A 72,089-nucleotide genomic window follows, 5' to 3' on the forward strand; every position below is an offset into this window, starting at 1 on the left:
GTTCCTTTTTCGGACATGTTTGTTAAATTGTCGATCAGCAGTTGTGATCATTTGTAGGGGCAGACAAAATTTTCTTTTTGTTTGTTTGTTGTTTTAATTTTTTTGTCTAATGACAGCAATAAAAGATCAGTGAAAGAAAATGGAATCAAATTGAAGAGACATAAAGAAACTTTGTACTCACGAGTTTAAGTATGTCAGTTTCAGCAAAAACAGACTTAAAGGTCCTGTTAATCTTTGGGAGCAGTAACTTTAAAAAAAATGTTCAAGATATCACTTTTGATGCATAATTACGTGTAGGTCACTAGTATCACAAAACATCCTACCATATGAAATTTTGCAATAAAGCTTAAAATATAAGAAGATATCGCTATTTTTCTCATTAAACCATAACTGTATAGACGGTTAAATCTGCAGATGGAAACATTTTATAGTTGACAGTACTTAACATCGATTATACTGGTTCAATTTTTTTACATTGGTTGTTTCTATAGCTAACTCACATTTCAGAAGTATTTTGAAGCACTAATGCTGGGTTTTTGTTTCATCTGCAAATACAGTCAAACCTGTCTATAGCGGCCACCCAAGGGATACGGAAAAAGTGGCCGTTATAGACAGGTGGCCGCTATAGACAGGTAATCCAACTTTGTGTGCATTGCCTACATGTACATGTATCATCGTTGTATATACATGTACATTTATGTGTGTACGTATGCACACGTGTGTATCATGCATAGAACAATGCCGGTGTTTATGAAATTGTTGCACAGTACACTAGATGTAGCATGTGCACAGTCATGAATTAGTGCATTGTTGTGACTGAATAAGTGATGAATGCAACGGTGGCGATCACTGAATGTTGCCCAGAAATGACTGGCACGGCTAAAAAGCAGAAAAACACCCTGAATTATCAGCTCGGCTACGGCTCCATCGGGTTTTTGGCCGCTATAGACAGGTTAAAATCTACCGCGGGAAACAAAATTTGTGGCCGCTGGCCGCGTTAGACAGGTGGCCGCTATACACAGGGTCTTTAACATGGCTTTTCTCTCGGGGGGATTTTTCAGTGGCCGCTATAGACAGGTGGCCGCTATAGAGAGGTGGCCGCTAAGGCAGGTTTGACTGTAGTAAATTATGCCTTTAACGGAACGTCTTTCAGTATGAGTGGTTATAATAAATCAGATATCGTATAATAGAATATAATATCATGAATATGGTGGACCAATGATATTTAGAACGTATTGGAGACAGGGAAAGTAATATTGATATGAATGACATTGAAGTGCGAATCAAATTAGATGTACATTGTATAGACGTCAAAGCTACATGAAAAAAAAAACCGACAATATGAATAGCTGTCACAAGGACGAAGAATTGAATAATTTCTGGGTTTTGACATTTAAAACGAAACACTCCACTCTTGTTAAAGTTGAATAGGAAAAGATGCACAAGTTGAGTAGCATTGGTTTCATTTTACAATTTCAATTTTGACTTATTATTGTAACTTTTTAAATAATACAATATAAAAAACGAAAATACAACAATGATAACATAATGATTATACATAATTGCCAAAATTACAAAAAAGAATGATTTTTAAGGTACAAAGGGACGAGATAAAGTAGATTAGTGCGTTTTTTGTTCTTTCGTCATTAAAAAAAATATCATAGCTTGAAATTATTGATGCAGGTCATAATAAACAATGATGATTTATGAGGCGACAGACTTTTCCTCATAACACAGCTTACATAAGAAAGACTGCATCTTCTCTATACGATTTGCAAGCAAAAGTGCAAAAAAGGGGGAAAGTGCAAATACAAAAACAATTTAAGAATGAATAGGCGGTGAAATATAGACAAAGAGATGATGTCATAATTCACAAGTCTCTAACTGGGTTATGCTTGCTATGATTATCGTTACGTTAATATATAATTATTCAGCAACTATAAACCCATTCTTCACACCCAATAATCATTGCTGTATGAATCGTCATAATTCTAGGACGATTTTATGTGCAAGAACATTCTTTTTAACTTCATCCACAACATTATGAGGGAACGTAGAAAAGATTCGGGTTGGAACCAATGGGAGACAGACGTATGAAGCTATTACACTTTTATCTCATCTACATTGCATTAATTTTGTGCCCGTGGCCGACGTTACTTTTGGGGGAAAACATGTGAAACTTTAAATCAAATATCCAGTATGTCTCAGTCCACTTTCATTCAAATTCATGAGATTTTCAGCCTAGTTTTTTTTTTCTAACTGATTAACAAGATGCCCTGCATTGACGTCGATGCAGGGCAATTTGTTATTCAGTTGCAATAAGAAACTTTCATTGTTGATTTTACTTGATTAACTTCAGTGAAAGTGTGATGTGAACATGGCAAAAGACGTTTTACTTGAAAAGTTAAACCTTTCGACCTCTACGCCTGTTTTCTTTCTGTATCTTTCGCTGATATATTCCATCATGCTTTAACTCCTTGTCTTCACATTTGATTAAACATTTACCCCTTTGGGGTTGCGAGATCGACATTAAATGTAAGTATACTCAGTGCCGGTCCCGTGGACCTTTTTTTTTTTTTTGTCCCAGAGCTGAGCTCATGGGCTTTATTTACCTAGTTTTGAGCTCGAAGGTGTGCCCCCACCTCGTGGGATGATCCCTGCTTTGATCCCAATTTTGAATACGAGGATATGACATATTTTCCCTCCCCCCCCCAAAAAAAAAAGAAAGAAAAGAAAAGAAAAGAAAAGAAAAGAAAAAAAAGAAAAGAACTAATCTCTTGAAAGCGCAGTAATCTTGAAGAGGATATTACTATCCGAAAGAAGATAATCAATATGGTACTATAACCCAAGACCCCCCTTGGAAAGTTTAACTCCCTACAATCAATATGGCTCTATCTCTGTGTGCATGGTGCGCGTGGAATTCTTGTTTATTGGAGTAACGGATAAATACTTTTATATGAATACTCTTGATATTTATAAGGTGTGGTTTGTTTCTTAAACTTCATTAATATTGGTATAGTCTACACCCAACATTGGTATATCATAGCGAAGAACTCTTTTCAGCAAAAGCCAAGATCCAAGACCGATTTAAGAGGATGAAGTGTAAGTTAGAAGTCTGTGATGCTCTCCGTCTATGGTATCTGATGATTACTCTTCACCTAGTGTTCGCTCTTGTTCCAGGCGTGGATGCAGCTGTCGAGCAATACAGACGACAGGTCACATTGGAGGTGAGGGTACTTTGGTTTGATTTGATTTGATTGATTTGGTTTGATTTTCGATTTCTTCTCCAAAGTATTATAAAACTGAAATACGCATATAGATAAATCATTAAAGATAATACGAGAGGAATCAATCTAATTGTGTTTATTCACATAGTTAATAACATGTAAGCAAACTTCACAATAATTGACTTGTGTCGGCGTATATACTTGGTTCTCGTCCTAACTCTACAGGTAACCATGCATGTGTAATATCTAAATTCAGTATCGTATTTTTAAAGACCATAATATCTCGTTGGGCTATTGTATACAGCGTTCTGAATTCTAAATGGAATAAATTCACTATCATTCTGATATGTGTAATATACTCCAAACGCATTAAAATCTATAAGTTTCTGATCCTGTTTGTTGTAATAATTCCTCCACAATATGCCCTTGGTCAATGTGTGCCTCTCGAACGTCTAATTGTCTTTAACATCAATAGCGCTCACTGAAGGGGCAAGCAATTTCAATTCATTTACACTTTCTTTTCTTCCAACATAAGGTCGCACATAATACAAAGTATACCCTATTTTTGAAAAATTATACTGTTTAACCATTTTTTAAGAAGTACATGTCATAGAGTATGTTACAAAATGATGTATGAATGATTGTGATGATTATAATGATGAGAGGAACAATGCCTACTGTGCAATAGTGAAAAAAAAAGATAATAATGGAGAAGAGTAAATCTATACCTCTGTAAGACGTGGATCACTCGAAAAGCAATAGATGTCATGCCAACGATTATCCAAAATGTATCTATGAACATTTAGTATAGGTTATACGCCAGTAATAACTGATAAAGGGTAATATAAAAGCATAATACTATTTAGAGCTGTTGGACAATACTTTTTCTTTCTTTTTTTTTAAGAACAGAGGAAATACATTATACCTAAAATGAGATAACAACGTTACTCCACAGACGCTATTCATTGAGCAGTGTGCACCATAAAATACATCGACAAAAATAATACTTGCACAGATTATAAGAACACACAGTTAAACACACATACCCCCCCCCAAAAAAAAAAACAGCAACAAACAAACAAACAAACAAAAAGCACTTATAAACACAAGACGCAATATTGTAACAAGAAGAAAGAACATTTTTATATCACAACACAACGAAGAACAACGTGAAAAAAAGTCAGGAGCAGAGAAGAAAGAAATTGTGGCTTGTGAACATCCCATTCCGTTGTCACGGAGATGCAACATAGTGTCGTCAGACACTGACCACTGAACAATTTGACCAGTTGGTTGCACACACTCAGGCCAGAACTTCCAAAAAAGCTCGTGCCCCAATTTGACCTGCCTCCGCTCAGGTCAACGAAGCAATCCCGATCTTTCCAAGCTCAGAAAGGTGATCATAAACAGTGCTCCCGTGAACGGCGTTTTGAATCAACGTTTCAAAACACTGATTCTGAACATAAACACACCCTTACATAGACTGTAGTCAGATCTCGGTTGTGATAGATCTTTGTCCACCAAGTGGTCGTTCAAGTCCGTGAGTACACCTGTCAGACAGTGATCAAGATAAAAAGACCTCATTCCGGAATAGTTCCAGGACAATTACCCCCTGGACAAGAAATTACCCCATATCCTTCCTCTGACCCTAACCCTCTTAATCCCGATCCTGAACCTAATCCTGACCCTAACCCAAACCCTAATCATATATGATCCTGAACCTAATCCTGTTTTCATTGAGCCTGTGGTGGAAAATGTTCGCTTGCGACGGGTAAAAAAAGAAAAAAAAATGAACCGTTTGATTGCTCTATAATAGAGCCATGATGATATATATACTTATGGGAGGCCAAAGGAATTTATTAGAATATATCTTTCTCCTTTTTTTTTTGGGGGGGGGGGGGCTTATTTATTGAAACTTACATTTCAGATCGAATAACTTCAAGAACCTTATAGTAGATCATACCTGTACCAGAAAAAAGAAGCAAATTTTAAGAGATCATGTGTGCAAATATTAACGCTGTAAAGGCCTACATAGCCAAGTCATCAACAGGCTGACGATGGCTGGTTATCTTTTGCGAAAATCATTTTGCCATTAGTATAGTCTTGGTTTGAAATATGGAGATTTCATTATCGAGATCATTGTGACTCAAAATCTTAATGAATTGAAAGTATACACTCGATACATTGCGCTATTACTATGCATGCAGTAGGTCGATTGAGGATCGATCTCGCGCGAGCAGTTGAGGAACTGCTTCATGTTGTCGAATCCAATTTGAAGGAGTACGCCCTCTTGAGTGCTGATTATTACAGTGATCGCAACGAAGATCGTTTTCATGGATACTGAGTATAAACTTTCACTTTCATACACAGATAAAATGATCATGAACGATAATATGTTGTTTACAGAACCAGCGCATACGGTAAAGACTCCAGCTTTTCCGCTTGGTCGTTTTCTCAAAATCTCCCGCTTTAACGTTTAGCTTCCTCACAAAATATGAAAAGCGAATAGAAAAGTTTGCACGTATTATACGCAAACGCTCACTTTCATGTCAGATAAAGATAGTATACAAATGATGCACAGGATAGAGTGCGTTAGTGTAGGCGTAAAGTGCACTCGAGGGTATTTACAATTGTGAAACATGCACGAGGCGAAGCCGAGTGCATGTTGCACTATACATTGTAAATGCCCGAGAGTGAGCTACGCCTCCACTAACGCCACGAAATAATCCTGTGCATCATTTGTTTTATAAAATGGGTCGAAAATTCGAAAACTAACAGCATTTGTCAACGTTTTTCACGTACCTTTGTGGGTCAAGACGTCCGAGGATGTTCGTCCCAAACATTTACGCACGTCGCACTCGGAAATCCCGCACATGTAAGTACTGTACGTGTAAGCGTACACGTACGCCACATGATTGTTGTGCACAAGAAAGGCCGGCTGCAGCCCGAACGAGAAGTTGTTTTATACAGGATTGACAGCGCGTATGGTAGCGCGTGACGCACTTGTAACAACTGATTAAGTGCGCACTGCTAGTGTAAACATTGTGACGTCAGTGACTTTACGCCGTGCATGATAGTAAAAATTAATGCACGCACACGTGACTCATTTCAGCGCTTCCAATTGGCTACATTCTTGAACCCATTTTATAATAATGAATCACGAACACTCTAACATGGCCTGCATTTTTTTTTTTTTTTTTTGCGACACTCCGGGATAGTACACGCTATAAGACAAGCTGATTGAATGACTAAAAGAGGTTTGACATCCCGATTACTATCGTGCTTCCATGCTACTGCAACAAATCATAATGTAAATGTCAGAAATAGAAGCAGCAATAGTAATGTTGATTACGAATGAAGGGATTTCCCCCCTGCGAAAAGACTAAGGTCACTTGTTTTCTTTTCTTTTCTTTTTTGTTTTTTGTTTTTGCTGTTACCTATACTGTCGGCAGAGCAATAACTTGTGAGCACAGCATATTGTCGATGAAGCAAATGTCGGCGAAAAAAAAATGGCGCGGAGCATTGTCGCGGGGCATATTTATTGCATTTTTCAAAGCAATTGTCGCCGGAGCATGATTATGTCATTGAATCGCTACAGCACCTTCGCTGTCTTTCTTTATATTATCGGTCTTTTTTTCTGTTTCCGTCTCCTCTCTATCTTCAGGAATGCTCGGCTGGCTCCCCTGGTCCTCCTGGCCCACCGGGACCTCCCGGGGAGCAAGGCGAGCCAGGTGCCCCGAGCAGCGTGACCAAGAACTGGAGGCAGTGTTCGTGGTGGCAGATTAATGATGGTCAAGACTCCGGCCAAGTCAAGGTGAGGTGACCACAGCGTATGAAACTAATGGCGGGGGGCGGGGGTGCACAAAAAAAAGAAAAATTAATAAAACGAAGTATTCGTTGTTGGATATAATGATTCAGACTTACACGTTCATCCATGGTAGTAAATGATACTAAGTAGTTTTGTTTTTTTGTTTCTTTTTGTCTATATTACTGAAAAGAGGGGGGAGGGGGGGCAGAGGGAGGGCAGAGAGGGCAGAGGAGGGCAAAGCGCGCATATAGGCACAGCCTACGCACGCAATGCACCCAGCGGCTCATCCGCAGTAAGAAATCTAGAGGTAATGGCCAATCCCAAGATGGTGAACGAGTAACACTTTGGTGACTTTAACACGCACATATTATTATCGTTAGAAGCAGTAAGTTATGATCATAGTCCTTCGCAGTGATTTTTTTAACTATGTTTAATTCCTTATAGCTTTGTTTCTAAATGCTCTATAAACATGACTTTTATACTTTTTTTCTTTCAAAAAGTTCCCACCGTGATGGGAGGGGGTTTATTCCCCCTCGCACACCCTCCCCCGCTCCCTCGCCGAGGATCTCACACTGTCACATAAATATGCCCCCGTTAGCAAAGTTATAATCATAGTCATAGTGATTTCTTACTATATGTTTAATTCCCTAGAAATTTGTTTATCAAATGCTCTACAAACGCGACTTTTATTCTCTGCTTTTACAAAAACAATCAGCGCAGGAACAAAATGCAGGAGACCGCCATCTTAATTGGAAGCTTGATTTTGATGACGGCCTCTGAGAATACAAATTTTTCGATGTCTATAGTTCGTGGGCTGCAAGACTCGTGAGTGTCGAGCTCGTGGGATGACCTTCAGGGGAAGGGATATATCCCTCCCCCTGGAGGTCATTTTGTGTCAGTTTGTGGTCGTCTTCTTCGTAAATTTCTGTCATTTTATTCATTTGAATTTCACAATTCAGCAATCTACTTGTCTTCGATAGTATTGGTTATGATTTTACGATAGTCTTTGAAAGCAGTCATACATTCCAGAAAATTTGCTGGCCCTTTCAAAAAAAAAAATATCTAGGATGTAAATTTTGCTAGGCTTTTCAAACACTACAGATAAAAAGAGTGCCCCCCCAAAAAAAAAAAAATTAATTAATTAATTAATAAATAGATAAATAAATAAATACATCGTAGACCTGCACATTCACTCTTCTTGATAATCACACATGTTAACGATACTATAATCTCCCCTGTTTTCTGAAAGAGGGAGGTCAAGTACTTTTTTTTTCATTATGCTAGAAAACTAAAATTTGCTGAATTCTCTTTAAACTTTCTTATATCGTTTTCCATACGTGACAACACGTTTAATGCTGTAGTCTTGTCGTCCAGCGATATTATGGCGGCACCAAAACTGTTGAAACTTTTGAACGGATCGTCCAATTTTCGTCAAACTTTACTGATGTGTATCAATATTGCTGCATTCACTCAATCCATAGTTATATACTTGGGTTTTATTCTCCTTTATCACAGACATGTAGTTTCACGAAGGAGTATTCCGACACGTACCTTTACGTGGCTTGGTCCGGCAACCTCCGGGTCGCCACAAACAACCCGGCCTGCTGTCGGTGGTACTTCACTTTCAACAACGCGGAATGCTCCAACCCCAATCGGATTGAAGCTGTCACGTACGCCGGTGGATACTCGAGCTACAACCTCCACCGTCCCCGAGTTTTGATGGGTGAGTTGCATTGTCAAAACACGTCAAAGCTGTACAGTAAAACTCCACCCCATGCTTAAAACAACGGAAGTTTCATAAAAATCTGGGAAAACACTCAGAAAATGACATAATTAATCGGTTTAAGTATGCTCTCCCAGAGCATTAAAACAGGTCGTAAGCCAGCTCGTAGAGTGTCTATACTTTGCGCATGAGTAGGGGAAAAAGTCATTTGTTCTAGTAGGCACGTTGGGTATTTAAAGTCACTGGGATAAGCATCTGTGATTATTCAAGTGATCCTTGTAAATGATGCTTACCAGCACATCCAAGTGACAGCAACAGAGTATTCAGTAAAGCCTGGTATTAATAGAAAAAAAATTATAATGTATTCAGTGCAAAACAAGTGTTAATTGACTTGCCGTTCTGGTAACCTGGGTCCCGTTTCATAAAACTTGTTATTAGTTACAACCGCCACATTTCTCTGACAAATTTGCTCTCAGCCAATCAGATGCAAGGATTTCAGTAGCTTGCAACAACTATCGTAACTTGCTCATTCTTTCTTTGAACTTGAATTCCATAAATTGATACGTCGGGCAAGCTTAATTATATCATTTGTGTCGCTTTGAAATCGAATAAAGTGCCCAACAAACGGAGAATCGTTCGTTCTTTACTGATATAAAGAACGATTACACAACATATTCCTACGCAAGCCAATGGGAGAAAAACTGATATGAGGTGATGTCACTTTTTTCTCCGAAGAAGAAAATAATATTTCGTTGCTTTTTGTAATAGTTTTACCTTTCTCATCTTAAAGATATAGTAGACTTGAGTAGACTTTTCCTTTGACATTACCGAACGGTCAGAAATAAACATTAGTTGACATGGGACAAAATAAGAAAGTTAATGCATTGCAAAGTTGTCATGATGATTATTTTAAGAAATAATGTAATCGGTGCACGGCAGTGGTACCAATACTTGTAATTTAGATGATAAACATAAGATGATAAAACTACAAACAATATTATTTTTTGTTAGTTTCGCGGAGGTAAATATTTGTTTGTTTGTTTGTTTGTTTGTTTGTTTGTTTGTTTGTTTGTTTGTCAGGCTACTGTAAAGGAATCAGCTCCGGAAGCATCACCGTTGGGTTCTGGGTTGGAGCTTGCAGTGGTTATGGGAACTATGACTGCTACACCGGTTGGAACAGCGCGAGTCACATCATGATTGAAGAAGTCACGCCATCACCCTACGATTAGACAAACAAATAAACAAAAGAAAAACAACAACAAACAAACAGGAAAGATCAATTCAATTCAATTCATGCTTTATTTCATTTTTCGAAAAGAACATAAACATTTCACTTTCTTTGGTAACAGAGAATAAGGTTGCATAGTCAAAACAAATAAATTGAGAAAAATATAATCGAGGAACCTTGGAATAAGAAATACGTTGTAATGAAAATTGACTGAAGTGATAAAGACGACATAATACGTAAGACATCGAAAAATGGAGGGACCCACTAAAAAGACAATGCTTGTAGAATGTGGGCCCCTCAAGTACAGAATGTCAATAGAAATTGACATGGGACAACAGAATGTCAATAGAAGATCGAGAAAATATGAGATATTGTTCTGGTTGTTCATGCACAAGATAGGAACATGTTTATAATAGATATAGCTGTTATGCAATGAATGTGTTATGTTATGAATTTAGTAAGATGTATACCCGTGAAAAGCAACAACAGTATTTTTTTTTTATTAAAGTACGTTCAGACTAAAAAAGGCAACGAGACTTTTCAATGGTACTGATGCCATTGCTTCCCAACTCTCTAATCGGCGGATTATGCTTAAAGAATTATGCATTTTTCTTATTTATCCAAGCTGGTATTATCCCCTCCATTTTCCAAAATTTTCATTGCTGCATGAATCGTTACAACCCCGGGACTATTTGGGATACGCAGATAACATAGTATTCTTCCTCCGTTCACATCAAGAAGCCATTGATGTCAGCATCTCAATATTGCATTCGTGCCTGTGGCCAAGAATGCTAATTGGGGAAACATGTAAAACTGTGAATCTTAACAGCTGTATATGAATGAAAATTTATCCGTTGTATTTGTTGATTATATTCAGATTGAATGGTTTTTTGGAAAGTCAGACATTTCGCACTGTATATGTAAGACTGATCATTTTCTGCTTTTGGCTGATCCACTGCCGATATTTTACTGACTTGATTATCTAGCCCTCGTAGTCGCTCGCCTTTCAAATCAAACCACGCATATTGTATGGTAATATAACAAGATAAAAGAAATCAGAGAACTTTGATGCAAACCAAACCAACAGGGAATGAGACTAGCACTGGTAATGAAGGGGAGGGGAGGGGGAGAGGTGTACACATTTCATGCACGGCTTTATTTTTGTCTGTCTATATGCAAGGAATTGTTGTCATTATCTCCGTCTATACACATACAACATCGTGCACCATGTACAAATCTCTCTATTCATTTATGAGTTCCTGAGAACTCAAATAAACAATCTATATATAATTGCCGGTCATATCCAATCGTTATATAGGACACAATGTTACGTACATTCCCTCAAATGAGCCTGCTTTCGGCCCGGATATAAATGAGTTTTCTTTCTTAAACGAATACAAATCCACTGAAAGCACGCAGTCGTTTTGAAGAAGACACGACATTGCGTCGTGACAGAAAGATAACACAAATCGATAAGGCAGTGTTACCCAGATGTAAAGTCTGACTCCTTTCAATCGATAACTCTATGTGGCTATACAATGTCATAAGCTGTATAAATATTTTGCGATAGCCGTGTTTTTTAAGTGACGGATGTATGCTTGTATATAACTGATCTTTCTCGAGTCTAGTATCCTTCTATGTAGAACTTTATTTTTCCCTTTGGTATTCATGATATTATACGACCAACATTGGTATAGCTTATGAGCGAAGAACTTTTATCAGCCAACAGTCAGGACCAAGATATAAAGGATGAAGTATAACTAAGAAGTCTGCGATGTGCTCCGTTTATGGTCTCTGGTCATCATTCTCCAAGTACTCTGCTCTCTTGTACCCGGCGTGAATGCAGCAGTCGAGCAATACAAACGACAAGTGGTATTGGAGGTAAGTGTTTAAGGATTTCATTTCATTTCTGACTACTTTTCTGCAGAATACGAACTAACTTTTATAATGCATTTACATAATAATATTATAATCTAAGGTAAAAAAGATTAAACAAATTGAGCTTATTTCACTGGCATGTGTTCACTCACAAAATAATAATATACAGAACAAAAGCAAACAATCTAATTCGTCTCCATATATCGGAGAAAAATACATCGTTGCAAAAGCTTAGTTTATATCTCACATCTCGTGTATACTAATCGTCAAAAATAATACTTAAACAGATTATAAAAATGAACAGTAAACAAAAATGCACATGATAATTATTGACACAAGACGCAATATTGTAGCAAGAAGAAAGAACACAGTGATATTAAAACGCAACGAAGAACAAGAAGAAGAGATAAGGATTCTTTATTTTTTTATGTTCGTTTGTTTTTCAGTTGCTAATTAAACCACTAAAGGTTTAATTCAAAATCACATACCTTGTATTTTTCAAAGGAGCCTTACAATACAAGCTCTGCTTCAACCAAGACTACCTCATCTTTCTTTCCTCTCAAACTCTACTCTGCCACATTCTTGTATATTTTTGTTTAATTTCTGTACTATGTATATTGCTTTCTTTTGCAAGGATTTGTGTATTCTTTGTTGATACATCTTTAAGCAGACAAATAAATGAACTTGAACTTGAACTAGAAAATGAGAAGAGAAGAAAGAAATACTGTTTATACACACCCACTCTATCGCCATGGGGATAAAACGTAGCTGTCAAGCAAAGACGACTGAATAATCTGACTAGCTGGTTGCCACATACTATGGCCATCTCAGTTGTGATATATATATATCTTGATTGTGGATGACAGGGATATCTACAAAGTGGTATTTCAAGTCCGTGAGTACACTTAGTGACTATGTCCGACAGTGGTCAAGATAAGAAGGCCTCACTGTGGAATGGTTCTATAGGACAATTCAATTACCCTATTCAATTCAATCAATCATAGTTTATTTCCAATCAACGAAAATCAAAAACATAGTACAAAGTATACATGTCATGAAATAATATTGTTCAAACGTTTGCAAAAGATTCATGTAGTATACGAGATAAATTATAGAACAACATATAATTCATATACACAACAATTAGGAGGAACAATGTATAGATACTTCGTGGGCGAGCGGAAAATAAATTCGATTATGGAATATAGGGCTTTTTACACTTGTAAAATTTTGCTTAGCCCCGGACCAACGGTGGGGCTAAGGGGGGGGGGGGGGCCCTTAGCCCCACCGTTGGTATGGGACTATCCTTAGCCCACTTTCTGTTTACACTCGTTTTTGCCAAAGTGGGCTAGCCCCACCGATAGTACGGTACTATCTGGCCCTGCAAAATAGCAGGGGTTAGCACCGCAATTGCGGTGCTAGCACCGCAATTGCGGTGCCAAGCAAGTGAGTGTAAACAGAACGAAAAAATAATCCTGGGCTAAGCGACGGAGACGAAGTCCGACCCTCACTGACCAATCAGAAACGAGGTAATCAAGTGCTGCCGGTGCGTGCGTGTATTACGTGTACAGTACACAGCGTAATTATGAATATTCATGTGGTTTGGAAAGTCCGGGGCTAAGAAATACGAGTGTAAAAAGGTCAGTTTTCTCCTTAGTCCCGGACAAGAGATAGTACGGGACTAATTGGCGAGTGTAAAAAGCTGAAAAAATTGGTACGGGACTAACGATAGTCCTGGGTCAGAGAAAGTCCGGGGTTAAGAAACACAAGTGTAAAAAGCCCTTTTGCATCCACTAAAAAGCAAAGCTTGTCGGACGTGGATCGCTAGATAAATAATGAGTAAATGATATACTATTCAAGTATTTGATATAAGTTATTCAAGTCATTTATAACAATATACATGTAGTTATTTGAAGATACATAGGTCGGGAGAAAAAAAAAAGAATACCAATGCTAATGCCCGGACACTGTTCACTGAACCACGTGTACCGGGAAAATATGACAAGGACAACACATTCGTACACACACCCTATAGATGTCCCCAACCCTAATCCCAATCCTGAACCTAATCCTGACCCTAACCCAAACCCTTAACATGACCCTACTCCTATATAATAATAATAATAATAATAATAATAATAATAATCATCATCATTATTATTATTATTATTATTATTATTATTATTATTATCATTATTATTATTATCATAATGATAATGATAATAACATAACACTTAAGACAAACATGTTTCAAAGCACTTTACAATTATCAGAAGAAAACAGACATATAAATCAGCGACGAATACAAATAATCAACAATACGTTGTCATTAGAACTGTTCTTGAAATAAATGGGTTTTGAGTTTCTTTTTTAAAGTGTCAATGAAGGTGATGGAGGACTGAATAATTAGGAGGGAGATTGTTCCAGAGAGAAGGGGTGCACAAACGGAGAAAGCAAGGCCACCATAACGGTTGTGGGTGCAAGGGCCAAGTTTGAGCTGAGCTGTAGACGATGATCTGAGGTACATGCGTGTAGCCGGTCTGGGTTTCGATGAGATTAGATGCGTCAAGTATGAGGGCGAGCGGTTATGGATGATAATGTAGGGGATGATGAGAAAGATATTAAACTTAATTCGTTGTGGGATTAACAACCAGTGTAGATTGCGGATGACAGGGATATATTCCTCAACCTAATCCTATCACTCACCGGTATTTATGCTGGGGATGTCCTGGGGATGTAATTGTCCTGATACGCTCTGGAATTGTTTAATTACTGCTTTGGAATTTTTCATTGAGTCTGTAGTCGAAAGTCTTCTTTTGCGAAGGGTATGATCCGTTTCATTGCCCCATAGAGCCAATGATGATATAATTTTAGGAGGACAAAGGAATTAATCAGAATTTATCATATTTTTTTTAACTTATTGAAGCTTGCATTTCATGTAACTTTAAAGAACATTTAAGGACCCCGCACCTCTACCAGAAAAAAAAAAAAATGATGGTCAGGAGCAAATTTTTAGAGATTTGATGTGTGCCAATATTAAGGCTGAACCAAACCATGTCATCAACAGGTTCAAGATCGCTGTAGTTAATCTGGTGGGGAGATTATTTTTGCTGTTATAGTATAGCCTTGTTTAGAAATGTGGTAATTTCATTATAGAGATCATTATCAACCAAAGTCTTTTCAATTTGAAAGTATATACTCGATGTATAGCAGTGCGTCGAGGATAGATCGCGCGAGAGCAGTTTTTGCGCGGCATTATCGTCAAATCAATTTGAAGGGGTGCACCCTCTATAATTTTCTTGAGTGCTGATATTACAGGGCTCACACGGGTAAATAATTCCCCATAGAGACGTGTGTTAAAATTCAAATTTCAAAAAATTCTGTAAAATAGCTGGGAGAAATGAGTTGTTTCATCTTCACTAACCTGAATAAGTGAGATATACCCTTTTATCCATCAGATTTCCAGGGTGGATTGTTCTGCTTTAATTCTGTCCAAGGGTCGGCAAAGCCAGACTACGAGTTCTTGTCACTCAAAAAATCACCTATTTTCTGTACACGTACCCAATGAAATATAGTCCCCTCAAATTCCATCAGAGAAGCTTTCATCTTCCAACCAAAATGCAGTTTGTAGAGGAATCCATATGTCTACAGCTATTCAGTTTTTTGCCGAACTACATCATTGATTTTTAATTAATTTTTTTCTTCATTTATTTTGGTGTCTTTGGTACGAATTTGTGAAGGGGTCTGGGACAGTCCATTTCATTTACAGGTGTGAGCCCTATAGTGGAGGTCATATTTCTTATTTGACTTTTTAACATCACAAATGTGTTTTTGGTGATATTTGCCATTACATCATATGAGAAATTACACATTCAAGGCTTATAAAGCTTTTCAAAGGGGACACTTTTGAAAATCATGGCCTTTGGGTTTTTTTTAATACATTCTTGCAGTGTTGATCAGTTCTTCATAAGATAAATACATAGATGCAGGCAGTTATCCTTGATTATGGGGGTGTCATCATCACCTTATTGCCTACAAAGTACTTGAAGAGACTTTGTTTTGTCAAACAGACTAACTTTATGTATTTTGAGCTGTTTCAGTGGTAGCCAAAACAAAGAAATACATTAGAATAACACAGTCATTCCAAGTTGTGTGATACTGCTGACTGCTACGTACTAAGATCTAGTACCTGGTACCACAAGAACATAATAAGAAAACAAATTGTCGCAAGGCAGAGTGGGGGGGGGGTAGAGGAGAGGGGTAGGGGGTATGGAGGAGAAGGGGGAGGGAGGGAGGAAGAGATCTGACACAATACAAGACCAACATACACCAGCAGAGCTTGTATGGGATGTATACTTCCCATAGACTTGCATGTATTGCGTGCATTCTCTATAGGGCTCACACGGGTAAATAATTCCCCATAGAGACGTGTGTTAAAATTCAAATTTCAAAAAAAAATTATGTAAAATAGATGGGAGAAATGAGGTGTTTCATCTTCACTAACCTGAATAAGTGAGATAATACCCTTTCATCCATCAGATTTCCAGGGTGGGTTGTTCTGCTTTAATTCTGTCCAAGGGTCCGCAAAGCCAGACTACGAGTTCTTGTCACTCAAAAAATCACCTATTTTCCGCACACGTACGCAATGAAATATAGTCCCCTCAAATTCCATCAGAGAAGCTTTCATCTTCTAACCAAAATGCAGTTTGTAGAGGAATCCATACTCAATGTCTACAGCTATTCAGTTTTTTGCCAAACTACATCATTGATCTTTAATTAATATTTTCTTCATTTATTTTGGTATCTTTGGTACGAATTTGTGAAGGGGTCTGGGACAGTCCATTTTATTTACAGGTGTGAGCCCTACAGTGATCGCAAGGAGGATCTTTTTCATGGATATAAGCTTTCACTTTATTATAAATACAGATAAAATAACTGCAAGAACAATATGTTTACAGAACCAGCGCATACTGCAGAGACTTCAGGTCTTCCGCGTTAAGGACATTCTCTCAAAATCTCCAGCTTAACGTTAGCTTTCTCACAAAATATGAATATCATACAGAATAGTTTGCACGTATAGTACACTAACGCTCACTTTCATGGCAGAGGATCACAAATATTATAACATGACCTGCATTTATTTGTGAGCGCTATGGAAAATAAGCTGATTGAACGATAAATGAGGTTGATATCCCGTTTTGATCGCACTTTTATGTTACTGCAACTAATCAAAATAATGTAAAGGTCAGAAATAGGATAAGCAGCAATATTAATGTTGATAAAAGAATGGTGGGATTTTTTTTTTTCCTGCGGAAAGACTGAAGTCACTTGTTTTCTTATCTTATCTTTTTTTCTTTTCTGTTTTGTTTGCCTATTTGTTTGTTTGTTTGTTTGTTTGTTTTTCCTTTTGCTATTACCTGTACTGTCGGCAGAGCAATTATCCGCGAAGTGTCGGCGGAGCAAATGTCGCGGAGTATTGTCGTGGGGTATTTTTGTCGCAATTTTCGGAGTTATGTTGTCGGCGGTGCTACAGCACCTTCGCTGTCTTTCTTTATACAACGATTATCGGGTTAGTTTTTTTTTTCTCTCTCTCTTCCCGTCTCCTCTCTATATGCAGGAATGCACAGCGGGCTCCCCTGGTCCTCCTGGACCACCGGGGCCGCCCGGGGAGCAAGGCGAGCCAGGTGCCCCGAGCAGCGTGTCCAAGAACTGGAGGCAGTGTTCGTGGTGGCAGATTAATGACGGTCAAGATTCCGGCCAAGTCAAGGTGAGGCGACCACAACGTAACTAGAAAACAAACAAAAACTGCTGAATTCTTTGTACTTCCTTTATGCGTGACGTCACGAAATGTTGTAGTCTTCTCTCCCAGCGTTGCCGGCACCGAAAATTTGAAAATTCATAACTTTTGAACGGATCGTTCCATTTTCCTCAAACTGTACTGATGTGTAGGCCTCTTAATATTGTTACATTCACTCATTGATAAAACCTGGGTTTTTATTCTCGTTGAACACAGACATGTAGTTTCACCAAGGAGTATTCCGACACGTACCTATACGTGGCTTGGTCTGGCAACCTCCGGGTCGCAACAAACAACCCGGCCTGTTGTCGGTGGTACTTCACTTTCAACAACGCGGAATGCTCCAACCCCAATCGGATTGAAGCAGTCACGTACGCCGCTGGATACTCGAGCTACAACCTTCACCGTCCCCGAGTTTTGATGGGTGAGCTATATTGTCAAACAAGTCAAAAATGTACCGTAAAACTCCATCCCATAATGCATGCTTCAAGCGACGTTATAACATAAAACAGAACAACGAAAGTTTCTTTAAAATCCGGGAAAATACTCAGAAAACGACCGTATCATGGATTCTATTTTTTTTTTTTCGTGCGATTCAAAGGCAGGGTAAGAAATTTAATTATCCTGAATTTGACTACCTTTTTTATTTACGTTTAAGTTTTTATCATTTATTAACTATATTTTTTTGCACAATTCTTGGTTTGTTTGTTTGCCAGGCTATTGTAAAGGGATCAGTGCCGGGAGTATCACCGTTGGGTTCTGGGTCGGAGCTTGCAGTGGTTATGGGAACTATGACTGCGCCACTGGTTGGAATAGCGCAAGCCACATTATGATTGAAGAAGTCACTCCATCACCCTATGATTAGAAACACGGACAAACGAACAAACACAAAAGGAAGGATCGAGAAAATAATTATGAGATATCGTAATAGTGGTTTATCTATAAACGTAGAGGGCGTCAATGGAGTGAGCACACAATTTTTTGCTTGTCTCAAAAAGGCATCTAATTTTTCCCAAATCGAGTCAAAAGGACACATTCTGTGGAACTCACGTAAAGCCTGCTTTGAAACATCGACGTAAACTTTCAAAATGGACCAGCAGCTTCAGAAAAGACCAAAGAGGCTGGCCGCCACGAAACCGAAAAACTACGGCACAACTCACACCATCCGCAAGTCGCCTGTTACTAACTCGAAAAGCCCGCCAAATTCAAATACGTTGCCCGGGTCTGCTGCCGTCGCAAGCACCTGTAGCCCTGGAGCTGAACCAACGCCCACACCTACGGCGCAGCAGGAAGACGGCGCTTCGTACATCGCTGAACCTGATATTCAAGACAACATGGCCGCCATGGACGACTCTGAAGTCCCGCTCGCACCACCTGATATCTCCGACTCCATCCTGTCTCCTATGTCCCTGAAGCTTGATGCATTCTTCACATCTACAACAGAAAAATTTGAACGCATGATCAGAAACGCGGTGGATAGCTTCATTTCAAAGCTCAGTGACTTGGAAGGAAAAATTGGTGCCTCCTTGGAGTTTGAGCGGGAAAGAATCGACAACCTGCAAACAAATCAGTCCAAGCTGGAGGAGAGAATGGAGAAAATGGAAAGAGAAATGGAAGAAATGAGAGCCAACGTGAGCAGAAACGCAGCAGCTGCAAACAAGAGTGAGCGGTTCCTGAGGAGGAATAACTTCCGTCTTGTTGGAATACAGGAGGTTCCATTGGGTCAACGGGAAAATTGTGTCGACATCGTAGAGGAAGTCCTGCGAGAGAAATTTGATATGAGCTGCAAGGTGGAAAGAGCCCACAGAGATGGACGACGATCCGAAGGCAAGCCGAGACATATCCTGGTCAAGTTGCTCTCCTACAGGCAGAAAGTAGATGTGATGAAACGTGCGCGTGAAGTCCTGAAAAACGAGCCATATTTTATGGTTGATGATCTCACCCCAAGCGACCTACAGGAAAAACAGAAACATGTCAAGAAAGTCCAAGACCTGTACAAACAAGGTACTAAACTTCGATTTTTTGCAGGAAAGTGGCGCCAAACCGGTGGTGTCCCATTTAATTTTGAGTGAGGATTCTCTTTACACCACTTAAACTTACCTTACTAAATGTAGGTTTAAATTTTCAAGACAGGCAGGAATCCGTTTAACAACCATGTATTGAGTGTATAATTCTGATAGGGAATCAGAATTGTATATAAAAGTTGACGCTGAAAACTTATGTTAAAATTTCTTATAAGACAAACCGACAGTTTTAAAAATAACTGGTACTGATGCAGTGCTTATATACTCACCTTTTTTGTCCTCAATCACTTTTGGGTGATTGAAAAGTGATTTTGAAATAGAAGGATTTTTTTTTTCTATAACATGGAGTGATAAAGTAGAAAAATTACAAATTTACCGTATTTGTTAAAAAAAAAAACTTTTGATCTTCATGCCATGGCATGATTGCTTATTTTTTTTATCTCTCCCATTCTTGTTGCATTGATAGGAACTGAATAGTTGTTGTTTTTTTTTTTGGATAAATTAGCCTGTCTGTAATCTTAAGATATAATAAAACAGTCACGTTTAATATGAACGTATTCATATTCTGTAAGTATTATTACTAACGGTAAAAACGGTGACCTATAAACGATTATCTATAATTTGAATAAGCCAAATGTTTATTAATTTCCGATTCTCTTTCGTTAAAAGAAACAATAACCAGAGTTAAATACGGATGCTCGGACATTTGATATAAATTGTGTAATTTGTTTTATGGAGTTTTGATATTGCATCCAATCCGTTGTACAAGCTCAAGCTGGTTATACACTAGCTGCTTGGCATTCAGATAATTTCCTGACACCATCCTATCATGGCAACATTTACTGAATAGAATGGAGTTACTGCATGGATATCTGACACAATATGACAGGTGTACGTAAAATTTTCAGTCATATTAAAGGAACATTCACTATGATTGTTGTTATAGTTGTTCTATGATGTAAATTCATAAAACATTCTAGATAATGTACATGATTTTTTTTTCGGAGGGCTTCTGCAAGCGCTATGTTTGATAACATACGCTTGTAATTAGCTGATTTGTGTTTTTTTTCTTTGAGTCATTACAGTCGAAATGCAAACAACCATAATCGCCTCCTACAATGTATTTGGCCATCCAGGACCGACTATACAGTCTCTCAATCTGTTCGCCCCCATCAGTATTTATTTATTTTTTTTTTTTGCATAATTTTGCTAGGTTGTTCTCATGTATCCATTGAGATCATCGCAAAAAGAAAAAGAAGCTATTTCCCACTTGTTACAACATGCTGTGTTTTTCACTATCCTTTTTTATTTACAGCTGCATGACGGCAGGTGCTCGTTATTGAGTCACTATAGCCCTGTTGTTTTGATCCTTGGTATTCCATCATAGCTAAAACGAAACGGTTGTTTAAAAGAAATGGATCAAACAGGACACAAATTTTATAACTGTTGTTGACCATCACTCAAATAACAAGCGATACACCTTTGCAAAGTTTTCACGGTGACTTCATTTTTTTTTCTTTCTCTCAATGGAAAAAAAAATATATCAAGTTTTATGAGCTATAAATGAATTTCTTTAGAAGAGCTGTTTTTATATAAACTGTTCCTCTTTCTCATTTATAGATGCAATAACGGCTGTAAATTTGAATTTCCATTTTGTTGCACCCATACAACGTCTATCTGTTTGATGTAAGTTGTATGTATAGCAGTGTCCTAGTTGACTTGAAGTTATAAATAGGAATACTCATCTTCTACTACACCATTATACGGAATAGTTCTTTAGTTGACTCGTAAAACTGATGTGCATGTGCAATCTATAAAGCAAGTCACATAACGCACGTTTATGACTAGGTCGTCTACGTGTACATTACGAATGTCATTTACGAATATTTCTCGCTTTTTTTTCTCAATGACATGTCTACTTTCATTTATGCAGAAACGTTAGCCATCAATCATTTTCTTTTTCCCCGCAACTCGAATATATAATGTTTCTTTTCCATACACGAGCGCAACTATATTTATAGTTATGGTAGACATGATCCACGTTTTAGTGAACTATTGTACAAAGCGACTTACTGCCGATTTTCTCCGTAACTTTGTTTTCTCAAAGTTTTCCATGGTGTTCAGTAAAGCTGGATAAATAGGCCACAGAAATGTCCGTCCTCAATTATGATATTTGTATCACACGATATTTACAGAACGCCCTCGGAAATTTGCACTTTGTTCATTCTTAATTTCCTTTTCATTTAAGTAGTATTTTTACTTATACGATCATTACTGGTCCCTGTCATTGATGATTATCTACTTACCTTGGCAACGCAATCGGCTCTTTAATCAGTGATTATGAACCCTACCCCATAGTTTTTGTCTGCCGTGGTTGCCCCTCGTGACACTGCAACGACGGGGTCCCTCTGAAATGTATTGTCATACGGTTCCTTTGTTTGTTAGAATTTTGTTCGAGAATGCGGGCATGTGAGTTCGATTTGCAAATTCTTGTTTCGTGTAAGCCTCTGCTTATAAACAACCCAGTATTTGCATGGGTCGTTGTATCATGGACTCATATATAATCAAACGATCTGATTTTTTTCTCATTACTATTATCCTTATAAGTTTGCATCACAATGTCAACCTGCCACACACACACACGCATCTCATAGTTATGCAGTTCTGTTATAATGTTAATTTGAACAGATTGCAGTTGTGTTAAAATGTTATATAATAGAGATCTGTGTACGGTTGTCTGACACCGGGAAATTTTTTCCAGTTATGTTCTGAGTCTGTAAACACTCTCCTAAAACTTCTGGCTTTGTAGCTCTTTTCTTTCTCAATAGTGATTCGTTCATCGACCCCAAGAATGTTCACGGCTACTCTTCATTTGTTTGAGCTTACGTGTGGGTAGGTTCTATTTGTATGCTGTTCACATTAATGGAGTCGTGGTCACTTACCCTGTGTCCCGGTATGCAGCCTACTACATTGGGATAAAGAACCCTTTGTTTATAATGTGAACAGTCATGTATTATATGTATGCATGACTGTCCCATTAAGTTATCCAGTTAAGTTTTATTCCCACTACATATGATTCTGATTACCTCACAATAATCAAGGAATATAGTTTGATATATTTGATTTCTTCCCTTTTTTGCGTATACATGACTACCTTTTCCGTGTTTGCTACTGTTTACTAAAAAAAAAAAACCCGTTAACGGTGTTTAGTTGTCCTTTTTGTCCCCTACTTTGAAAATTTATCTGATTTGAGACTAGCAATGTTCAATTCTCATGTTACGACACGATTTGCGTATGTATGTATGTTGTCTTTCTGTCCTTCTTTCTCTGTCATCTTCCTTATGTTTGTCCTCTCTCACCTATCTTCTTTTTCAGAATTCTATGTTTATGTGTATTTGCCTACTCGCTGTTCGATTCGCGAAACCGGAATTGTTTGTGCTTCACCTACATGTATGTCAAAATATCTTATACCTCAACCCCGGCAGTTGATATGCTTTCATTTTGGATTTTATGCTCCTCCTTATGGCTAGTCAACTCAATTCAGCGTTTGATTCCCTTAATGATGATGAACTCTATGATTTGTTTAGATGCTCCCCTACAGAATTAAGTTGGATAAATTCACGTTCTTCCGCTACTTTTGATAACCTCATTGCCAATAATGTTAATTTATCTTCGAAAGATTTATATGATGATTACGATTGTGAATATGATTCCTCCCATATTTCTTCAAAGTATGTTACAGTTGATCAATTCACAGATCTTGTCAAAAGTTTTTCAGAAAGTACATTTTCAATGTTACATCTGAATATCAGTAGTATAAATAAGCATTTTGATGATTTACAGATATTATTAGGTAATCAAATGAAAAAACAAATTTCTGTAATAGGTTTAACGGAAACATGGTTATCTTCTGATATTAATTTACCATACGCATTAAATGGTTATGAGTTAATTGTCAATAATAGAGTGAATAGGACGGGTGGGGGTGTTGCGTTTTATTTATCACAGAAATTTGAGTTTACTGTTTGTGAGGAATTACAAATTATGAATGATACTATAGAGTCCTTGTTTGTGGAAATTTCCATTCCGCAAAATAAAAACATTATTGTTGGTATTGTTTATAGACCCCCAAGTTCTAATCCTAAAGATTTTTTGAGTTGTATTGTAAATTTATTGAAAAATCCCCTGTTGGTAAATAAAAATATTTTTATAATGGGTGATTTTAATATTGATTTGATTAAAAATGACGATAATACGTCACAAGAATTTTTTGAAATATTTTTGTCAGCCTCATATTTGCCATTAATTTCGAAACCCACACGTGTTACAAATCATTCCGCCACCCTTCTTGATAATGTTTTCACTAATGTATTGCAAATTTTAAACTCTTCTATTATTTTATCTGATATGACTGATCATTTCCCTATTATAGCGTGTTTTGATCTCGGGTATTCGGTAGATAAATTTGGTTTTTCTCCAACCAGACGTAGAGCTACACCAGAAAATTTGGCTCGCCTTGGTGCTAGCCTAGAAAGGGCTGATTGGTCTAGTGTTTACGATAGTGATGACGTTAATATATCATTTAACAATTTTTCAGGGATAATTAGTAATTATTTAGATGAGTATATACCTAACTCAAAAGATAAGTTAGTTATTATAAAACATCCCCCAGATTTCCGTGGATATCAAAATCTCTTCTTCGTTCAATCAATAGGAAAAATAGGCTATATTATAAATTCAAAATGGAAAAAACTGAGAAGTCAAAAGAAAAATATACTTCCTATAGAAATACTTTAACTAAGATTATACGGTTAGAAAAGAGGAAATATTATATGTTTCAGTTAGAAAAATATAAACATGACTATGAAGAATACATGGAAGGTTTTGAACCAGGCCATGAATATATCAAAAAAGAAATCAAATATTACAACAATAAGATATGGCAACAAAATATATGAAGATCCAAGTGACATAGCTAATATTTTTAACTCTTATTTTTCAATGATTGGGGAGAATTTGGCTAGAAGGGTACCACAGTCAAATACGCATTTTTCAACATTTTTAGGTCAACCAAACCCAAGTTCCATCTTTTTTGTTCCAACTACGAAATATGAAGTTATTGATATTGTTACTGCAATGAATGACAAGCGAAGTGCTGGTTACGATGACATAAGTAATTTTAATTTAAAGGGAATTATATTTTCAATCGCTGACCCACTTTCACATATTTTTAACAGATCTATATCATGTGGTGTTTTTCCTGATTTTATGAAAATAGCTAAGGTTTTCTCTTTATTAAAAAAAGGCGATAGTTCTGATATGAGTAATTACAGGCCCATTTCTTTGCTTTCATCTTTATCTAAAGTTTTGGAAAAATTGATATTTAAAAGAACAATTAATTTTTTAACTTTTCATAACGTTTTTACAAATTCTCAATTTGGGTTTCGACAAAAACACAGTACCATTCATGCCCTTTTGAAGTTTATCGACCACGCAGCGCATACTATTGATAATCATTCCCATCTTATTGGTATATTCCTGGACTTCTCCAAGGCCTTTGACACAATAAATCATGAAATCTTATTTTACAAGTTGTCTCATTATGGGATAAGGGGGAAGGCCTTGGAGTGGTTCAGGAGCTACCTGCAAAACCGCAAACAATACGTATCTCTGAACGAGAACGTTTCAAGTCTCGAATTCATTAAGTGTGGCGTCCCACAAGGTAGCTTATTAGGTCCTTTACTTTTTATCATTTATATCAATGATTTTTGCAGATCATCCGACGTGTTGTCATTTATACTTTTTGCTGATGATTCAAATGTTTTCTTTTCACATCAAAATCCAGATGAACTCGTGCACATTGTTAATTCCGAATTAAAAAAAGTGACCCAATGGATAAGAGCTAACAAATCATCTCTTAATCTTTTGAAAACTAAGTATATGTTATTTAGTAACTCTACAGAAGTTTTACGTAAAGAGATTATTTTTGATGACATTCAAATAGAACGCGTATCTCATATAAAATTCCTGGGGATTACAGTAGACGATAAATTTTCATAGAGGCCGCATATTATTAACATAAGTACAATAATATCACGTAATATTGGAATCATTAATAGACTTAAGTTTCATATTCCATTGTCTTCTTTGCTGACGTTATATTTCTCTTTAATTTTACCTTATCTTAACTACGGTCTTTTAGCATGGGGTAACGCTCATCAAACTTTACTAGATAGATTACTGGTATTACAAAAAAAGGCATTTCGTGTTATTTGTGGCGTCCCGCCACGTTCCCATACAGATCCATTATTCACTAAATATAAGATTTTAAAAATTAAAGATTTGTATTTTTTTCAGCTTGGACAGTTTATGTTTAATTTCAACACAAATGCACTTCCCTGTATATTCAATTCAATGTTTGCAAGGAATCAATTTTTCCATAATTATCCCACCAGACAATCTTCTGAGTTTCATCTACCTCTTCTGAGAACATTATTGGCTCAGAATACATTTATATACACAGGCCCTAGATTCTGGAATTCATTAAGTAGCGAAATAAAAAATTCTCCTTCTTTGTATTCCTTTAAGCGTAAGTTGAAATCCTTTCTGTTAAACCCTCTCTGATGTTCGTTTTTGTTAATCAAGTTCCAACAACCACAGAGTTTATCATCCAACCATCAATCAATTGATTTCTGAATTCATTAATTTATGAAATAGCCATTATAATTTCTACACAGCTGTATGCAACCACCGGCTGTTTAAAGAATTTCTTCAATTCCCTCTTCAATTCTCTCTTTCGTTTCTTTGATCAGCGTGTAGGCATTCTCCTTCTTTCTTCCTTCCTTCATTTCATTTTCCACCTTTCTGTCTAGTCGTGTCATGTTATTGTGTGTCTCCCGTTTGTTTCCGTCTTGTGTAAATCATACTTGTGTCCAGCATATACAAATAAGTATTTAGTTAGAGTTTTTTGAGTGGTTCACAATCTACAAGCTTGCTTTTTAGTGGACCTCTCAGTTCTCCTTTTTTTCAACTGAAACAAAGACTTATATTATTTTGCGTATACATAAAATGTTACTTTATTATTGTATCATTTGATATCATTTGTAAGTTGTGTGTATACGATTGTGATAATAACCTAATTCATACTGTGTTGTGTTTTGTTGGAAAAAGGAGAATGAAATAAAATGAAATGAAAAATGAAATAAGATAGGAACACGTTTATGATAGATATAGCAGTTATGCAAGGATGCCGAAATCAATAATTTCTTGGGAATGATATTTTATTTTAAAAAACACAGCTAGGAACTTCATTTTAAGTTCAACTTGAATATAGCAAGATGTAAGGGTGAAAAGAAACAACAAAGATTTAGTCTTTTTTTTATTAAAGTAAGTTCAGATTAAAAAGGCAACAATAATTTTTAATGGTACTGACGCCATCACTTTCCAACTCTCTAATCGGCGGATTATGCTTTAAAGAATGATTTATTTTTTGTAGTTATCCAAGCTAGTATCATCCCCTCCTTTTTATCTGTTTTTACAAAGTTTTCATTGCTGCATGAAACGATACAGCCCTGGGACTATTCATGTGGGAGTAACATACCGTCCTCCATTCACATCAAGAAGCCATGTCGTCACCATATCTCATACTGCATTTTTGTGCCTGTTTCCATGCAAAAGCGTTGATTTATGAAACATGTAAAACTGTGAATCTTGAATAAATGTATTTGAATGAAACTTAATTAATTGTATTTGTTTGACTATACTGAGATTGAATGGCTTTTTGGAAAGTCAGACTGATCCTTTTCTACTTTTGGCTGATCTACTGCCAATATTTTACTCCTTGATTTTACTTTTGATCGTCTAGCCCTGTGTAGTCGCTTGCCTTTTATTCTCATGTTCATTTTACATTCGAAACACGCAAATTGTATGGTATTAAACTGACCTATAACAATTAAGGTAATAGAAATGAGTAATCAGCAAACTTTCATACAAACCAAACCCACAGGGAATTAGACTATAGTAATGGCAATGAAGGGGAGGGGAAGGGGAGAGACCGTACACATTTCGTATACAGTAGTGTGTCTATCTACACTGCAAAGATTAATTGCTATCATCTCCGCCTACACATACAACATTATGCAGCAAAATAGACAGATCTCGTTTATCTTATGAGTTCCCGAAAGCAAAATACAATGTAAACAGTCTATATTTCATTGCCCGTCATATCCAATCGTTATAGGGCACAATGTTACGTACATTCCCTAAAATGAGCCTGCTTTCGGCCCGGATGTAAATGAGTTTTCTTTACTTTAACGAGGACTAACCCACTGAAAGCACACATTCGTTTTGAAGAAGACACGGCATTACGTCTTGAAAGAACGAAAGAAGAAAAAAAAAATCAATAAGACAGTGTTCCCCAGATCTCTCTCTGAATAGTCTAACTCCTTTCAATCAATAGTTCTATGTGGCTATACATGTATAGATATTCTGCGGTAGCCATGTTTTTTAAGTGACGGATGTATGCTTGTATATGTATAACTGATCTTTCTCGAGTCTAGTATCCTTCTACGTAGAACTTTATTTTTCCCTTTGGTATTCATGATATTATACGACCAACATTGGTATAGCTTATGAGCGAAGAACTTTTATCAGCCAACAGTCAGGACCAAGATATAAAGGATGAAGTGTAATTTAGAAGTCTGCGATGTGCTCCGTTTATGGTGTCTGGCCGTCAGTCTCCAAGTACTCTGCTCTCTTGTACCCGGCGTGAATGCAGCAGTCGAGCAATACAAACGACAAGTGGTATTGGAGGTAAGTGTTTAAGGATTTCATTTCATTTCTGCTATGACTACTCCGTCTCAGTATATCAACCAACTACATGTATTATAATGCATTAACATAATTATAGCCGGATAGAAGAAAGATTGAACAAATAGAGTATGGTATGGTATGTGTTCAATCACAAAAATGACAATATACAGTGTAAAAGCAAACAATCAAATTGGGCTCCATAAATACATATATTTATCGGAAAATAACACATCGTTACAGAAGCTTAGTTTATATATTATATGGAGCGCATCAAGAAGAAAAAAAAGAAACTATGTGCAAGCTTTCATCGCTCTTGTGTCATGCATGTATAGATGAGAAGAAAAGATGATTTTATAAACATGCTATATTTATTTTTTTTTTTAATCGCTATTCACGGACTCGTGAAAATTGCAGTGAAATAACAGCTCGAGTATCACGAATATTTTGACATTGTATATTATCTAAACGGAGTTAAGTCTAATTATTTTGTATCAGTATTGTGGCCTTTGATGAAATTAAAACATATTCAAGAAAAGTGTCTGTCATTGTTGAAATTACACCCTGTAGCAATGTTAATCATGAAGATAAGAATGTCAATAATGGTGATCTAACGACAATAATGATGACCGTAATGATGTGCAAGATATGATGCTGGAAAGAATAGCAACGTGGCACAGTTTGGTAAGACTATACTGACTTTCAATACTTAATGGACAAGATGACTTTACCCACCATATCTCTCTCTCAACCCATGTGTATAAATGGGTATACCTGGCAACGCCAAAGGTACTGATAATGACAGGGCCCTCTGGTAGAACAATGGAAAAAAAACTGGTATGAAATACCCTCGACGAAGAAGATTTCGTCTTTTGTAATGTATGGTTAGTGTAAAAGCCTTGTTTTTGATAGTGGAATGTATCTATGGGTACTAGTCTTAGAGAAGGCGCTGTCATTTTTGCCATTCGTATGGCCATGGACTTAATTTTTCTTTGCACTTATTGGTCAAGAGTATACATTGCGGACAAAACATCTAGTTTGCTACAAAATGTTCTCACCGAAATCTCATCATAACAAAGCCAACGTCTCAATTCATTTGAAGTCCATTCAAGTCACCAATGGTGATATACAGTCAGTGCAGTCAGTGCACCGTGTCTCAGCTTGGCACTGTGCTGTGGAACCAGAACTTCACGTTGGAGACGAGCAGTCTACCCCATCATGCCCCAGCCTGTTCCGTCACAGTCCCCTCCCTCAACGAGGAAATCAACTGCGCTTGTTTGTCAAGTAATCAAGGAGCTGTTGAACAATGAAGACTACATCAATATGCTCAACAGTGTAGTCAGCAATGCAGTCGACAAGGCCTTCACTAAACTCAACAGCCGTGTTGAAGTGCTTGAAGGTCAAGTCCATGATCTCCAAAATGAATGCGACAACAAGTCACACCAGATCACAGTTCTCAAGAAGGAGATAAGTCAGCAGTCAGACCGAATCCAAAATCTTGTCCAGGGTCAACTCGACCTCGAGCAGTACTCCAGACGTAACTGCATCCGGATCTTCGGTGTCAGAGAAGCAGCAGGGGAATGCACCGACAACATACTGTGCGACATTGCTCAGAGCAAGCTAGGAATCACCATAAACCCAGCAACAGACATAGACCGGAGCCACCGCACAGGAAGGAAGAAACCTGAATCGGCCTCTCATTCTCCCAGACCAATCATCGTCAAAATGACCTCGTACAAAAAGAAGCATCAAATCCTCACAGCAAGAAGAAAACTGAAAGGAAGCGGTATCTCCATTCATGAAGATCTCACGAAGCACAACGTCGATCTCCTACGCAAAGCAACACACCACCAGAAAGTGAAGAATGCCTGGTCATCAGACGGTCGTATCATAGTCGAAATACCTGCCTCACATGGGAAAACGATCAACAAAGTAATCAGAAGTGAAAGTGATCTGGCCAGATTATGACTTCAACTTCTCAAAGTCCCCCACCTCCATGTATGTATCCTGTAAGTTTTTGTAGTTTTTGTAAGAGACAACGGGCTCAAGATAATATCTGTTATTTTTGTGCAACCTCTAGTTCCAGTCGCCTGAGGGCATTAGAAGAAGATGAAGATGGTGTATCTGTACTTAGTACTGAAACAGAATATTTCATTCCAAGTGAATTTGCCTCTATGATGAATGGTACGTTTTCAGAAATGTTTACGTGTCTGCATTTCAACTGTCGAAGTTTGAAGGGTAACAGTGATAACTTTATATCGTGCATTAATTCCTTGAATACTGAAATATCTATTATTGCTGTATCTGAAACATGGGCACAGGGAAATGAATCCCCTCAGTTTACGTTGCCCCAATATAAATTCCTCGGAAGGGGAAGAACAGATAAGAGAGGTGGAGGTGTTGGTATGTTCATTAATAAAAAATATAATGTTAAACAGAGATGTGATTTAGAGGTTTTTGATCAATGTATTGAGTCAACATTTGCTGAAATTATCAATTTGAAGGATAAAATTGTTATTGGCGTGGTATACAGACCCCCCAATCAATCTCTTCAATCATTTCTTACTGGTCTACAGCCAACATTACAGAATATATCTCGAGAAGGTAAACATTGTATCCTACTTGGTGATTTTAATGTTGATTTATTGAGTTCCGACAGTTCCACTCACCAATTCTTGGACTTAATTCTTACCTCCTCATACACTCCTACTATTTTTAAACCAACACGTGTAACAAACCACTCTGCAACCTTACTTGATAATGTATTCATTAATCGTCCTGAAAATGTAGTTAAGTCTGGTATATTGATTTCAGATGTGAGTGATCATTTATCACCCTTTGTCATCTATCACCTTGGCCGTCAGCAGGTGAGCACCGAAAAGGAATCATCCACTTATATTTACAAAAGAATGATACATGAAGAGGGTATGACAAATTTTTTTTCATTGCTCCAGTCTTATGAGTGGAGCCACCTGGAAAATATTCCAGACATCAATGAGAAATACTCTGTTTTTATATCTCATTTTATGACCCTGTACGATGAGTGCTTTCCTATAAAGAAACTTGATAAAAAAAAATATGAGAAAAAACAAACTTGGTTTAACAGCCATCTGAAGAAGTTGTGTAAAAAGAAATACATTTTGTACCGTAAATACATCAAGAATCCTACAATGTACAGAAAAGAGATTTACGTCAAATATAGAAATTTTGTGAATAATGAAATACGACGTGTTAAGCGGGAATATTATCATGGTATTTTTGATAGAGTAAAAAATGACCAAAAAGGTACATGGAAGGCGATTAACGAAGTCTTGAATACATCGAAGTCTAAAACTACATGTGCAAGTATTATGAAAGAAGGTGTTCTGATTGAGGATAAAGAAAACATTGTGAATTTATTCAATGATTATTTTAGTAATATTGGTTCTGAGTTGGTTAGAAATATGCCCCCGTGTTCTATGAATAATGATTTTTCAGAGTATTTAAGACCGAGAGTATTACATACTATGTTTTTTAACCCCATTTCTGAATCTGATTTGATTACAGCTGTATTAAGTATAAAGGATAATAAGAGTTCAGGGCATGATGGCATAGAAGCATTTATTGTCAAAAAATGCATTCATTTGATTGCATCCCCATTATGCCATATTTTCAATACTTCAATTGAAAAAGGTGTTTTCCCAAGTGATATGAAAATCGCAAAGGTTATCCCAATCTTTAAATCTGGGGATAAGCGTCTTTGTTCTAATTATAGACCAATTTCTATTTTGTCCATTTTTTCAAAGGTTTTCGAAAAGTTGGTACACAAACGATTGATCTCATTCTTGGAAAAAAATGCAATCCTGTATCAAGGGCAATTTGGTTTCAGACAAGGATATAGCACATTTATGGCCCTTTTAGAATTTGTCAATAATGCTACTTTGGCTTTTGAAGAAAAAAACATTGTTATTGGATTATTCTTAGACTTATCAAAAGCCTTTGATACTATTGATCACAAAATTCTGATAAGTAAAATGTATCATTATGGAATTAGAGGCAATGTGTTAAACTGGTTTGAAAGTTATTTGTTAAACAGAAAACAATATGTGTTTATTGATAATCATACTTCACAATTTCAACATATCAATGTTGGTGTCCCACAAGGATCAGTGTTAGGTCCATTACTCTTTTTGCTTTATGTAAATGACCTGGCTTTTGTAAGTGATGTTTTAAAGCCCATTATATTTGCTGATGACACAAACATCTTTCTGTCAGGCAAGGATATCCATGATATGAATGTTGTATTCAATGCAGAACTTGAAAAGGTGTATTCCTGGTTTTTATCCAACAAACTCACTATTAATTTTGAAAAAACAAATTTTATGATATTTAGACCTCAGCAATTACAGCTAGATACAGCTTTGTTTGATTTATCCATTAATGACCAAAAAATAAGTAATGTTAAAAAAATAAAGTTTCTTGGTGTCATTATTGACGAACATCTCACATGGAAAGAACAAGTGCAAAATATTTCAGGTAAAATAGCAAAAGCAGTGGGTATTTTAAACAGATTGAAGAGTTTGCTTCCTCTTCGAATTATGTTAAATATTTATAATACCTTGGTTTTGCCACATCTTTCATATTGTACTGTTGTATGGGGAAACTGCTCTAAATATCTTTTGGACAGATTGCTTGTTTTGCAGAAACGTGCAGTCCGTTGTGTCTCAAACTCTCACTTTTTAGCTCCAACAAACCCTTTGTTTGAGAAATTGAAGGTTTTAAAGGTCTTAGATTTGTATACATTGCAGGCAGCATGCTTCATGTACAAATTTTCTAGGGATTTACTGCCTGATGTTTTTAAAGAGTATTTTATTTGTAATAACAAAGTTAATTTGTATAGAACTAGAAACTCTGATAAATTGTATGTACCATTTTACCGTCTTAGCCTGTCAAGAAAGTCAATAAGGTATACAGGCCCAAAAATATGGAACTCAATTACCCCCAGTTTGAAATCATGCCCCACCATTTCATCATTCAAAAGACAGTTTAAGTTACAGTTGATTAATGCATACCGGTATTGTTCATAGAACTGTACTGTGTCTATACAGTGCACTGGCTGATTCTCGGCATGTGTTGTTCTGTGTTCTCTGTTCGGGCGCCTGCTCGGTGACCTTCACCCCGGCGCGCTGGCGGGGTGCGCGCGCCGGGGTGGGGGTCGCCGGGCGGCCGCCTCGGGTGGAGGATGTAGGGTGGTACAGGTTGGGAATCGCGCGCGTGCCTGTGGTGATTATGATCGGAGCCTTCTACATTCATTGTACAATGTATTACAATTATTCTTTTACACTGTACTCAGTACATGTATCGTAATGGAGAGCTCTGATCATGTTGGAAGTGGTGCGCCCTCAGTGGCGGGGCGCGGCTCACGATATTGCTTGGCATAAATGTACACACTGAAGAATCACGATTATACAGCTGCACACCATATTCAATGATACTCGGTATTATGATGATATGTATTTTTTTTTTTTGTCTTTGTCGATTCTTATAGAATATTATATGCTCAAACCATATATATATTTCTTAAATTGCATTCAATGATAATTCTTGCCCATTTTTGTCCCACCCTTTTTATGGTTGTTTTTGGTATGTCGTGGTTCCTTCCTTTTGGATGTGCTTTTTTTTTTCTTCTTCTTCTTCTTCTTCTTGCCCCTATTTATTGCAAATCCAGTTCTTTTTTATGCGACTCATGATTTATGTAACAGTGTATAACGACATACAGTTTTAATATTGTATATTTGCTCAGGGGATCAGCCTCGAAAGGCCAATGGCCTACTGCTGATCTCCTCCACCATTTATTTTAATTGTTATGTCAATCTGGAACACACACTTTTTAACTTTTAACTGTGATTATGTATTTATCCAAAATAATTTTTGGTTTGTATGTATATGTTAGAACTGATTGATTGTGTATTTATATGTTTTTACCTGAACTGTGGAAACAATGGTGAATATTACACCTGTGCCAACCAAGTTGATGTTCATGTACACAAAGGTCCTGTTTACCCTGGGGAGCAGTGATTTAAACAAATGTTCAAGATATCACATTTGATGCATATATGAGTAGGTCTGTTGTACCACAAAACATAATATCATACAAAATTTTGGCAATAAAGCGTAAAATATAAGGAGATATCAGTATTTATCTCAATAAACCGTAACTATATGAGACGGTTTAGTTTGGAAACATTTTTATTTCAACTATTGTTCACATTTTGTATATTAAACAATATTTAACATCGATTTTCCTGATTCAACTTTTTACTGTGATTGTTTTTATCAAAAACTCACATTTTAGAACCATTCTAAAGCACTAATGCTAGGTTTTTGTTTCATCTGCAAATAGTGAATTATGCCTTTAAAGTATCACTTTCATGACAGATAAAGGAATTAAGAACAATATGGTAGCATAACCAGCAGCACTAATGCTGGGTTTTTGTTTCATCTGCAAATGGTGAATTATGCCTTTAAAGTATCACTTTCATGACAGATAAAGGAATTAAGAACAATATGGTAGCATAACCAGCAGCACTAATGCTAGGTTTTTGTTTCATCTGCAAATGGTGAATTATGCCTTTAAAGTATCACTTTCATGACAGATAAAGGAATTAAGAACAATATGGTAGCATAACCAGCAGCACTAATGCTAGGTTTTTGTTTCATCTGCAAATGGTGAATTATGCCTTTAAAGTATCACTTTCATGACAGATAAAGGAATTAAGAACAATATGGTAGCATAACCAGCAGCACTAATGCTAGGTTTTTGTTTCATCTGCAAATGGTGAATTATGCCTTTAAAGTATCACTTTCATGACAGATAAAGGAATTAAGAACAATATGGTAGCATAACCAGCAGCACTAATGCTAGGTTTTTGTTTCATCTGCAAATGGTGAATTATGCCTTTAAAGTATCACTTTCATGACAGATAAAGGAATTAAGAACAATATGGTAGCATAACCAGCAGCACTAATGCTGGGTTTTTGTTTCATCTGCAAATAGTAAATTATGCCTTTAAAGTATCACTTTCATGACAGATAAAGGAATTAAGAACAATATGGTAGCATAACCAGCACACTATCTGTGACAATCTGGAATTTTTCACATGTATAAAAAAAGAGATCTAGTGATTTATGAATCTATGAAAACCTGTGATAATTTTGCTGAAGAAAATCATCAATTCGTCCTTATCACATTGACAACCCTGATTTGTACAGCGTACATATCCTATAATGGAGAAACTGCGTGTATGAACTGATTAAAGTAATTTATTTAGATCTGCACAAAATCAGAAAGAAGTTTACATAATGTGATAATTTTGACAAGAAGACACAGGAACATTCATTTCCTAAAATATTTGATGTGTGTTTAGAAAATTTGTATAACATTATCATGTTTCTTTCCTGTCTCCTCTCAATCTGCAGGAATGCACAGCGGGCTCCCCTGGTCCTCCTGGCCCACCGGGGCCGCCCGGAGAGCAAGGCGAGCCAGGTGCCCCGAGCAGCGTGTCCAAGAACTGGAGGCAGTGTTCGTGGTGGCAGATTAATGATGGTCAAGACTCCGGCCAAGTCTATGTGAGACGAAAAACGATAACCAATTTCAATTTCAATTTATCTTCATTATTCTCACAAATAGTACAGAAAAAACTATGATAAGTTATTATACAATACAAAAGTTGATGATGATGATGATGAAAGAGCATTTACATAGCGCCATTTATCTGTAGAAACATTCAAAGGAGCCCAGCTCCCACAAAGTGGGAGTTGTACAAGACACGAATTAAGAAAATTCACCGGAATGTACGGTAGTCTGTCTCGTTGTAAACAAAAAGGTCTGTACACATCCTTCTTATAGAGTTGAGCTATGGTCATAATACGAGAAAAGGGGGCCTGCGTAAAAGCAAGCTTGTACAGCCGCATTTTTGTTTCTTGCAGGTGTCCAGATGGTCAGAAAAAAGAATTATTAGTTATATATAGCGTCTTTTGATATTCGAATATATATGTTTTGTTCTCTCCCGCTCTGGTGTGGATACGAATTGAGTCCAATACAAGTATATAATTATTATCACCACATAACATAATCTTCACAAACATGACAAGCAGTATTGATGAAGGTCTTAATTCAACCATGGCGTTACATTCAAACGTCCTCGCTCCTGGCACGAGTTTATATACACGTGTTTCAAAATGATTATACGCATACACAGTCATGATGTCCCACAAGACAAAATTTCGTCATTCTTGCATGTCCTCTGGAAGTAATCGATATCATCAGCACTTTTTTTACCGAATGACAAAGATTTGTTGATCATCTTTAACAATGTTTGTTTGTTTGTTTGTTTGTTTGTTTGTTTTTTATGTACATCCTGTCTGATGTGAAGAATGTTTTAGAATAACTATATATAGCGCGTTTTTTGTCAAAAAAAAATCCAAAGTTGAGAACCTAGATAAGGTTCAGTCAATCGTGGCTTTATTTCATGAGTGTGTGTGTGTGTGTGTGTGTGTGTGTGTGTGTGTGTGTGTACACAATAACGTATAATGTGTATAATGATTAATGAAAAGGATGGCTTCGTTTAATCTTGACGTAATGACAATACCTTATGGTGAGTTTGATTATCATCAAAATTATCCAAACATTTCCGTTCATAGTGGTCCTGTAAGATTAAATTGATTCATGTTGGATCACTATGAAAACTTTTACTGTCAAATTCTCACTGCGCAACATTAACCAACTTAGGCTACAGATTGTTTTCTACGTTTTATTTTTACTCGTCTGTTGCATTAAATTACAAACCACGGAATAAATCTCAGTGACAGGGTCATTTTGTTTTCGTATGCGTGTACACGTATAATCATGCTGTAACTAAATCGACTTTAATTTCAATCCTTAAACACAGACATGCAGTTTCACCAAGGAGTATTCGGACACGTACCTCTATGTGGCCTATTCGGGTAACCTCCGGGTGGCGTACAACAACCCGGCCTGCTGTCGGTGGTACTTCACGTTCAACAACGCCGAGTGTTCTGATCCGAACAGGATCGAAGCCGTGACGTACGCAGGTGGATACTCCAGCTATAACCTCCACCGTCCTCGTGTGTTGCTCGGTAAGCTGCATCCTCAAAAACTTGCAGATTCGAGTTCAAACGAGTCCAATATCTGTCATGTTTAAAGTAACTATATAGTACTTAGCACAAAACAGTACATCGAACGTTTAATAAAAACCGGGGGGGGGGGCGGGTAAGAGGGGTTTACAGAATTTATCAGTTTCGGTGATTTCCCAGAACACTATAAGTCGTATAGATGGATTCATTTGCATACATTGCATTCGACTTCACCAGTCTCCCATCTACTGCTTGCACATGAATCTTCACAATGGTAACGCCGGGATTGTTGTTGTTCTTGTTGTTGCTTGCGGGAATCCAAGACGAAGACACTTCATCCTTCATTATTTATATTAAAATAATTTTCATTGTAACGGCTTAGTATATAGTGCCAGCTTTGTAAGGAAGGGGACCTCCGGAAGATTTTCAGACTTGTACATTTGAACAACTTCAGATAAGTTGTGCTGAGTATAAGAGTTTTAGAATCTATAGTGACTGGGATGAGGAATGATAATGTTTTCAAAATTTATAACAAATTGCAATGAACAAGGATGATGACATGCAGCCTCACCATAAGAATGCATCAGTTAGGGCTCAGGAAAAAGAGCAACGGAAGAAGGCATGCATAGACTCTCCACAGGTGAAGTTGTTAAGCAAGCGGTATTGTAATGGAATTACACTGCTACATTTCTGAAAATATGTGAGGCTCCTAGATGTTGTCAACACTGTTCAGTATAGTTTGTTTAAGATTTTCAGATTATTGGTTTCTCTGCTCAGGGGCCACAATAGATAAAATCTATACATGGAGCTGTTGATTTATGTACTATACATCATGTGAAATTATGAAAATCATCTCGAATGCCCCTTTAAAGTTTCTGAAGAACGATTTTATAACTTTTGTTTTATCTTGGTTTTTTTTCACGAACCGATGGGAGAGTTATGACACCACCGCCTTGTCTGATTTGCATTAATGGTATAGTGACTGATATCATAGCTTTGTTTTAATTCCATCATAATTTCGAGAAGGTATTTTCTGTGTTTGTGTGCGTGTTTATGGTTTCGATTCACTATAGGGTACGAATCTTGTCATGCATCTTGTATTCAAGATGATTTTTGTTTAGTTTCCTATTTACTGCATTACATTTATACTTACTACTTCCATTTGTTCGTTTGTTTGTCAGGCTACTGCAAAGGGATCAGCTCCGGAAGCGTCACCGTTGGGTTCTGGGTCGGAGCTTGCAGTGGTTATGGGAACTATGACTGCTACACCGGTTGGAACAGCGCGAGTCATATCATGATTGAAGAAGTCACTCCATCACCTTATGATTAGACAAACTAACAAACAGACGGAAGCGAGAAAATATGGGATATTCTCGTGGTGGTTCCCCATGCTAGATATGTTACATACCGATTATAATTATGCTTCCATTACTTCTACACTAGATATTCCATGCATAAGTTTTATAATAGCCTGAAGCAGCATTCTGGTTAAAATTCAGTATCTAATAACCTTAAGGGGATTTCCCGAAAAAAAAAATCAGTTCGTGTGTTCCCAATGTAGCGTCAATAATCACGAATTAAAAACAACATTCGAAAAATTCTTTCGTCGAGATGTTTTTCATTGCAACTGATTGACAAATTGCCCTACGTAAATAAGCACTAAAACACTAAACAATTCAGTGCTTATTTACGTCGATGTAGGGAAATTTGTCAATCAGATGCAACAGCATTCAAGCCTATGCTAATATTGGATAGTGACAACGAGAATTGGGCTGACGGAAGGACCGACAGACCAAAGATAGGGGCCTACTAACGGAACCTGCGGTATGGTTGATATTGAAAATTACATGTACCATCACAGTTTGGAGCTCAATTAAAGTGATTCATTTTTTCTTTCTTTTTCTTGTTTAGAAAGACCGCTTTGGAATTTCTGTAGGGGTTTACTAAGTCTTGTAGTATCCAATTCAAGTGTAAGTATATGTAAAAAGGGGTGAAGTTATAGACAATTCACATCATTTAGTTTGAATGGAACTGTTGAGATAATAATTATGCATAAGGTCATGTGGCAATTATGTATCCTTTATTGTCATCGATATTATGTATACGGTCATCCCACTAGACCGACACCCACGAGTCATACAGCCCATGAGTTCGACACTATAGGCAAATATAGCCCATGAGTTCGACACGAGGTAAAACTCATGGGCTGTCTGATGACTAGTGAGCTGTATAACTCATGGGCCGTATGACAAGTGAGCTGTAGGACTCGTGGGCTGTATGACTCGTGGGCCGTATGACTTGTGAGCTATATGACCCGTGAGCTGTATAACTCATGGGCCGTATGACATGTGAGCTGTATGACTCGTGGGTTGAATAACTCGTGGGTGTCGGTCTCGTGACGTGCACCCTATGCGTCACGCATCAATTCATCGTCATTAACTTAAGCAGTACAGAATTATGCAGTCTGTTCAACTTCGAGATATAGTCATAATGTCTAAGCAAAGCAACATATTCTCTTGATAAAGAAGTCATTCCATTTCTGAGAGATGAAAAAAAGCATTTACGTTTTAATCTCACTTCATTGTTGAAAGGTCTTACCCTACATTTCCATTCAAACAACTTTTTTTCACTACAATCGTCCTGAAATATCGTTTAGATGTACAGTAGTGAATGACGTTAAACGTTTTTGAAAAAAGGAAAAGGAAGAAAAAAAAAGGTAATTTTTGATGAGATTCTCCACGCTGTCCTATCCCACCTGTACCAATATTTAAAAAGAAGCCTATTAACTACAAACTAGCTACCCACGTTCATTTGTAAAACATTTCGTTTCTTTTATAGTTCTATGATAGGACAAATTGTGAAAGTACAAGGTAATGTTACTTGATTGCGATGTCGAACGAAAGTGTTGATGGGTGATAAACTATTGATATAAGAACAAAGACAAAGACAATTGCAGTCTGCAGTGCTTTTAACTCTTTACTTTGTATTTACGAAAATAATGCGCTTTTTCTTGCAGTATTAGATCGCTGTTTTCCATCGCTATACATATACTTTTTGTCTCCATTGCAAAGTATGCGTTATTTCTATTATTACAATAATAAATTCGTTCACATATTTTGTATCAATCTTTATGATTCGTCTTGCTTACAAATTGTTCATGATATGATGTTAAATGCATACTTTGTAATTGTATTTTATTTTGTTGGATGGATGGAAATAAAGCACACTTGAATAAGTCATTATTCATTAACCTTTCCATCATTTATGTACAGTATAAGTATAAATACCGTGTGAATATATTTGTATATTGTATATATATAGGACAAGGTTCTCTGGCAACCACGCAGAATATATATCATGTTAGTGCCAATATCAAACCGAACAATGTAACCATCGGTAGCTACAAATACCAAGTAAGAATTCGGTAAATGGCGTGGGAAGAGATGCATATTCTAATCTCAATTCAGATTAACAAATAAATCAATTATGCACATTTAAAATGTCGGTTACTGAGATCTTTGGTGTTCTTTGCATCTGTGTTCAAAAGAAAGAGAGAAAGAGAGAGAAAAAAATTTTCCCATCTCACATTCACTCCTTGTCAAGAGAGAGACAGTGTATAGATAAAGCAACCACAGAATGTATTCCTACCTCAATATCATACTGGTGCATTTATATAGGCCTGCAAAATGCTATACATCTGTACAATAATAATCGATAACACTATAACTCTCTAAAAAAATCGAGTGAAAATTTTCACTCTTGAAAGAGTGAATACAAAAAAGAGTGAATTTAGAGTGAAATTGGAGTAAACATCGAGTGAAAATATTCATTTTCACTCATTTTGGAGTGACCTCAGGGATCACTCGAAGATTTTGGAGTGATCCCTGACGTCACTCTAAAACGAGTGAAAATGAACTTTTTCACTCAAAATTCACTCCAATTTCACTCTAAATTCACCCTTTTTTTGTATTCACTCCTTCAAGAGTGAAAATTTTTCACTCGATTTTTTTTAGAGAGATACATATACATATAAATGCACTTATACAGTGGCGGATCCAGAGGGGGCGCACCGGGCGCGCCTCCCCCCCCCCCCTTTATTTCTTTTAAACAAAAGAAATAAACAGAAAAAAAATTAATTAAACCCGGAAGTGGCACTAGAAATATTAGTTGCCCCCCCCCCCTTACAGAATTCCTGGATCCGCCCCTGATTGTACACTTAATGCTGACGTTTCTAAGCTCATTAATACGGAAAATCAAAATATAATACGGCATTACGTAAATATATAACAACAAAATTAGATGAGCAATTATAAGGTGTAAGCAATGATTTAGACTTATCTACACTTAAAGCATTTCGAATATACCCTGTATTATAAAGAGGGAGTTCGTTCCAAAGAGATGGAGAAAACGTATGACAGAAAAGCCCTATCACCATCACGGGTATATACAGGTGCGGGGACCATGGGTTAATATTGCAGAGTGGACGAAGAACGGAGAGAACGTGTTGGAGTGGAGGAGCGGAAAGAAATCAAGTCTTTGAGATAAGATTGGCCAACATTTCATTTCATTTTCATTTCATTTTATTACTACATTATTACATGATTATCTTATAAACAGTGAGAAAGATTAGTTCGGGTGTAATCACTTCAGTTGATGTAGGCTTATTACACACTATTCCACCAGAGGGCTCGGCAAAATGCTCATGCTCCGCCATTGTCTGGTATCATACAGGTTCAAATCTTTCTCGAGATCAGGGGACACATGGCGTGAAAGAATATTGCCTATCATAACAGACAAACAGATCATTACCGGGCGAGAACATTGACCTCGGTACAATATCTCCCGTCTTTAGGCTTCAATATAGATATACAGATCTGCGATCCCATATGCCTCAATTGAAGTTTTACGCCAAAATGTGGCAGCTACTCGTTGTTTTGATTGTTCGCTGAAAACGCCCTGCCTCACTTTCGAGTAGATAAGCTGCAGTCGATACTCGTGCCATTGTAAAGGTGTGGCTCTTTCTTCACACGGGAGCAACTCACAAAGGCAGTCAATTATCGATTGCCTTGAAGAGACAGCGCCGACGATCACGAATAAGATTTTTCTTTGTTTTCACCCCTTCATAGGAAGAGCACTAATGATAATTACGGCAACGGTCGTATGTCACACAAATTCAAGACTCGAGGAATATACACCTTAAATTGCAAACTACATGTACTATATAGGAGCGAAGAGTGCACGGTGAACTTGGATTGTTTTGTTTTCTGTATGGGAATATAGCATCCTGTAAATGCATGTCGGGGAGTTGTCTGAAAACATGAATACATTCACGTGGGAGTCGAAAATGTATCCAAAATGGCTTCGGATACTGCTGGTTATTTGCTTCCTCACCGCTCAAATTTGTGCTGGCCGAGAGCAGCCCGAGACTTATCGCCGTGAAGTTGTTCTTGAGGTAAGAGCAATTCCAGACATTGTGTTGTATTGTCTAGAGAAACAAGAACTTAATTACGGAGTTACTGTATAATTGGATACAATTTTTGTAATGGAAAGAAGCATCTTCACACTATAGATCTAGTATCTCTTCTGGTCAGTGTTTACCTGAATAAATTACCTGATGGAATACTTTAAATCAATTTGTGGTTATAGTTCTATCTTGAAATTGATCTTGGTTTATTTATTGCTAATTCATGTTTTCTGTCCGCTTGAAATATATATATATATATATATATATATATATATATATATATATATATATTGACAGTCTGCATTTACGAAATAGGGTGCACTAAATTTGAACAATGATCAAACACTTTGTATTTATACATAACCAGATATTGTATCCATAGAACACGACTGAAATGGCATACGAAACGGAATTTTATTAAAAATAATTATGAGCAAGGATAACCGACAGGAGAAACAAGAAGATAGAAAGGAAAGCAGTTATACCAATGACAGAAGGTTTTCACATAAGTGTAGAACTGTTTTATGATTTTAAATTGGGCCTTTCATGAGAAGAAAAGTAATCGTAATCATAGCAAGTTTTTTTTTTATTTACAATTGTACTTTCAGTGCATTGCCTTGTAGGTGAATTATAATCATGTAATTATCCCCTCAGAACTGAGTGAGATGATACTTTACAGAATACTGTACCTTTCAAGACCATAAAAATTGTAGACATGGCTGTTATCATTCCAAGCAATATACTCATCCTAGCTGACGTATCTCACTGACTTACAAAAAAAAAGTATAGGACTTTAAAATATTGAGTCATATTATCAATGGAGAAAGTATTAGGACAGTCCTATACCATCAGACAAGGGTATTCACCCATGTCTTAATTTCAGAAATCAGCACTCGATGAGCATAAACTTCATTCATGAATATTAACGTATAGTACGACGTATATTTGTAAATCAAACAGGGTATTTATTCATTCCTTGTTTTCAAGTAATTTTCACCATTACATCTTAAAATCGACCACTTAATTTGCAAGGCGTCCACTATAGTATGGCAGTGTTTTCATTATGTCTCTAAATATTTCCTCGCGCAACTCGTTTATGAAAACTCAACGGCTTACGTGGAACGAGTCATACACCGTTTAAAAAAAAAGTGCACTCTTATTCATAACTTTTATTTCCGCAAAATCTGGGGCCCGTTGCATAAAAGTTACTATTATGGTAACTTTGCCATCCAATGGTAACTACCATGGCAACAATACTCAACAGCCAAACAAAATCAAGAATTCCATGGAAGTTACCATTGGATGGCAAAGTATTCTTAATAGTTACTTTTATGCAACGGGTCCCTGGTGTGTGTGTGTGTGTGCGTGTGTGTGTGTGTGTGTGTGTGTGGTTTTTCTTTTTTATGATTCTAATCTGGATAGTTTTGGAGTATGCCTCTGACATTCACTTACAAAACATGACATGATCAATAATTTTTGTATTTGTTGTTGTTGTTGTTGATGATGATGATGATTGTAGCCTGCGCGTGATGGCCGGACTTCTATCCTCATTTTAGCTGTATCAGTACATAAGTCACATAATCGAGTATTTTATAGAGAATCTGTAAAGCTATGTATACCTACGAGTTTATAAAACCTGAGCTCCTTTAGGATGTGTGTGTGTGTGTGCATATATATATATATATATATATATATATATATATAAATTGAAACGAGAAAGGGAAAACTGACCAGAAACAAATAATAAATGGCGAAAACTTTGAGCAAAGAAAATGGGTTTTCATCGGGATTCGAACCCAAGACCTCCGGATTACTAGACCGGTGCTCTACCGACTGAGCTATTGAAAGCCCTAGATCGGTGTTCGTCCCAAACCCTTAACTCTCTTTGCTCGTGTGGTCAGAAGCTATAGTGTGTGTATGTGTGCCACACACACACACATTAACCTGACATAGACCAAAAGGACGTAAATCAACTTTGGAATAAATGCGAGGGATCACCGAAGCGATGCAGCTTTTTATTTTTTGTAATATAAATTGAAACAAGAAAGGGAAAACTGACCAGAAACAAATAATAAATGGCGAAAACTTTATGTATATGTATATATATATATATATATATATATATGGCGAAAACTTTGTATATATATATATATATACCCCGTGGGGTATTGCAAAAAGGAAGTTGTGGGGTATATGGGTATTTAAACGAGTTAACACAGGTCGATGTGTGCATCTATAAAGTAGTATAGGCTTGCTATAATAACGTGCATGTGTTTTGCAGTGGATTTGTTTGTTTGTTTGTTGTAAATGCTATCTTTTTGTGCTACTGTATACGATGAGGGAAAAGGCAGTGAATACCCTTCCTCAATTCATTTTTGCCATGCATGCAGGAATGTACTGCTGGAACCCCAGGGCCCCCTGGCCCGCCGGGGCCCCCAGGGGACGAGGGTGAACCCGGTGCTCCTAGTACGGTGTCCACAAACTGGAGACAATGCTCTTGGTGGGCCATCAACGACGGGCAGGACTCGGGACAGGTTAAGGTATATTGAAACAAGTAACTTGCTAAAAGCACGTGACAATTAAGGCCAACGCACTCGATGACATCCGTAGGCCAACCCCCCTTATAAGGATCTCGTTTACAACGAGGTATCGCTTTTTACGGGGTTAATTTCGGCGATCCCTATCTTCATTATTGGTCTCTTCTTTACTAGTAGGCATCCGTTTACAACGAGATATTGATTGCCTGAACGTGATAAAATGGGAGACCTATACTTATAACGAAGTTTGTCACCATCGATTCATTTGAAAGATGTGGTGCTTCATGGAACATCTATAGGGCCAACGAAAGAGTAGCCCCGATGTTCGGCATTTTGCCCTCTAAAGGTCGTTTTCTCCATCTTTCTACATTTTGAATCTAGAGTTTTCTTCAGTATAAGTATGCATTGCAACTGATTGACAAATTGCCCTACATCGACGTCAATGTAGGGCAATTTTGTCAATCAGTTGCACTGAAAACATCTCGACGGAAGAATTTCATGAATTTGAATAATTACGCAGTACCCGCTGCATGCTATAAGGATTAGAACCAACACTTGCAGTAGGGCGGAAGGTCTGTGGTCTAGTGGAGATGACGCCTGTCCGGAGATCAGGAGGTTCGAATCATACTCGAGTATGTACGCCCATGATTGTTTATCATGGCTACTACTAAAACACTGATCAATTCAGTGCTTATTCACGTCGATGTAGGGCAATTTGTCAATAAGTTGCACTGAAAACATCTCGATGGAAGAATGTCATGAATTTGAATAAGTATGCATTGTTCTATAAAACCTTCTAAAGCTAATTATGTCTTATTCCATCATGTGAAACGTAACGTGCAATCACATGTATTGCGAGCAGGTCGCATTTTGGGTGTTTTCTTTCGCGTTATCAAGAGGAGTAAGCCTATACAACCGCAAACATTATCAAGTTATGACACGACCTTACAGTCAGGTGAACGAAGTGCAAATTTCTGGGTTGCTAGGCGGACAGCAGGACATCTGCTCCTGTAGAGTATAGGCCTGAGTACCACATCCAGAATGTCGATGTCGATGTCCTTTGCATCTTACAGACCAGTATCACACTGAAAGCACCTTCAAATGTGCAACTTTGCACCTTTCTGGTCTGAAAGGTGCAAAGTTGCACATTATTCTAATGGTGCTCCCATGCAGTGTGACACTGGTAAAGATGATCCTATACATATATTTCTTAGAGCGTTTTACATTCATCATGATTGTGCAAAAGGTGAAAAAGGGTATGCCTATTTCCCTTTACCAAGACAGTGACCGTCATCATTTTGGTTCCAATTCTCAAGGATCATAATTCCGAAGGTTTGTTAATCCGAAAATGAAATAAAGTTAGTCATTTAGACCGTTTATCATTCCGAATGTTCGTTAATCCAAAATGAAATAAGGTTCGTTGTTCCAAGGAAAGGTTCGGTAATCCAAAAATGAACGTTATTTTGAAGGTTTCTAAATCCGAAAATGAAATAGGTTCATTGTTTCCAAGGTTCGCTGATTCGAAAATTTATGAAATGAGCTCCGTTATTCCGAAGGTTCGTTAATCTGAAAAATGAAAGAAGGTTTGTAAGTCAGAAGTTCGAAAGTACGCATCGTCTTAATCTTTTTTTTTTTCCGGATTAACAAACCTCTACGTCTACATACGGAAGTTGTGTTCTTCGGAATAACGAACCTTCGGAATAACGAACATGACCGTCATCTCCTCTTCCTCCTCCTCCCCCCCCCCCCCCCTTTACTCCCACCCTCCAAAATCATTTCCATACAGACATGCAGCTTTACAAAGGAGCACTCGGATACATCTCTTTATGTCGCCTGGTCGGGTAACCTCCGGGTCGCCACAAACAACCCGGCATGCTGTCGGTGGTACTTCACTTTCAACAGCGCGGAATGCTCCAACCCGAATCGGATTGAAGCTGTCACATACGCCGGCGGGTATTCCAGCTACAACCTCTTGCGTCCTCGGGTGCTGCTTGGTAAATGAAATATTAAGACAAATTACCCTAGGCAACCACTCTATCCTCCTGAAAATACTATATGCCCTGGTAATGGTTCTTGTGGCAATGTGGTATTAAAATGAGGCAATTCTTCACATTATCAATATTTGATAATAATGAGTACAGCTAGTGTAGTTGCCACCAGTCAACTAAGCAAAGCAAATTTTCCTGGAATCTGATTGGCACATTTCTTCTGATCCCGATCATATTTTTTTTTGTATGAGCCCATACACTATTGACAGAAGTGATATTTTACGACTTAATATTATCATTAATTTTTTCAGTGTAATATTTTGCGTCAAATTCAGTGATCAGTTCCATAATGAAACTGTGTCATAAGACAGTGTAGGCACACAGTTCATTAAATCAAATAAATTAAAATTAAGAATTTTGATCTCATGAAAAGTAAGTTAAAGGAAAGTTTTATTGTACAAATAAAGTGAATAATGAAAACTTTCACACTGCAGTATAAATACCAGGACACATTTTACCTATTTCTCTGATGTAGTTTGATGCTACACGTGTATTGCTAAATGTTTAAAAAATAATCAAAAATATCCTCATGTCGGAAAGCAGCCTTGAAATTATATAACATTGACTTTATTTCACACACACTTACAGGTTACTGTGATGGCATTAGTGCTGGCAGTGTGGAAGTGGGGTTCTGGGTCGGAGCTTGCAGTGGTTATGGAAACTATGACTGCTACACCGGCTGGAACAGTGCGAGCCACATTATGATAGAAGAGGTCACACCCTCACCATATGGCTAGGGTATCCATTAACATGACCAAGCATACCAAAAGTACACCACCATTGTCAGTCTGACGATGATTGAATATACATGTATGTATGAATATCATTCATGATTATTATTATTATATATATATATATATATATATATATATATATAGTGTATATATACATGTATTACCCATTGTATATACATATATATATATATATATACACATATACATATGTACACATATATCTATATATACATATATATATATATACACATACATATTATGTTCCATAAGTTGAGAACACCCTTATGCTCAACATGGACATTGACATCAAAGAGTCATCAAGGTATATAAAAGAATGCATGCTGATAATAGTAGATTTGTGTCATGAAATACACAGTACTTATACTTTTTATTTCAAAATACTTTCTGTACCTGAGATTCCTACATTTTGGAGGCTCTTGTGTATATAGAAGCCATTTTCATGTCATTTTCTACTTGATGCATTTCTAGAAATAGTGTTTCCTTCCAGTAGATCATCAGTAGTCATATATACTTGCTGTCTGTAAAGCTCAGAACCATGCTCTCTGTACACTGTATATATATATATATATATATATATATATATATATATATATATATATATATACATATATACATATACATGTATATACCAAGTCCTCTATCATGGTATTATTGGCAACAAATCATTTGAATGAAGAGGGCATCAAACATGTGAAGTACAGTAGTTGCTACTGCTTATCTATTGCTTAAGGTTGGTTGGGACAAAGGTAAGGTCCATGACCCCTCCTCCCTTTTATGAAAAGAATCACAGGACAGAACACTCAGAAAGTCATAAGTTTCTAGCGAGGCTATATTTTATCCAACAATTTTTAACAGCTCCTGTAGAGCATAAAGGCTGGGGCTGCATTACATACAGTGTAGCAACTTTTTTTATGTCTTACAACATACCTTTTATTCATTACTTCATCAAAGAGCTTTCAGAAAGCATGTACTCAATTTCAGGATGCAAATTGTTCCAGCATTCAGTGTGAAATATGATAATGTTCCTGCGCTTTTCTTCACATTTCTTTTGAGTACTTGAGTTGTCTTGTAATCACCATGATACAAGAGCAGTCGATAAGAAAATGTTTGCTGTCAGTTTGGTAATGAGTATGAGTCAAAGCCCAATGCAACAGTCCAACATATTCACCTCAAGTGATAGAATCTTAAAGCTACAGTTTTGCTTTGTTTGGGTTTTTTCTTTGTCTTGTTTTTGGTTCTCACGAAATAGGGGTTGTTCTCATTGGTGTAATCCTTGTCAAAACTTTCATGATTATCTTCACATGTAAGAATGCAACCTGAGAGGAAAATTATGTAACTGCCTTGTAACTTTTTGTACCTGTGATGTGTATAATGCAGACTGTACACTTACTACTTTGTTTCATCTCTTCTTATTGCCAAAAAGTAGAATAGATCAAACAAACTGAATAAAATGTATAAACCAACCTTCTTGTTCCAAATGTGGATTCATATTAAGTGTGACCACGATAAAACCATACACGACTAATAAATTTGTATTACACCAGATACAGTAAACCTCGCATGAGTCGAAGCTCTCAGGACTGACAAAAATGCGTCGACATAAGTGAACTTCGACTCTCGCGAGAGTCGATTTTTTTCGACTCACAGTTATGTACATGTATTATAGTACATTTGCATGCATGTGTGTGTGTGTGTGCGTGCCCGTGTGTGTTTGTATTCAAATTTGTCTGTTCTTGAAGATAATGTTCTTATTTTGTTCTAAATTGAACATGGAATTTGCATCAATACTAGTGTAGTTAAACGTAGTTCTAAGAATGTCTGCGCTAATGTGGCAATGTGCATGTGCTATATCTATGGTGCAACATAGGTAGCCATCTCTGTCAACCTACCATGAGACAAACACTCTCCCAGGCCCATCCCACCTCCATTGAACAAAACTATACAGCCAGCCAGGCACACACAAACAAGCTCCGCCCACTTGGCCTGTCACTAAAATATTAAAGCAGCAATTGGTTGACCAAGGAGTTCTGGCTTGACATGGATAAAGTATGGATGTGAAGTGTGTATGGATAAAGTATGGATCGATGTGCTGTGTATTATACATGTATACATGTGTATGTATTTGACATGCGTGCGGAGCGGTACGGTGAGTGTGCATGCTTACCTGCAGCAGGTCAGGGATGGGGTTCTGCGACTGCCGATTTTTTATTCTCCTCTAAATGTAATGAGAATGCTAGAGAAATCTTCTTCGGCTCAAGTGCTGTAAACTACGTGTATTTTGTACAAAAGGGACTGAATGTTTTACTTCGACACAGCCGAAATTCGACTCTCGTACTTCGGCTTATCCAAATATTTCTTAGAGAAAATACATAGGGAAAAATCGGGACTTTTTATTTTGCTTCGAGTTAAGTGATTTTCGACTCACTCGACGTCGACTTATCCGAGGTTTACTGTATTAGCAGTACACTTGTATTTGGATTTCAAATGACAAAATAATTATTTGTTAATGTTTTGGTTGTTAGCAAGCTAGCCGCCTTACTAAAACAGCAAACTGCCAACACTTTACCTTTGTCAGCATATTACCTATACCAGCAATGGGGCAGCTTTTTACTGGAGGATATTTCAGGACAAGTAGGACTTAGATACAGTGTATTCCCAAGTGCTTACAAAACACGACTATTGCACAAGTCTTCTTTCTTGCACCATCTACATAATGCAAAACATAAGTAACTTCAGTACTGTTCATACACACGACTTATGGAATTGTATGCAAAACATACCTTTAGTACTGTTCATATACATATGAGTTCCTGAATTCTCTTAACTATAATGATTTTTTTAATGTAAAACTGACATAAGCATTTCCACTCACAAAATAATCAGAGAAATACTCCATGTACAAAAATGAACTGTGGTTAATATTACTTCATACCATACATATCTTACTCAAACATTTCAAGGAGCAATATGACTGCTCATTCTGTGCTATAAAGGACTCTTTCCTCCAAGATGCAAATTGCAGACAGCTGAATGCCTTATCCACAAGCCCTCATAAATAACCTCACTATTCACTAATTACAGTAAATGAATTTGTGGCAATTGAACAAAGACCTGTGTCTTTTTCTTTTTAAGTGAATCTGAATCACAAATTCCCTTTGTCGTTGCTATCACCAAAACACTGCAATGTAGAGTGTATTTGAAAACATACAAGTGGCACATTTTAAACATTTTATCATATTTAACATTATTTCAATTTTACCTTTTGACCACATTTTGCATGAGCAAAGTCTGGCAGTGAATGGAATTCTCCAAAAATCATCCTGCAGCTTACCACAGAAAATGTCATTCAGGATACTACTATTCATCAGTATATTGATGTCAAAAAAATGATTAAAAAATAAATAAAAATCCTGTATACAGATAGCATGAAATCTACATTAAACCATCATTAGTGCTCACCATGTCGTTGAAAGTTTCATAAAAAATACAGGACTCTGAGACATGGTGATTTGCAATAGTCCTCAAGGCACTTTGATATTCCTATGAGCAGGTTTAGACTACAGTATTTTGCAAACATCACTTTTATAACACAGACTTAGATACAGATTCTTTTTGCAAAAATACCAAACATTACATGATTAACTGAACAGACATAATATTGCAACTATTCTTCACTTCTTTGTACATTCCTGAAGTAAAACAAAGACAGTCTGTGTGTGAAAGAGAGAGAAATATTCAAATTAGTGCCAAAAATAAAGACTTTTAGTACACTGTATCAATGATACACTGTATGTCTCAGTCACTTTTTTTCTGGTGCTGGCACCTACAAACATACTTCTTATAACACATTCACAAAGGCTTCTGAGAGTGTGGGCCCTAACAAACTTACATACATGTAGTTCTGACACTTTACATAATTACAGCAAACCTCTAGCACAGTACAAATATCTCGCATGATTCTGTGTACTTACCCTCACTGCAAAGCACAGAACAAATTCCCTGCATTTAACTTGTTGGTAACCTTTGCAGACATTTTTTTTTTTTCATGGCACATGCATCTGGCAGTCGATTACAGTGAAGTGGGCTTCAGCTGACTGCCCGTTCCTGACCACGTAAAAGGACGGTGGACATTACCCTTCTACCAAGTTTACAATATGATATTTACAACTAATTTCTACAAATGTATTATTTTGTTGTTAGGCAAGTAATGTTATAAACCATGGGTGCAATATAATGATGATGTCACAATCATTTGTTAAAGCTTCGTGCTGGTTCCACACAAAATACACTTGCACAAGGCTTTCGGCAATGGGTTAAAACCGGGTACAAGGAATGTTAGCAGTCATTGTGATCACAGATATTTGGATTACTTGAGGCTGTTTAGAATCAGTTTCCATGGCGATGATGTCACACTGCAGTACTCTATACCTGAATACTTGCACTAGGAAAGAGGAAGCCTTTAACCAATGTTTTCTGGGATTTGATATCCCCCTGCGCACCTGAATCGAGACTAATCGCCATACCTGATCCACGTCTGGAGCTGGTCTGGAGGGTATATCTCTGTAAATCACTGTTGCAAATGTGGTCTCACGAGAAGCATGCTTAGTCTACACTCAAGGAAGCAAAGGCCTCAAATCCAAAGGCTATTGAAGAAGAAAAACATACAATGTAAACACCTATGAGAAGTTTGTATCAAGGGCCTGCTTTGCACGATATTGCCATGGGTTCACAGTCATCATAGAGGCGTAGATGGGGGTTGTCTAGCTCATCCTCCTCAATGCAAGCACAGCGCCATTTATTAGTTCCCGGGTTGAAGAGCTTGCGAGGCACACCAGTCCACTCACGGCTGATCCCTCCGCTAAAAGAATGTGGAGAAGGCAGAAATAATACAGAAAATATCCAACATCAACCAAAAGAAACTGATTATAAGCTATGATCACTACCATGCATTTCTGTTATAATGAACACAGTTTTAACAAAAATCTTCCTCCAACAAAGTAAAAATTCAGGTTCCAAAATTGCCATCCACATGTCTATTTATATACTTTTATTGCTCGTCTGTAAAGAAACTTCAGTGTAATGAAAAAAAACTGCCATTCCCAAGGACTTTGTTACAATGGGAGTCGCCTGTATTTGGTGATTTTTACATGTTGACCAACATATATAATGTATAAAAGGGAAAAAAATCTTTCACATATAATCAACCCTTCTATGCTAATCTTGTTGATGTAAAAAGAATGCTGATGATTACTTCACTTACATCATAAAATGACTGACTACTGGCAACTGGTGATATATTGTACACTTGATATTTATAGGGGCAAACTTGAAATACAAATTTGTATGTATCGGCATTAAGCGCATTGATACATTTTTTGTAGTAAATAGAGAATTACAATTGAAAACAATATATATCAGCTCCTACAAGTTTCTTAGATTTTTTCCAAACAAGTTGAAGAAATTCCATAATTTTGACATTGAATATGACCCTTAACCCCAAAGAACTTGCAACTTTAATACTGCAAAAACAAATGAATCAGCAAGATTTGCCCCTTTCATCATTATGAAAACATTTAAGCAGCCATGACAGATGCGTTTAACCATTAGCCAAAACACTTGACATCAAAGCAGGCTATTATCAAGAGGAGCCACTAGCCAGCACAGACCAATGCAGGGAGAGTTACAGAATTCTCAATCAACAGAGCCTTATACATGATGGACTCGCCGGTTCTTGGCATCATTTTAATCAATGCCCTAAACTGGCTCTTCACTGTTTCCTTGCCATTTTTCAGAATAACGAGTAGGATCTGGAAAGAAATATCATGACTTCTGGGATAACATTTACCTGAGCAGCACACTAACCTCTTCTTGGAGCACCAGACACGAAGGCCAGCCGCCTGGGTCCATTCCGAGTTGCAGAATGGGAAGCGCCTCTGATGAGCAGCCTCGTCCTCTTTGAGTCTTAATCCTTCCTGAATCATCCTCTGTGCCTCCAGCATGCCGGATGTTGGGTTGCCATGGCTGTCATAGAAGTGACCACTGAGCTTTCCTGTGGGAAGACAATTGTACTTATTGATAAAGCCATGTTTTAACTAAATGCAAATCAAAACACAACAGAACAAAACAAAACAAAACAAAATGAACAAAACAAAAAAAATAGGGGAAAAATTGTATGTCACACTATCAACAAATATTGGGGTGGAAATACAAGATAACTTACCCACATAATCATACTCCTTTTTAAAGAATTTCACCCAGTTCTCTAGATCCACCATTTGCTGTGGTGAAAGTCCACTGACATCAGGTGTTAATCCTTCCTCCGTAAAGTCCCCAGAGATGTACGCCTTTGAGCCATCTCGGGCTGCAAAGAAGTGGTAACTTCCACCAGGAGCATAGTGCCTGGCTCCTTTCTGCACATCAAACACTTTACCCATAATGGCCAGATAGAGACCAGGGCTGTCACTGCTCCCGTCGTAGCGGTCCAACTCCTTTTCAGTGAAGATTCTGGTAATAGTGTCAGTGGACATCTCTTCCTCTTGTCCAAGGTCTGCACTAGAATTATCCTCCTTGATAAACAATTGGATTATCTTGGAGACAATGCCTTGGACACTATTGTCATATAATGCATTTCTAGCTCTTCCTGGCTCCAACACAATGATGATACTTGCAATAATTGCCACTAAGATTCCAGTGATGATTCCGAGGGATGCCATCATAGGTCCATTAGATGTACCTAAAACACACAAGGAAAAACAAACAACCGGTATAGATCATACCGACAAAATCTGACATTTCTGGCACATCATTTTTCTCAGTAGCACTCATGTTGTAATTGATTACAAAGATTTCTAGTAAGCAGAAATATGGAAGATCCTCTTTTCTTTAAAGGTATATTCCTGTATTGCACTGAAACTCTTAACCCCATTGCGGGGTGCTGTAACTAGTAACAGCCCAACACGTACGTGTTGGGGCCTCTGTTGCGGTTATGAAACTCTGTAAACGTCGCCGTCTCTGTAGGGTCGCCGTGCCAGTGCGGTGAGACCAAAGAGATCATACCACAAGAGGGCATAGTCCAGAAGCGGAGGCGGCTGAGCAAGGGAGCTGCCATTTTGCATTGTGGGAGCTGCCATTGCTCGGATCCTGTAGTATGTACATTTATTGAACAGTAGATGGCAGCATACTGTTAAATGCGCTCGACTTGAATATTCGACACAGTCAGCTTTTCGCCATTTTATAGTTACGTCACAATGCTCAAGATCCAAGTATTAAATCATAATGTTTAAACGTCATAATGTTGCTGATGTTGTTTGATTTTGATGATGTAAGTGGATATGACAGGATATGTACACGAAACAAACGTCATATGAAATGCTTCAACTACTTTCTCGTCTACACTCAAGTTAAAATTGTTTATTTTGTGAATAACAAAATGTATGGACTCTAGATTCTACAAGATGGTTCAAATGATGGATCATTGTAGAAACTGATATCTAAACAATCAACCACATTGCGTTTCTGAAAAATAAAATGTCATGAAGAATAAAAAAATAGAAAAGGGCAAGTCCAAGATAAGGTCCCCTCAGAAGGCTAAATTTCATCTTTGCTCAATATTGACATGTTTGGTATCATTTTGAAGCTTATGAGTTGAAGTTTTTATGTCTGTGGAGGAAAAAGTGATATTATGTAAATTTATGCAAATTTCAAGGGCTTCATTTGCATAAATGTGAAACACAGCGTTACGTATGGGACATTTAAAAAAATTCATATTAATTCAAAGGAAAGCAAATAATATTTGATTAATATGTGGACATAAGAAGTTCATCACATAGTTTAACTTGGTATGAAAATTTAGGGATTATGCAAATGATTATGTAAATTAGCTCGTGTCCTATCATGAGATGTCCCATATGTAACAAAATGAGGTCATTTTTTTAGGTTTTTTCTGAAATTGCTAAGGTTATTTTAATGCCCTTTTGGAAACTTCTAATTTATTGTTTAGAGAAATCAAATATCACAGAAAAAAGAAAAAAAAGTAAAAGAATTTTTTTTAATTAGGCATTGAAATAATGTTACGTATGGGACAAATGCGTTACGTATGGGACATCCTCATACATATTGCATGTGAATGCATGTAGCTAGCTGGGAAGGTCTCTCAGTATACAAATGGTCAATCATCCTGAAGAAAGCATCCCAACATTGTAGCTACTTTGTGAGTTATATATAGACACTTGAAACAATACATGAACTTGACTGAACAATTTTCAGAAAGGGGGAGGGGAAAATGGCAAAATACACAATGAAAAATCATCATTAAAGGGATGGTATAGTTTTTTGTAGAAATGGGGATTCAGTCTTCAACATTTAAAGAGATGATTGGAAACCAATTATATGAATTACTAATTAGAGCATAAAATCCTAAGACTAGAGGAATTCAAAGTTTATGTGATGGAGATCCAATTTGAAATGGTTGTGATATATGTAATAGAAAAAAAAGGGGGTAAAATGATTTTTTTTTATAGCAAGTGATACACAAATTGTCCTTATTCAGTTTTCAGTAGTAGCCACAACAAAATTCATGGGTATACATACTGAGGTGTGACTCGAATCAATGACCTGACTGATAGAAAGACATCATATGTCTACTCGATCACTGGTGTTCCACGCAGCAGGTATTGCTTATTTATTAAACTTAATATTTCTTGTGTCAAGTTGTTTTTTATTGAAACTAAATGGCAAACTGCCCTTCATCAATGGAAGTAAACACTTTAAACTATTCACTTTTTCAGTAGTAACTATCCTGATAAAAATAGGGCATACATACTCAGGTTGGTCATAAAAATATAGAATATGATTGAATGTGATTATGATGGTAAATATCTGGGGAATATTGTTCCCTTGTCAATCTGGATCAGTATTTGAGTAATTTCAACTGATTCCACCTCAATAATTATGCAAAAATTTGTTTATGGGTATTTTGCAAAATTATTTTGCAAAATACCCATAAACATGGTTCTCCACACACTAAACGAATGGGGGACAAAGGGCATGCATACCCAGGTTGGTCATAAAAATATAAAAATATGATTGAATATGATTATGATGATGAATATTTGGGGAATATTGTTTCCTTGACAATCTGGATCAGTATTTGAGTAGTTTCAACTGATTTTACTTCAATAATTATGCAAAATACCCATAAACATGGTTCTTCACACACTAAATGAATGGGGGACAAACTGTCCCATACGTAACTGTCCCATACGTAACACGTCATGTCTGTCTTTAATTAGAACCTGTAATTAGAGCTTTTTGCCTCATGACATGAAACTTACCTGTGATAATCTTGAGTGTTGTGACTTTCATCACAGTGAGTTACAAGTTGTAGAATGATATACTTTCAGAGAGTTTTGAGGTTGAAAAAAATGTTTAAAAAAAACAAAATTTTTCTGGTCCCATACGTAACAGCACTTATTTTCTCTTCTAGAATATAATTGTCAAGGTCATTTTTCTCAATTTTTTACATGATTATACTTCTTCTAGATATCAATCACCATGATGAAGTTCAATATGATCAAAGGCCATTAACACTATTTTTCAGTTCATAAAAGTCTCTGAATGTCCCATACGTAACGTGCGCGTTATCTTGGACTTGCCCAAAAGCACTCTGAGAGCGCAGACCTCCGCCAAGCACACAGCTCATTTCCACCACTGATCTCATTCTTCCATAGAGATATCAGTGATTTCCACCCATATGTACTTATAGCATTGTGTGCTGAAAGTCGCCCGATTTCCCAATATAGAACTTAGAAGCCTTTGTTACATCATTGTCATAAACCCTCAGCTGCACGGCACGCCTCACCCTAGCAGAAACTAGAGTCTAGAGTAGAGCACGCACTTTAGTGTGCGCATGCAAACCTGCATACGCAGACTGAACTCCCAAGTTCATTGACCCTACAAACCTGCCAAAATATCAAAAATCCTTCATAAATTTTGATTTATTTTGCACACGGACAAACAAACAAACAAACAAACAAAACCAACGGTAACGAAAACATAACCTCCTCCCTTGGCGGAGGTACATCCACATCAGTTCGGGAAACCCACTCACAAGGGGGGTCCCTCCTTATAAGTAACCCGTCCCCCTTATAAGTAACCCCGTCCCCCTTTTAAGTAACCCCCGGGGCACCCCTTATAAGGAGTCTCCACGGTTTTTTTGCAATGCAACGCGAAAATGAAAGGACTGCGGCAATTCGCTTGATTATGTCCATAAAGCTTCACAAGTTTCCTAGTTACTCACGAAATTTGAGCAAAATCGGTTTGAGGCATCATATCTAAAATCATGGATTTAAATGCGATGTCAAACGACCCATGCGAATGCTGAAATGCGAGCTGTTACTGGCGTGAGTGTCGCCAGGCGCGGCGGCGCGGCAATGCTTGACTGGCGACTGAGACTCAGTCGCCACGTCTGCACTCAAGCATTGCCGCGCCGCCGCGCCTGGCGACACTCACGCCAGTAATCGCTCGCATTTCAGCATTCGCATGGGTCGTTTGACATCGCATTTAAATCCATGATTTTAGATATGATGCCTCAAACCGATTTTGCTCAAATTTCGTGAGTAACTAGGAAACTTGTGAAGCTTTATGGACATAATCAAGCGAATTGCCGCAGTCCTTTCATTTTCGCGTTGCATTGCAAAAAAGCGTGGAGACTCCTTATAAGGGGTGCCCCGGGGGTTACGGGACGGGGTTACTTATAAGGGGGACGGGTTACTTATAAGGAGGGGCCCCCCTTGTGAGTGGGTTTCCCGAACTGACATGTAATTACTCCAGATACGATATGAGAGGAGAAGATGTGACTTGAACATAGACTTACAATTTGTAGTTACAAATGTAGATCCAGCTGCCTGGATGTGAGGGTGCACTCCTTCAATTCTGGACGCCTCGTTTGTACGCACGCTTGAATATATGCCTATGATGGTCATGGATGATGGCGAATGCCTACTCCAGTACTCGGCTACTGATACTGTAAATTAAACTAAATTTAGACCTAAAATTTATAGATATCTAATGACAATTTAGCATTACACGTCTAGAGTCTAGATCTATCAGTCGTGTGTCTTAATACTTACCTCTTGCTTGCTACACATCACATAGAAATGAAGATACATACCGCACAGTATTTACGTAGACCTGCATACTACTGCATACAAACAACATCCACAGTTCCGCAGTTGCTCATGTGGGCTGCCATGTTAGACTCTTTCATTCAAAGTATATACTCTGGATTCAGATAAGTTTAATATTGTTCTTATTTTACAAAAAAAAATAATTAAATGTTCATTTATTCTTAGTGTCTTTAATATATTTTATATTATTCTTAAATTATTTAAATATAGATTTTTTTAGCAAAATTACAAAAAAGTTGGACCAAGCCTGCACCACTCTTGACTTGCTTTCCTTACAGTCTTTCCTTTTCGTCTACACTTGCACTGTACTAAACTTACTCCGCTCCGCTCACGCAACACTGACGCGCCGTCCCATCTCATCTCGAGCTCGGCTCGGCTCGGCTCGGTTTATGTTGAAACTCTCGTCATCTAAGCGTAGGCCGCAGCTCAGTTAGAAGTCGAAGAACACCGACTTTCTCTAATCAGATATTTCGCAGGAGGGATCCTTCCTTGAGAATATGGCAACACCTGGACCTGGAGTGATTGGAGCAGGAGGTACAGGGGGCAATGCTACTGATACAAGCTGGAGAGTTCCACAATTCAGACAAAAAGTTGTGGCTCAAATGTACGTCCCCGGTCTTATTCTTATTAAATTGATAATATTTAAACTTCATTAGTTATTTAATGTGTTCCATGAAATTCTTCCTTGCTTTGTTTCTGTTTGTGTTTTTGGATCATGTAGTCACTGTTTCTTAATCTGTTCATTTAATTGATCACTGCAGAAAGAAAACATTGCAGATGAAATTTGAAGTAACACTGTGGCAGATGTTGCACTTACACAGATTAAATTAATCGTGTTGTAAATTAGATTAGACCGAAAGATCAGTCTGTATCGGCACTGCCACTGGCAGTAAGATTCGACTTCCCCTGCGCCTGCCAAGCAAGGTTTAACCGTGCGCAAAACTGAAAAGCACATACAACATGTAGGTTTCTACATGCAGCAGGTGGTCAAGTTTTGGATGGTGTTGTGGTCGAATGATGGGCAGCTTTTGTTAAGTGTAAATTTGAATTAGTAAACTTTAAATAGTAAATGCACACCATACCATACACCTCCCATTTCCTTCCATTATTTGTCGATAAAGATCCTTGGCTATCAGAAATATTGGTAATTGAGATAGACCATCTGATGGTTTTATGAAATTTCAAAGCCAATTTTGGATAAAAAGTAGATGATATATAATATGTACGTAAATGTAAGATAATTCTGTCTCAAAAGTACACTGATCGTGGGCTTTCTCGTAGCACGATCGATCACCGATTATGCAGATGAGCAACATTATTATACACAACCACCCATAATCGTGAAATTTATTTAGTAAAACGGCCACTTGTTTGGTCTTGCCCACAATAATTACGCCGGCTTGACAGTATAAAAAGGGGAAAGAAAAGGAGTGATCATCTTGTTGCATATGGTGCATGTTTTTGTTTTTTTTTTTTTTGTTTCTTAATTTTCTCCTGCATGAAATTGCTGCTACCTGTATTAAAGGATCAAAGGATAACAATGTCCAGTGTTCATGGTGTAGTAAAAGAAAAAAGAACAAAAAAGAAAAGAAAAATGATAGTGAATGCATTAACAGTAGGATCAAAAGTACATCTGTAGGCCTACATGTATTTTCATAGTACAAATTGAGAACTTGAGAGCTACAGTGTACTGTGCATGATTCTCTGTTCATATGATATTCTGTATGCATTCTGTATGCATTATATTTCTGTGCTTTGTTTCTCCATCTTCAACACTGTACACTCTTAGGATGAAAACAAAGCTGCCACTTTGCAGGCCAATCCTCAAGTTTTGATTAATTGGTTTTAAGTTGTACAACAGAATCTTTTGTGTCTGAGCAAACCTACAGTTTTGTGTCATCAGCAAACATGATGACATTGAACTTAAAATTTTGTACCTACATCTAGGAGATCATTGACAAAGATTTAAAAAAGGGTTGGACCCAACACGCTGCCTTGAGGCACGCTACTCAGTTGTTTTCCCCAAGAGGACTCTTTACCACCAACCACTACTCTCTTCCACCTACCCATCAGAAAAGACTTCTGCCATACAAGAAGGTTATCACGTTTATTAAACCAAAAGATTCCAACTTTACCAGGAGACATTTATTTTTTATTTTTCTTCTACTATTAGTACTAAGACATGGTGGCCCACCAGTTGGCTGTGGCCCACTGGTTGAGAAGCACTTCTCTATAAGAATACAGTGTACATGTATGTGCTGCTAAAAATGTAATGGGATGCTAAATGAAGCCTGATGTTCTGCACCTCCTCTTCCTTGAATGAGTTCATGGAAGTGCAATTGGCAATGCTTGGTGGTAATGAATTCTGTAATGTTAGGAGCATCTGGGATAAAGGAGGAGGATTAGGATTTTTTGATGGTTTGATCGAGTTTAAATAGAGCTAAAGGGATGTTGAATTTTATGGATTTTCAAGAGACAATGGTCTAGCTCAGTGACTATTACAAAGAGGTCATGGATCTACATGTATGTGATCAGGCCACAGATTACACCATAAAATCATACACCAGGGCTGCCAACTCTCACGCATTGAGCGTGAGACTCACGCATTTTGGTCCTTTCTCACTCTAAAACATTATTTCATTTGCATGCATTTCTATTGATCTCACTCATTTTGACTCCTAAATTATAGCATTGGCCTATGGGAGTCTCACTCTCCACTAGTTTCCAGTGTTGGCAGCCCTAGAATACACTCTCGCAAATTAAAGCTGTGCCCTTCTGTCTTCAAGTGCTGCCCAACTGCATTCTTTGAGCATGATTTGTTGAAAATCCCTGCACAAGAAGCAGGCAAATTGCTGGTGAACCATTTTAGTCCTGGAGATGAATGAATCCCAAACTATCCTGTTTTATATACAGTATATCACAGAACCTTTGTCCTGGATGGATAGTCAAGGATATTTCTCTGTAATAGAAAGCTGCCAATAGCACTGTCGTTTTCAGAAGTGACATACATGTAGATCTGCATGTCACAAAAGTGTACATCAGATCTCATCTCAGACCTCAATTCCCCCCCCCCCTTTTTTTTTAATGGTGACCCCTCATTCTTAACATAATTACAGTGTTTCTGTTCCTTTTTTTCAGATAATGCACATTTTTACAGAAAAAAGACAAAAAGTTTCCATTAATTAATTTGAAATTCAGATAAATGTCATTATTGCTCAAGGCAGACAAAAATTGCTGAATGTTCCGTTAATTTTCTAACTTGAACTATCTGTCTGTAATATTCATACTCAGTGTGCCAATACAAGTACTTTGCCTGCTGTGAATACAATCAGAAAAGTTGTTGTGTGCTTATATCAGATTTGATTGTGGTAATGACTGCTGGTTTAGTATTTAGAGTGGTATAGATCTATCTTCTGCTTTGGTCATAACATATCGCTTCTGAAATCAAGGACTATATCAAGGAGTTGGAATCAGACTTGTCTTGCAGGAAATACTTGTAGGAAAAGAGTATCTTTGACAAATATACATGTAAGGACATTTACTGTCTAACCAGTAAAGACAGACTGATTTTGCTGTAACACACATTTCCCATATGATAATGTAGACACCTGCCCGAGTATGCTCAGACTACCTACAGTAGTCTTCAATGGGTTAACAGTCAGGAATTACCATTTAGTATTCTTTGTTTGCATGGGATTTTTATGAAAATTGGGATGAAAAGACTAGTGACTTGCCTGGAGGCTTGTTGAAAAGTCACTATAAGAACTTGTTTGATATATACAGATTACCAAGAAAATCAAAAATTTTCATCAGACTCAATAGCGTGTCAGGTAATGCTTGTTGTTTACACTTTGTGCCAAAATAATGTACTTGCTTTTGTAGTGTTTCTAAAACTTGTAACATCATTATCAGCCATTGTTTGGTTGTTTTTCATCCAGCGATGATGCCTTGCGAGAAGCTTGCAACCCTATCGAAAAGTCTGGTGCAGAGCTTGAAAATCACATCTACAGTAGAGCCAAGGATAGGGTGAGTAACATACACTGTGCATATACATTTGGTGGCTGTTGTTGGTTTCATATTTCCTTTTCTTTGTGTGTGTGTGTATATGTATACTTCTTTGGAGATTATATTTCATTTCATTTTGTTTTTTTAATCTTTCATCAGGGGAGGGGAGGGGGGCAGTGATGGAAAAGAGAGCCTTTGCTCATTGTGTTTATGAATAGGGTTTTGTGAATAAGGAGGATTTTTTTTTTCTGTGTGTGTGCTAGGAAGTGTTCAATTATAAAAAAATTATTTTTTTCTTTTCTTCAGCAGTAGGCAGCCTCCGTTATTTTGCAGTTGTGGTACAATGTAAATCCGGTGGGTTCAGGTTTAATCAAACAGCTAATGTAAATGCAATTTTGTTTCATTAAGGTTTTATACAGACCAAGTCAGGAAAATCTTACAAAAGGATTGAACTCCAGAGGACTTGTTCAGCTAGGTAAACCCAAGCTTGCTAGACTACATGTGTAGTGGCTTGTTTCTTTATTTTATGTAGCCAAGAAAGCATGTGGGCAGGTACCTTGGTAATTGCCAGCAATACAATAATTCTGCAATGCTACTATAGACATTTTTCTAGTGTTTGTCTTTAAAAAAAAAACATGAGATGGCTCACAAAAAAAAATTGTGTGTCTGTCAGACACTACTAGTATTTTTGAAAATCAAAGAAAGAAAGAGGAATGAGCAAATGTGCATCCCTGCACACACAGATTGTTTCTATAACTCAGTCTAACACTCACTTTTTTGACATAAGAAAATATCATAAGAGGCTGATTTCAAACTACCATAGTTTATGGGAATTGTAATTGAAATCGAGTGCCTTTTAGTTCATTGATATTTTACACTTGAACAAATTTTCAAAAATCATTTGAATCACTGAATTACTACTTAAATGCAAGAGAATATTAAGTTGAGGGTGAATTTTCTTCATTTTGTCTCCCTCTAACAAATGAAATTTGAAAAATTGCAACTGCTGACCTGTAATTTAACAAGCATGTTGGAAAAAAGGAACCACGGGACTCAAACCTGTTATCTACTGCTTTCCGGGGAGTGACACTATCACCAGGCTATCCCTGGTTGCTGGTAGTGACACACTGAACTTGGAACAAATACCCAAGCTCCGAAATTCCGACATTGTTATGTTAAGTAGTCCAAGGCCGACAAGGCATTGATGAATGATAATGATTTACTAGTTATAAACTGAACTAACTACTTTCCATCTTTTCATCTTTAGAAAAAAAAAAAATGGATGTGGCAGAATAAATTCAAAGGAGCCATTTCATGCACATTTATTACCATGTGGATCGTTATCAACATTGTGTATGTACTGCGTGTAGAATTTTCATCCAGTTCCCAGAGTGCTATGCATGATATGCATTCTGAGTCATTTGTCTGCATGCATGGTTAGATTTTGCAAACCCCATTGGAGACTTGGAATTGTCAGTTTTACATCATACAATTTGTATTTGTCTCTCTTTGCCATTATGGTAGATTAACAGTGGGAAAAATAATGCAGCCATAAATGTGGCTGTATTGCAGAAATACATGTTGTCAGAATTTGAATTATATGAGAACATGGTGTTGATAAATCCCTTTTGATGTACAACACAACAGCAACAAATGACAATCTCAAAGTTAGCAAAAATTCAGTCAAAAATTGAGTACAGGTTGTATGTGATAGTTTGTTGTCACCTTCTTTATATTACTTGTCACTGGCAAGCAGAAAATGTTATAACAGAGTGATTGGCTATCTTCTGTCTCAGATATGTTAGGAAATAGTGGTTAAGAGCAGGGAAGTGTAATCTCTGTGATTGGGTTGTCTAGAATTAGTTACTATATTGGGACATTATTAATGGACAATGGTAGTGTCAGAGCCAGAAATGATAAAGTGGGATGTATTTGTGCTGTCATCATTGTGATATGATTAATGTTGCGACAAAAATACTGTATACATATGAAAAAGATTCTAGGATGCACTTTCGCTGCATGTACGTACAATGTAATTGTAGCTGTAGGTGGGTTTACCACCAAAGTAGTTCTCGATGAAGTGCGTAGCGCTCTAATGGCAAATGCTAAAAATGAAACACTACATTTTGTTTGTTTGTTTGTTTTTGTTTGAATAGTCCTGCATTATTCCATTTGGGATATGTTATAAATCCATTTTTATTTCCGTATTTCCTAGTGACCCCTGTAATATCTGTCTACCATGACCATGACATTTTCAAACTTAGTAGTAATACTCTCTTTTGCGTTATTTTTTTATTCAATCTTTGATAGTACTAGTACCGCGGTACTACAATCTAGTCTTATTGCAGAAAGTATGATCCCTTTCCCTTCTGATTAATATGACCCTTTTCTTGTACATATAGGATTATTGATGGTAATGTATGAGCCACTTGTACTTCTAATATCTTTTTTTTTTTTTTTTTGGTTGGTTTTGTTTTTGTAGTGTGTTCTGCAGAATTAAACTAAAACAAAAACTTTGATACTTCCTTCAAGATATGTGAATCTGCCCTTTCTTTCATTTAGTCGATCTCATGGCAGAATGTTTAGTTGTTTGTTTTTTCTATTGGATTTATAAATAAATTTGTAAATTTGATTTGGCTTTGAGCCACACACAAGAGCATTCTTCTGCAGAATTTTGTAGATGGAAGCAATGATGCAATGATTATATTAACAATGATTTATAGATATAACAGTGGTCAAAACTCTGTGAGATATACAGTACTTGTATGTCAGATTCATTACTACCTATTGGAAACCTCTGACTTTTTGTATTTGTGCCATCCACAATGCTACTATTTAATGACTGTTAGGATTACTTTTTGATTCAGTCTCACTGTAGATTGCTTGCTTGCTTGCATGCATATGTAGGTCTCCCTTCTAGTATCTCTTTCTGTGCATTATATTCATTCATGTAAACGTACACATCTACAACCGTACATAGCCATGGATATAGTACATATAGGCATGATCATACATTAATTAATATATTGTGCATCCAAAATACATAACATTTCACAAACAAAGATAAATATAAGGACATACAATGTACATTGTGTACACACATTTTAAACATATGGGATTTAAGCATGTTTATCATACAAATGAATAAATACATGAATTACATGTACATCAGAGTGCATACACTTCCCCAGACTGTCTCTCAATCTGTACTACTTCCTTCTTTCCAGCTGTCACCCATCTCCTCCCATGCCCCCGTCCACTCTACCAACGATACTGAGCACTGTCCAGATCCACATGTCCTCTGCCTTTTTCCAGTATGATGCAGGCACCGGGGGGCACGGGTCGGGTTAAGGCGCACATAATGGAGAGTTAATACCATGTACATCCTGTTTGAGTGAGTGCGTGTATCCTTCGCTCAGTAGGCCCAGTTTGGATGTGCTACGTGGTCGGTTTTCCTCTTCCTTCCCTTCTTTTCCTTCCATGTTCATAATTTTTCCGTTCAATGTTTCATTACACCCACCAAAATTTTTCCAGGATAGCTATCTCGGATTGGTTGCCCGACTCATTCTTCACATGCGAGATAGCAATGGTAAGTACATCACTGGTGTCTCACTTGGTATATTATCTGTTTAGTTTCTGTGTGATTGAGTTACTCATTCATCTTGTTGCTTCTCATACAAAGTGGAGAATAAAACTGTACATTTTGCAAACTCAAAGTTAAGTGTACATGGAATAAATTGAGAATGGTAGTGTGATAATAGCCAGAGTTAGTGGTAGTATCATGCTTCCATAACAATTGCCAGATGATTTTAGGAAATGTTGCTCCAAGACTTTTCATTGGGTTCTTTTGATACAAAGAAGACATCTGTGGAGGTTACTTTACCTTCAAGTTTCCCTTCAATTTAGAGTTACCGCAACAGAGCAGTACGAGGTACAACTTGTGTCCTAAATATCATACCCCATGCTGTTGTAGTGCAAGGTTTGCATGTGAGTGGTTTGACAAACAGTGTGTATTACAATTACCCAACATAGGTCACTATAATAATGGACTCAACATTAATGAGCTAGCATGTTGCAGTGGCCATTTGATCAATTCAAAGGAATCCTTTTTTGCATTAAAAAGTTTTGTCATCACTGCTTCAGTAGTGAAGGGCCATCATACAATTTGCCTAATTTTTATATCGTGCAAAGTTTCTAGTGGAAATGTAACCTTAGAAATGCATACATAGAAGCTCTTCACACAATTGAATCACAGTATGAATATGTTTCAGTATACAATGTACATTTGTAGTCTTTGTGATGCCACTGTAGTTTTGCTAGGTATTACATGTCAGCATTTTGTGTGTATTCAGGAAGAGGAAGTACATACTATTTTTTATGGAGGCCTCCATGAAAAATGAGAGTATAATTCAGACATACCTGCAACATATGCTCATAAGTTGTGTATAGAGTGCATTGTTCTCTCTTAACTGGTACTTGCAGATGATATACTGGGTACTGCTGACCCTTCTACTTGCCTGCCTTGCTACCTACCCACAAATGTTTTTCATGTAGCTGCATTTGTGCAAGAGCCACTCACTCTGTGTGCATATTACTGGCAATGGTGATCACGTACAATGTGTATGATTTAGAATGAAATGCTACACTACCATGGCATACTTTTGTAATTTTATTATAAATCCTATAGAATATTTCATGTATAGGCTTGGAATCGCTTTTCATGGTTCCTAGTGACATGTGAAAGTGTGTGTTTAATGGCTACAGTTCCAAATAATTTTATGTATTTGAGTCCAATAAAGGAGATGGGTACACTGTATCTTTGAAATATTTTGTCTGTCTAGATCAGTATCTTTTACAAAGAGATCTGTTCAGGTTGGAAGGCGTACGGTAATTCAAAGTGCCTTGAATGTTCAGGATTGTATTCCTTTTTGTGTGTTTTCTTATATCCGATACTTGAAGAATTAGTGTATTTTTTAATGTGAAGTGAACATAACACAGACTTTAGTCCAAACAGAACAGTTTGAATGCATATCTCAGAATAACACATTGAGATGCCATCCAAGTTTGAGGAATTTCATAATGAAAGTATCATATTGTAGACTGCAAGTTCATTTCCAATCCCTGTCTAAGTTGACTGAACAATATGAATACAATATAGAGTAGATAAAAAACAGTGGTTGAAATTTCACAGAAATTGAAGATTTAATAAAAAATGTTTTACAGATTCACATGTTTTTAAGTCTTTATCTGCCACGTTCATATGCCCACCTCAATCGACGCTGTGCCAAGTTCACATGTTTTGCTCAAATGCACAAACCCGCCCAAACCTATTGATAAATGGCAAAAAGCCACAGTACTGTGCTCTTTGCTTACGATTCCATTTCTCGCACATGTAGATTGTATTGCGTTACGATTGAATAGCGGTGTTTCCTAGGGGTTTTTTTTTTACAAGTAAATTCAAAGTTTTCCTAGCGGCTGTTTGCACAAAAGTTATGCCTCCCAGACCTGGGCAGAAATGTCACTACTGGCCTTTTGAAAGAAAGATAATCATAGATTTGACATGAGATTTACATCACAGCAAAGCTTGCAATTTTCTCTACAACTTTGCTATTTGCATGTCTAACATAGATATTTCTATCAAAAGTTACATGACTTTGAAAAACAGTCTAATGTTTTCCAAAAGCATGCTGTGTGTGTTGCGGTCTCAGAATAATGTAGCACACAGGGGGTTTAAACCATGGCACATGTAAGCTGCGGTAACACTGGCAAAAGATCACAAAGTTTCTCGAAGTTTTTCCCAGCATGACTGCAAACTTCCACAAAACTTTCCGCAAAACTTCCCACTCAAACTCGGGATGTTTCTAAGACCCCTGCCAATTTCTTGATCTTTGGATAGTGTGAATGCTAGTACCTGAAAATTTGCGAAGTTTGTCACATGACAAGTCCACCATCTGTTTGCGGGCAGTGCCTCCGAAGCGCGCAGTCATTGTATTGTACAAGTATGTGTGTGCACTTCTACGTGACAGTCACTAGCTGTCAGACTTTCTTTTTTCGTGGCGCACGGGTACCACTGCCAGTGCAGACGGAGGTGCAAACTTTGTGAAGACTTTACTATCTTAAACTTCACAATCTTTTGCCAGTGTTGCTGCGGCTATAGAGGGAATGCACAGAGATCTTGTTGGCAATGCCAAATGCAAGTTTGACAAGGAGATGACATCATCTTCATCATTCCATGCACTGATATGAACATTTTTTTTTTTTAGGGCGATAGTTTTGTAAATTACAAACTTTTCCCACTTAAGTTCATCATTGCTACGTTATTACAGCACAGCAATAATTCAGTCGGAAGGGTACAATTTTTTCACTTTAATATCCAAAAAGGAAGGTCAGTAAAAATGTCTGTGTATGTTGATTCGAGATTTGTGAGGCAATAACATCATCACTTTAATTTAATATGTAATTTATATTAATGGTTGTGACTGACATCAACATACATGATTGTAGTGTGAATTCATGTACAAATTTAGATGCCCATAATTTTCTTCCTTAATGTCCAATGTAAATGAAATTTACACAATTCTGTTTGTTTTGTCCACAGTGATCTGAACCATGATCGTCATGGCAACTGGGAACATAATGTAAAAGTAGCATTAACAAAATGTTGTACGCTGGAACTTTATAGCATGTTGATTATGCCACAGATTTAGCCAATTGTTGCATATTAGGAAGAGATTGTTGATTTGCTCACTTTGTATTAACCAAATATGTAACCATTTCTGTCTTCTCATGCTGCAGCTAAGGAAAAGGGTCTCACAGGTAGAATGACCCCCAACATGGCCAACCAGCAACAAGGTAAGTTAAAAAAATCAAGAGGGTTTTCTTTTTCAATATAAAAAACAGATTTAAAAAAGGGTAGTTCCATTTTTGTCATTTTTTATCATTAAATGCTTGCATGTCATTCTAGGAATATTTTGGCAGGAAGGTATGCTTTTTTTATAAAAATTGAACTGTGAAAATGGACATCAAGTTTGCATTCACCCTAGTAATGACACACATACCAAGGATATAAGTACAGTCTTCTTCTTTTTTTCTTAAAGCAGAATACATAGTTTAAAAAAAAGAAGAGATGTATCAAAGTTTCAATCAATTAGATGGAATCCTTACGAATGTCAGCATCACAAGCTGGCGTATAGACTGTGTATTACTACATGACATATTTTTAGAGATGGTACGTATCTTTTATATGATTTGTCCGTAGGAAAAAAAAAGAAACAGACATGAAGTTACTGTTTTCTAAGTGTCTAGTTGAATGATAGATTTTCAACGTGTTTTGAGTTATATATCACACAGGCTTTAACTCTGTATGTGCCACCTGTTCATAGGTTTGTGTGCAAAGTTTGAGCACAGTTGACTCTGTGGCACAGAAAGGGTTAACAAAAGCTTGTGAAATGAATAGTTGATGACAAACACAAAGATAATTCAATTCAATTACCAATTAAATACCGTTATCTAAATTTACCCTGAGGTTTGAGTAGACATGACTGGTTTTATATCACAGGAGAGATTTTAGGATGCACTTACACCTTTGACATTTTCTGGATAAGTATACAGTAGAATGCCATAGTATTTGGTGAGCACTGACGTTTTCCACTGTAAATAGGAGCTTTTTAAAGATAATATAAAGTTTTGGTGCCTCAAAAGTTTCCCTGATTTTCCTTGTCTTAGTTTGTGTTTCAGGTTAAAGTACCTTTCGTATAACTAACATTGTGAGACTTACTCGCCCCAAAGTGCTGTCATGTCTTAGTAATCATGCAATAATGGTTTCATACCAGAGCAGAGCGGGCTCTGAAAAATTCGAACAAGCCGTTAGTTTGACTCGACGCGGTACCGCGAGAATCAATATACACATATTGTACAAAACCATTATTGCATGATTACTAAGACATGAGAGCACTTTGGGGCGAGTAAGTCTCACAATGTTAGTTATATGAAAGGTACTTTAACCTGAAACACAAACTAAGACAAGGAAACTCAGGGAAACTTTTGAGGTACCAAAACTTTATATTATCTTTAAACAGATGTCATGAAATTTTGCTTTGTCCAAAATATTCAAAGATTTTGTGAATACCGGTAAGTTGAATTTCTATGCAAGTGATGTCAGAATAGAAGACAGGTTTAATGTAGTTTGCAATCATAAGGCATATACGGTGTGAACATTCCTAATAGCAAGCATAGTCCCCTTTAACATACTTTGCTGGCATTTCTCTTGCTATTGAACACTGTGAATGCTGTTAGATTTTCATTACAGCATACGTAGGTTACTTGAAAGTCTCTTCATGTTATCACCCATCGTAACAAATTCTGCATGTACCTGATATCTTTGCAAGTTTTATATTTGCAAGGGAGACAAAATGAGGGTATTTTGGAATGTGGAAAAAGGAATGGTTAGGCAAAAGAAAAATGCAAGTC

At 37.1% G+C, this 72,089-nt stretch overlaps 6 protein-coding genes across 6 annotated transcripts in view; 5 read left to right on the forward strand and 1 right to left on the reverse strand.

Moving 5' to 3' along the window:
- Positions 1–3,162: 3,162 nt before the first annotated feature.
- On the forward strand, positions 3,163–9,984 carry LOC139709965 (collagen triple helix repeat-containing protein 1-like; the record flags this gene model as incomplete). The annotated part of the gene is made up of 4 exons (XM_071621914.1): positions 3,163–3,227; positions 6,889–7,038; positions 8,548–8,755; positions 9,836–9,984. Coding segments are annotated over 4 exons (572 nt in total), but the record flags the coding sequence as incomplete, so codon positions are not given.
- A 7,488-nt stretch (positions 9,985–17,472) lies between these two features.
- Positions 17,473–18,523, forward strand: LOC139709976 (collagen triple helix repeat-containing protein 1-like). Its single transcript, XM_071621925.1, has 3 exons — positions 17,473–17,628; positions 17,875–18,082; positions 18,375–18,523. The coding sequence occupies exons 1-3, from the start codon at positions 17,473–17,475 to the stop codon at positions 18,521–18,523; spliced, it is 513 nt and encodes a 170-aa protein (XP_071478026.1).
- A 9,838-nt stretch (positions 18,524–28,361) lies between these two features.
- LOC139709971 (collagen triple helix repeat-containing protein 1-like) lies at positions 28,362–38,955 on the forward strand. Its single transcript, XM_071621919.1, has 4 exons — positions 28,362–28,493; positions 35,949–36,098; positions 37,421–37,628; positions 38,807–38,955. Exons 1-4 carry the CDS (start codon positions 28,362–28,364, stop codon positions 38,953–38,955), a joined length of 639 nt encoding a protein of 212 aa, XP_071478020.1.
- Positions 38,956–42,969: 4,014 nt separating this feature from the next.
- LOC139709972 (collagen triple helix repeat-containing protein 1-like) lies at positions 42,970–48,411 on the forward strand. The gene is made up of 4 exons (XM_071621921.1): positions 42,970–43,077; positions 45,480–45,629; positions 47,413–47,620; positions 48,263–48,411. The coding sequence occupies exons 1-4, from the start codon at positions 42,970–42,972 to the stop codon at positions 48,409–48,411; spliced, it is 615 nt and encodes a 204-aa protein (XP_071478022.1).
- Positions 48,412–53,121: 4,710 nt separating this feature from the next.
- On the reverse strand, positions 53,122–59,664 carry LOC139709973 (neuferricin-like). The gene is made up of 4 exons (XM_071621922.1): positions 59,559–59,664; positions 54,650–55,162; positions 54,292–54,478; positions 53,122–53,287 (listed from the first exon to the last, which is right to left on the reverse strand). Exons 2-4 carry the CDS (start codon positions 55,143–55,145, stop codon positions 53,122–53,124), a joined length of 849 nt encoding a protein of 282 aa, XP_071478023.1. The 5' UTR covers positions 55,146–55,162; positions 59,559–59,664.
- A 297-nt stretch (positions 59,665–59,961) lies between these two features.
- The window catches only part of LOC139709966 (mediator of RNA polymerase II transcription subunit 15-like), a 38,555-nt gene continuing 26,427 nt past the window's right edge, over positions 59,962–72,089 (forward strand). The window contains exons 1-4 of the mRNA XM_071621915.1: positions 59,962–60,219; positions 63,554–63,641; positions 67,155–67,209; positions 70,416–70,472. Coding sequence (XP_071478016.1) covers positions 60,113–60,219; positions 63,554–63,641; positions 67,155–67,209; positions 70,416–70,472 — 307 coding nt within the window. The 5' untranslated portion in view covers positions 59,962–60,112. The remainder of the gene's footprint in view (positions 60,220–63,553; positions 63,642–67,154; positions 67,210–70,415; positions 70,473–72,089) is intronic.

This window comes from Diadema antillarum, unplaced genomic scaffold (genome assembly GCF_040938485.1).
Source record: "Diadema antillarum isolate AM-2024a unplaced genomic scaffold, OU_Dant_1.0 seq00001484_RagTag, whole genome shotgun sequence".
Classification (NCBI taxonomy): Eukaryota; Metazoa; Echinodermata; class Echinoidea; order Diadematoida; family Diadematidae; genus Diadema; species Diadema antillarum.

Bases quoted from the DNA above. Each gene is read 5' to 3' on its own strand.
- LOC139709976 (XM_071621925.1), top strand. From the start codon at position 17,473: ATGCAGGAATGCACAGCGGGCTCCCCTGGTCCTCCTGGACCACCGGGG. The intron at 17,629-17,874 runs GTGAGGCGACCA...CGTTGAACACAG, and splicing joins AAGATTCCGGCCAAGTCAAG to ACATGTAGTTTCACCAAGGA. The intron at 18,083-18,374 runs GTGAGCTATATT...TTTGTTTGCCAG, and splicing joins CCGTCCCCGAGTTTTGATGG to GCTATTGTAAAGGGATCAGT.
- LOC139709971 (XM_071621919.1), top strand. From the start codon at position 28,362: ATGAAGTGTAATTTAGAAGTCTGCGATGTGCTCCGTTTATGGTGTCTG. The intron at 28,494-35,948 runs GTAAGTGTTTAA...CTCAATCTGCAG, and splicing joins AACGACAAGTGGTATTGGAG to GAATGCACAGCGGGCTCCCC. The intron at 36,099-37,420 runs GTGAGACGAAAA...CCTTAAACACAG, and splicing joins AAGACTCCGGCCAAGTCTAT to ACATGCAGTTTCACCAAGGA.
- LOC139709972 (XM_071621921.1), top strand. From the start codon at position 42,970: ATGTATCCAAAATGGCTTCGGATACTGCTGGTTATTTGCTTCCTCACC. The intron at 45,630-47,412 runs GTATATTGAAAC...ATTTCCATACAG, and splicing joins AGGACTCGGGACAGGTTAAG to ACATGCAGCTTTACAAAGGA. The intron at 47,621-48,262 runs GTAAATGAAATA...ACACACTTACAG, and splicing joins GCGTCCTCGGGTGCTGCTTG to GTTACTGTGATGGCATTAGT.
- LOC139709973 (XM_071621922.1), bottom strand. From the start codon at position 55,145: ATGATGGCATCCCTCGGAATCATCACTGGAATCTTAGTGGCAATTATT. The intron at 54,479-54,649 runs GTAAGTTATCTT...GTCTTCCCACAG, and splicing joins AAAGGAGTATGATTATGTGG to GAAAGCTCAGTGGTCACTTC. The intron at 53,288-54,291 runs GTTAGTGTGCTG...ACATTCTTTTAG, and splicing joins GTCTGGTGCTCCAAGAAGAG to CGGAGGGATCAGCCGTGAGT.